This window comes from Lagenorhynchus albirostris, chromosome 2 (assembly GCF_949774975.1).
Source record: "Lagenorhynchus albirostris chromosome 2, mLagAlb1.1, whole genome shotgun sequence".
In the NCBI taxonomy this organism is placed as follows: domain Eukaryota; kingdom Metazoa; phylum Chordata; class Mammalia; order Artiodactyla; family Delphinidae; genus Lagenorhynchus; species Lagenorhynchus albirostris.
Genome location: NC_083096.1, coordinates 147425081 through 147497169, shown reverse-complemented (window position 1 = coordinate 147497169; position 72089 = coordinate 147425081). Strand labels below are relative to the sequence as shown.

Here is a 72089-nt window from a genome sequence, read left to right as displayed (position 1 = left end):
TGATTAGGAGGTTCCCAGAAGATGAGATTATAAAACGTCAGATTTGCGAAGATCAAAAGTCTAATAATGGGGGCATCCCTGGTGGCGCAGGGGTTAAGGATCCGCCTGCCAGTGCAGCGGGCAAGGGTTCGATTCCTGGTCCAGGGAGATCCCACATGCCATGGAGCAACTAAGCCTGTGCGCCACAATTACTAAGCCTGCACTCTACAGCCTGCGAGCCACAACTACTGAGCTCACACCCCACAACTACTGAAGCCTGCGCACCTAGAGCCCGTGCTCTGCAATAAGAGAAGCCACTGCAATGAGAAGCCTGCGCACCACAATGAAGAGTAGCCCCGGCTCCCCGCAACTAGAGGAAGCCCACGCCCCAATAAAGACCCAACGCAGCCAAAAATTAAAAAAAAAAAAAAAAAAAGTCTAATAATGGCCTTCCAGTTACTTCTCTGAGGTCTTGTTGTTTTTCCCTTCCCTCACTCCTCTCCAGCCACGCTACATCCTTGCTGTTCCTTGAAGATGCAAGGTGATCTTTCACCCACAGCTTTGTACCCATCACCCTGTGATACTGCCCCAGACAGCCACATGGCTTACTCCCCCATCTCAAGTCTTTGTCTGCCTGACTGCCCTATTTAAAACTGCAACCCTACCTGCCACTACCAGAGACACAACATCCACCTCCCCTGCTTATTTCTCCACAGCACTCATCACCTTGTAAAATACTATTTATTTTACTTATTTTTTCGGTTTACTGCCTATCTCTGCAGGGTCTTTATTTTGTTTACTGTTTATTGCCAATATCATGAATAGTGCTTGGTACATAGTAGGTGCTCAACAAATACTTGTTCCACAGTGTTAGTGAGGGGATGGAGAAAACAGGCACTCTCAAACACTGTTGGAAAGATTATAAACTGATAGTCTTTGAAGCACAAATTGGCAATATCTACAAAATTTAAAGTGATATACTATTTGACCCAGAAAAACCACTTTTAGGAATTTATTCCACAAATATACTAGTATATACACACAAAGATGTATACACAAAGTTGTCCGCAAGCAAAAGGAGTAGTTTTTAAAATATAGTATATATTATTTACTATTCAGTTGTAAAATATGTGTATTAAATCTGTATGTGCCAAGATTTAGTAATGATTTCCAAGGTATAATGATATAAAGAAAAAAGCAACAGAGAAAAGGTAGAACGGTTTGATCCCATTTGTGATTTAACTTTTACAGACCAGGGAAGGGTGTTATTTGTCTATGCATTGGTATTTCAAGAAGGAAGCACAAGATACTCCTTTAACAGTGATTGTCTCTGGGGATAGGATCTGGGGAAATGCGGTGGAAGAGACATTTTTATTATGTATCTTTATATATATCTGATTTAGTGCCATGTACTTATACTGCCTTTTCATTAAAGTTTTTTTTAAAAAGTGTATTATAGCCACCAAAGCAGACAGAAACAGACTCTGGAATTTTCATTTAATAGATGAAGAAAGTAAGAGGCAAATAATGGCAACATGTACAAAATAACAAAATTAAATGAGGAGTTGAGGTTAGAAATAAAGTTTCCCTATTAGTTCCAATGCTTGTGCTTTAGTTCCAAGAACATTAAACTTCATCCCAAGTGTTTCTTAAGGTACTATCAGCAGCACAGGGTAACAATAAAACACTTGAAACAAATTCAAACTCATTTTCAGTCACTTCCATGAAAATTAATCTTTTTTATAAAATAGGATGCTAGAGTAGATGATCCCTAGGGGTTTTTTTCCACTCATAAAAAGTATGTCTTTTGTGTTACAGTACTGTCATTAGGCAAGTGAATTCCTTCACATTTCCAAGTATAGCACAATGTCACCTTTTTTGTCTGGTTTTATTCCCATTTAGTATAATGTTTGACTTCCTCAGTGTGCCTGTTCTTCTGGTTTCTAAGTATTATAAAAGGTTAAGGCATTGCATGAACTTTAAATAACACCAGTAAAACATGAATGGAGGTGAAGATCAAAATAAAACCCTACAGAAAAAAATATCACTTACCTTTCTTGAATAGAAGAACTGAACATATATCGCAAGCAGCAAGCCCACACCTGAGGACTATAGATATGTATAATTCCAGACAGCCAGCTAAAACAAAAAATAGAAATTAAAAACTATAGTCATTTTACAAATTAGTACTTAACATCCTTTAGATTATGCTCTTCTCAAGGTAATGTGGCAGAAATTCTTGGCATTCATCAGGAACAGATAAAAGGGCTCATAAATAAGAAATCTATGAACATTAAACCATGCTGATAATTAAGAGGGAGACTATAGATATACATATAACCATAGACAGATTCAGAGACAGAGCACTACTTTCTGTCCTCTTCCACTGAAATGATGGTAAAACTGTGGGAAAGAAAATGGTTAACAATAGAGGTGAAAGCAGAAATCAATTAGAATCAATTAGCCTGCACTAGAAAGAATAGGCTGAATTAGGGGAGAAAGAAGTTAGCAGCCTAAAACCATAGAGTTATTGAGAGGATTTAAGTCTATAATTATACAGGTAGGCTGAAAAACGGAAAACGCTTTTAAAAAATTTTTTTTTTTATTATTTTCTTAAGTATTTATTTATTTATTTTGGCTGCACTGGCTCTTAGTTGCAGCATGCAAACTCTTAGTTGTGGCATGCATGCAGAATCTAGCTTCCCGACCAGGGATTGAACCCCGTCCCCTGCATTGGGAGCACGGGGTCTTACTCACTGGACCGCAGGGAAGTCTCAGAAAACTCTTAATAGATATTCACTTAGCAGCAATAACACACAGCCACTACCAGGACCAGAGCAAAAAGACTGTAAGGAGATTTCGTGGTCCACAGAACATTTCTGTACTCTCATGTTTTGTCTGCATATACCATTCCCACATATGGGTTCCCTTCCCAGTCAATCCTCTCTTCTATTATCTATACACTTAAAGGTCCAGCTCAAGTTTGCCTTCTCTAAGAAAATGTCCCCTATCATCTCTCTTGCAAACAGTAATAGTGCTCACTGTCTAAATTGTTTATTTCATAGTAAATCATACACTTTCTTATTATTTATCTTTCTATGTGGGAATATTTGAATATTTTATCGCCTCACCTTTAATTATTAATTCCTTGAGGAGCTTTAAATCCCAACACAGTATGAAACATAATACTATTTATAGGGTAAGCACTCATTAAATACTGAATTAGTATAAATTTCTGACTGAATAATCTATCTAAATATCATTAACCACCAACTCGAAAAGAGATCTCCATAAACACTAAAGAGAATTTCTGCAAAATTGCCTGGCAGTGAATTTTAAACAGTGTTATCCTGAGTCCTGAGTTCTTCAAGATGCCTTAAGGACAGGGGTAGTGAATAAGGTTAAAGAAACAGGGCTCTAAGGCTTCAACTTCAACCAGAAGAATTCAGTTTTGTTTTATATACTGGAATTCTTCCTAAGATTGGACAAAAATCTTATTTTAACTGATTCAGCTGTTAAAATAAGAAAGCTTAAGCATCATTAGCATTTATGGTTTTATAAGGTGATCCAAATATTAATACATATTCATAGTACAAATGATTCACATGCTTATAATATACATTTGAATACATACATGGCTGAAAAGGTTTTCATAAGTAATGCAATACTTACATTCCCACTAATGGGAGAGAATAAATCTTGGGATCAGTTTCCAGCAAAAGTAACAATTTGCGTGTCTCATCCATGGTAAGATATCTAAACAGAAGACATTCATGTAAAAACAATTGGAAATATGCACTTTTACCTAAAAGAGATAATCTGAGTGCTGAAGAAGTATATTTTAGGCAGAGGAGAGGATTCAAATGAATAATTTCTTTTACATACACATGCACACAAAGAAAACAGTTCAAAGTGTAGAAAAATATTCTACTAATTATGAGGATGACATGGAAGAGATTTAATATCTTAAAATTTCTATGTATTAAAATGGTCACTGAAGATTACATACCTTTTGAAAAAGTTTGCTCTAAAAAGTATCAACTTTTTTAAATCAAAAGTATTAAAATCAAGGCTAACAAGTGCAGAACCAAATAGGTTTCCCTGGGAGAAATGAATTTCCTGTTGCTGGAAGTATTCAAGCATGCAGGTGACTTGACAAGATTGCAACAGATGTGACTTCTCACTGAAGGAGGCTGAATTAGGTGAGGGATATTCAATCTTCCATGTACTATATTCCTCCAACCGCTATCAAAGAATTTTGCAACCATCATGATAGAACCCCAAAGCTCACTTTTCCCTAAAAGGACATTATACTACATTTATACTTTGTTAATATAATATACTTATTACTGACAATAAGTTTTAAGAATTTGATAAGTACAGTACAACTGTCAAGAGTTTACTGTTATGGCTTTAAAACACAAAAGTAAAAACAATGCCATTTGTGATATAAAGTCTTAATAGTATCACTGAGGATACATTTTATTGCTATAATAACCCTAAAACACAAAGATGATGAATTTATCAAGCCATGTGACAATATGATTAAGCCTGAGTTGGCACGAGATTTATGTATCAACAATGACCCTTACACCTGCTTTGAGAGCTCTTCTGCCTTGACAACCTGATAAACCAGCTTAGGCTTTCCATGATTTTCCCAGGCAATTTGGACACACCTTCCTGCTTTCCCTGCACTATATATAAAACTCTATTACGTTTATCCACATTGTGTTTACATGATAATATACTTAGTGGACAGTAAGTACGGTTTTTTTATATATTTAATGCCAGTGTATAAAACAATACTATTCCACAATGGATCCTAATAAATATTAGGGTAAACAAGTGAATGTGGTCAAAGAAAAAGGCAAACGTCATAAATTAAATAATTCTAGGTAGAAAGGGGCAAGAGGAATAGGTGATTAGGTAGAATACTGAACATCCTGGGTTACTACTGGCATGCCAAGGGGTCACAAAGGAATAATTCAAAGAAAGGTAAATTCATGCTTCACTAGATGGACTCAGGTACTAAGGAAAATAAATTAATTTTTTGGTTAATTTTAACATAAATTTCTATGTACCAATTGAGAAGTATTTTATTACTCCAAGAGAATTAAATGTTCAATTTAATTCAAACACTTTTTAATCACTATCACCTTTGACCATTCCATGATTTTGGAATATAGCAACGCTTTTTCTTTTGTGCCACCCCAACCAGAAAGGTGCTCTGATCAGCATGTGGGAACTTTCTTGCTGTTCCAGGGACACTCTGAAAAGAAAATCCTTTTTCTTATCCTCTTTTGAAGAGGCATATTTGGTAGACAAGACTTGAAGTTGAGTTTACTTTGCCAAACATTTCGAGCTCTAGAGACCTAACAGGAACTAGGGTGGAGTCAGTGGGAAAGGAAGCCAGAAGTGAACTGCTTAGACTTTAAAGCAGTTGGTGCTTACATTGTCTGATTTAGCTCAGTAGACAATGGATAAAGAAAGTGGATGAGGATTCAGGGAAGCAGCCCTGCTGAGGATCAGAAAGCAAGCAATTTGGCTTACATTTCCTAAGAAACTAAGAGTGCTAATAGGAAGCTAGAGAGGATGCTGCTTCAGCTATGTGAGGAAACTCCACCCTCAAGTGGTTGACAATTTGGTAAGCAAGAGTATCATACATTATAATTTAATAATCTCCTTTATCTGCAGTGCTCATTATTCACAATTAAAACTGCATATTATAGGACTTCCCTGGTGGTGCAGTGGTTGAGAATCTGCCCGCCAATGCAAGGGACACGGGTTCGAGCTCTGGCCCAGGAAGATCCCACATGCCGCGGAGCAACTAAGCCCGTGCACCACACTACTGAGCCTGAGCTCTAGAGCCTGCAAGCCACAACTACTGAGCCCACGTGCCACAAATACTGAAGGCTGTGTGCCTGGAGCCCGTGCTCCGCAACGAGAAGCCACGACAATGAGAAGCCCGCGTACTGCAACGAAGAGTAGCCCCCGCTCACCGCAACTAGAGAAAGCCCGTGCACAGCAATGAAGACCCAACACAGCCAATAAATAAATAAATTAATTAATTATTTTAAAACCCCTGCATATTATAAATAATTCTCCAGCCTCCATTAGGCTCATTATCAGAAAACTATATTCAGCAAAAATTAACAATTTTTTCACCTTCCTTGGTTGTTTATCTAGCTGCCACAGATCTCAGGCATGTAAACTGACCAAACAATTATTTCACATTATGTGAATAACATGAAAATATACTAATGTGACAAATATTTAAAATTTTGGATGAATAGGTCTTTTACTTACCCATATTTATAGGTACCTTGAACTTGAGAAATATTCAGATTACTGCTCAAGTTTCTTGCCAGAGCTGTTGGAATAATGGGGATGGGCTTCACAGGTGTGCATTTAAAGGTATTTGCTAGAGTTACTGCTGCCCAATCCAAGTCAAAATCCACAGTGTCCAAACTCTCCCTGAAAGTGATATGAGCTCTTAGGGAAAGCAGTTTACCACAATCCAAGGAATCTTTGCTACACACATGATGCTGCAGAGCCTGAGGAATCAATATTATACAATTATTTTAAAGCTTTGAAATTTGTCCTTATCTCTGAAGGTTTTGTTTCATATATCTTATATTAATAAAATTAAACAATTTCTGATTTGCAACATTTCAATTCTCTTATTTCTTCCATGTGACCAAAAGGTTATATGAATAATTATGTTAAAGCAAAAAAGATTTATATACCAAGCTCCATCATATATTTCCAACCTATATGTCCCAGCAGCATTTTAAACTCTTACTGGAGAATGTCGCTTTCAATAAATATTTATTACGTGGGTAAAAATGGACATAAATTAACTTTGACTCAGTCTCAGAGAATCTAAGGTCCATTCCTCTCCGATTCTTTTCTATTACTCCAAATTGTCAAGTTAGTTCTTCCTCTGTAGTTGCTCATGCAGACTGTGCCCTTTCTGGTCTCACTGCCACCACTCTGCTATAGGCTAATACACCCCCCTCTAATACACACCTGACTACTGCAATGGCCTAACTATTCTGACTTCAGTCAGCCCTCCCTATCACATTAACCATCCCTGATTTAACAGTATTTCCTCTTTTCAGAAATTTTCAATGAAAAACATGGCCCATTAGATAAAGTTCAAATTCCGTAGCCTGGCAGACAAGGCTCTCTATGATCTAAACAAACTAATACTCAAGTCTGACTGCCCACAAATCCAGCAAAACTCTCCACCCTCAATGTTACCCTGAGTACATGTTGCACTTTGCTATCTTGGTCATGTTGCTTCCTCTTCTGGAATGCTACCCATATTACCTACCTAGGATTTCTGTCCTCAGAAACCATATCTAATTGCATTTTAGGTCAACATCATTTAGTCAGAAATTAAATGAATACCTATTAAATATGGGTTTATTAAAATATAACACAGTACACATAGTTTGATTCTTGTGTTGGATAAGAAATAATCACATATCAACAAATCTCACCTTAAAAGCTGAATTGAAGTCATCTGCATTGTGCACTATTATTTCTCTTGAACAAAGTCCTTGAGTATGAATTGTGCATGGGATCACAAAGTCCCCAGGAAGAGAAGCAGTAGGGGTTCTTTCTAAGCATTCAGGTACCTCTCGACCAGGATCAAAACGATCTATTGTCAATGTCACACTTTCTTCATCTGAAGAACAAAAATAGCAGTTATTATATAGCACGCCAATTATGAAATGTGAAATTAACCAAGCAAGCCTAGATTACAGGAAAGTATTTTGTTCATACTAAGAGTACATTAAACTTTCATTAAAAAAAAATGACTTACATATATATTTATCCACCTGACCAAACTGTAAAGTCTATGATGAGTAGTGTCAACTTTTACTCATCTTCATAACGTTGGTATACAGTAAAGAAAATTAGCCAAAGTACATTACAGTAATTGACTGAAACAGTAAACATAAAATCTATTATACTCATAAAAATAATTTTTCAAAGTATATTACCTTCATCTACTGTGAGAGAACCAAGTAAAAAGCATGGCAAGTTTTCTTTATTCTGCTTAGCATGACGACAAGCAAGTCGGATGGTCTTTTCAGTTACCACAAGCTTTGGATTTCTGAAAAATAACAAATGTCTTTTACGAATGTGGTGGATCTGACAGCCTAAAAAACCTTCCTGCCATGAAATGTTGCCTAAGATATAATACACATCTTTTAAAATGTACAGAAAGATCACTGTTGGGAAATCCTAGGGTCAAAGGCAGCAGGTAAGGAGGGCTACCTGGAAAGCAGAATTGCAATAAGCAGACACTGAAGTTATAGTTGTTCTCCAGGCATTCATAAAATTCTTAATTTTATGAATTTTAGGATCAAGAACCTATGAGCCCTCCTGTTTTTGTAAACAAAGTTTGATTGAAATAGTCACATCCATTTGTTTACATATGATCTATGGACTTCAGATACTAGCATTACTGAATACAGAATACAAATACAATTCATATGTTTAAAGGAATATAAAAAGGACTCTAGAATATGAGTAAGGAACAAGATACTATGAAAAAAGACAAGACAAATTTATTATTCTATAAACTGTGTGTATATATTATAAATAATCTTTCACATATATAGCATACTCCCACATTTAAAAACCTAAATGAGGGCTTCCCTGATGGCGCAGTGGTTGAGAATCTGCCTGCCAATGCAGGGGACACAGGTTCAAGCCCTGGTCTGGGAAGATCCCACATGCCACGGAGCAGCTGGGCCCGTGAGCCACAACTACTGAGCCTGCGCGTCTGGAGCCTGTGCTCCACAACAAGAGATGCCGTGACAGTGAGAGGCCCACGCACCGCGATGAAGAGTGGCCCCTGCTCGCCGCAAGGAGAGAAAGCCCTCACACAGAAACGAAGACCCAACACACCCAAAAATAAAAATAAACCCAACCAAATATTTTTTAAAAATCAAATTAAGGTATATGTTCTAAACTACCCCAGGAAAAAAAAAAAACCTAAATGAACAGATTAGATGGCAACTAAGCACAGCTAAAGAGAAAATTAGAAGAGCTGAAGAGCAAAAGAAATTACTCAAAATGAAGTAGAGAAAAGATGGCAATAGAAAATATAGGTTAACAGACATGTAGAAAATGAACAAGTCTGACAAATATTTAAACTTCCACAAGACACTCTCTGTTTTTGTCAATGATACCACCCTTCTCTGAGAACTTAAATACTTTTTTTTTTTTTAAATTTATTTTTGGCTGTATTGGGTCCTCGTTGCTGCATGCGGGCTTGCCTCTAGCTGTGGTGAGTAGGGGCTACTCTTCGTTGAGGAGCACGGGCTTCTCGTTGCGGTGGCTTCTCTTGTTGTGGAGCACGGCCTCTAGGCATGCAGGCTCAGTAGTTGTGGCAAGAAGTCTCAGTAGTTGTGGCTCGCAGGCTCTAGAGCGCAGGCTCAGTAGTTGTGGCGCATGGGCATAGTTGCTCCGTGGCATGTGGGATCTTCCTGTACCAGGGCTTGAACCTGTGTCCCCTGCATTGGTAGGCGGATTCTTAACCACTGCACCATGAGGGAGGCCCTTAAATACTTTTTGACTTGTAATTTTCCTTTAGTTCCTCTATTCAGTTGATCATCAAATGCTATACATTTCTTCAAAACACCTTGTTTCATTCTTTCCTCTTGGTCTCAACACTGCTACACTGCTCTAAACCCTTATAAGAGCTAGCATTTATTGACTACCTCCTATGTCCAGGTACTGTGCCAACTGCTGCTTTACAGCCTGTCTCATTTAATCCTTACAAAAGTACTATGAAACAAGTGTCATATCCCCATTTTATAAATAAGGAAACTGATCCTTGGCTACTTTACTGAGGTCACTTAAATAAGAAAGGGTAAAATCAGGATTTGACCCTCCAGGAAGTCTGACTCCAGTTACACCACCTTAAACCACTACAGAATAAATCTACGTTCCTTGGATTACAGAAAATCATCTTGCATTAGGCTGACTCTAGGGTCTCCCCACTATGATCCATCCTTCTTAGAACTCTGCTTTTAGCAAGTAACTTTCTTAAATATAAAATCTCAGTGGATCTCTATTTTCTATTACTTGAAGACTAAGCTTCTATGTCTTTCTTTCACAATCCTGGCCATAACCAAAATATTTTATGTTCCTTCTAATATGGTCTATTCAACTCAAAATCAATCTTCTCAGTGTTCTTCAAAGACACCATGTGGAAACATGACAAAAAACTCAGTTTTTATTATATTTTGTCTCTTTTGATTTCCTATAATACTTAGAACTTTAGATTTGCAGAATATTTTAACTGTGAAATTAAGATTACTTCTTAAAAGCACAAGGAACAGATTTAAGAAGCAGCAGAAAGAATACTTTGTATGAGGGGAGCTCCTGAATAGAAAAGTTTAAAAAAAAAAATTGGGTCACTGTAATCATTGCCTTACATATTCTTTTGACTCCTGTTTAACCTGGTTTGATTTGGAAAGAGAAACGTTTTATACCTGTGGTAATTGAGACGTAAGTAGATATAATCTCCAATTGGCACTGGGTTCCAAAGTGCACATTTTGATGGAGGAAAATAGAAAGGCACCATCCTGCTTGAAGAAAACCTTAAAAAAAATTTTTTTTTAAATCAAAGCACAATGAAAAACAGTAGAAATTTTACAAGAAACAGTTTAACTGTAAATGATAGGGTTTTCAGATTACTTTTGTAATTTTAGAATTGAAAAATATTTTTAAAAAGTAAAAAGGAAAGAAAAATCACTTGTAACTCTGCTATCAAGAGAATAAGCACTCAAAATTTAGGTATGACTTTCTGTCCTTTTTATCCTATCCATATATATATTTATATACACGTGAGTCTTTTTAAAAAGAACTGGGAATATCAATTCTATATAATCTTCTTTAAGTAACTGAAAAATGAATATAAACCATGTATTTACATTTAAAATTAATATCCATCCTTCTGAACTGATTTCTAGATAACACTTAAAAAATCATGAAAAGCACAAAAACTTTTCAGGGTTTTCAAATTTGGTATCTTGGGCCCTATCACATGAGTTTTTTATGTTATTGTTCTGTGTTTTTTGGGGTATTTTTTGGCAGTGCCACGTGGCATCAGGCACCAGGGATCGAACCTGTGCCCCCTGCAGTGTAAGCGTGGAGTCTCAACCACTGGATGGACAGGGAAGTCCCACACATAAATTTAATTAGTGAAGCATCAAAAGGACATCATTAATAAATCTCCACAAAGATCACGCAAGCAATGTAAAGCAAGATTTCAATGTTAAATCATATAGGATATCATCACAGAGTTTTTAATCACATGTAATTAAAGCAAGAAATCTCTGACAGTGAGCTACCTACAAAAGTGCATTTGCATGGTAGTAGATTATGAAATAGTTGAACTGAAAAAATATTTATCATATCATGCACTAAGAATATCTTGTTCTAGATCTTACTTTCATGTTTCATCTGATAAAACTTCTCAACTAAAATATTAGCCCCAGGGCCTTTCCTAATGGTCCAGTGGTTAAGAATCCACCTTCTGATGCAGGGGATGCAGGTTCGATCTCTGGGTTGGGGAACTAAGATCCCCCATGCCTCGGGGCAACTAAGCTCCCGTGCCCTCAACTAATGAGCACTCGGGCCACAACTAGAGAGAAGCCCATGCACTGCAGCGGAGGATCCCGCGTGCCGCAACTAAGACCCAGCACAGCCAAATAAATAAATAAATTTTTTTTTTTTTAAAAAAAGAAGTCAATTGCAGTAAAAAATATACATATATTAGCCCATTTACTGATCACCTACTATGTACCAGGCATCCTACTGGCCACTTTACATATACAATATTTCTCACTAAAACTGTTCCAGAAACACTTTATTGTCCACTTTATAGATAACAAACTGTAGCTTTTATAACTTGATACAGCAACTAAGTAGCAGAGCTGGAATTTGAATCTAAGTGTGGCTGATTTCAAAGCTTATACTAGTAGAAACTGAATGATGTAGTGCTTTATCCACCACATTCTTAGCTATTTGCTTTCAAATCTTTGTCTGATTTGAGCTCATAATATCTATAAGGATTTTTAATCTCCCTTTTTTGAAATGAGGACACAGTCTGAAATTAAGAAATTTGTTCAAGGTCACAAAGGTAGTAAGTGACCAACTGTCAAGTTATCTATACCTCTATATCTAATATATTTATTATTTACCAATTGGTGAGAGGCAGTATGATATAAGGGTTAAAAGCAAAGCCTGGAAATCAGCTGCTTAGGTCTGAAACCTGGCTTCAAAATTTGCTGGCTATGTGACCTTGATCAAGTTATTTAATGTCTCCGTGCCTCAGTTTCCTCAGCTGTTAAAAAGAATAACATCAGTATCTCCTGGTAGAGTTATACTGAATATGAGTCAATTAATGTAAAATGCTTAGAAAAATTCCTGGCTTATTTTAAGTGCTCAATGTTAGCTATTTCTTTCTGCTCTAAGTAGTCCATTGTACCTTTAAAGCCCAACCTACACTACTTCAGGTTTACTTCCTTGCAGTACAGAATAGAAATCATTTCAGGTTTAAATATTGGCTATACCATTTACCAACTATATAACTTTGGGTTAGTTCATCTCTCTATGCTAGTTTCCTCATTTAAAAAAAAAAAGAGGGGGATAATAATAGTACCTACTCCTCATGGGTTTGTTGTGAGGATTAAATAAAAATAATGTATGCAAAGTGCTTAGCACAAGAGCAAGATTTCAATAAATGCCATTATTAGTCTTTTTTCTTAATCTAAGGTATACAGGTAGACTTCAGAGGCAAGAGAGACACAAATGCCCTGAAATTGGGTGCAAAATGTTGCATGTATGTATAAAAGTATTTTTCCTTATAGGGAATGAGATTCATGGCTATCAGATATTCAAAGGGGTCTGTAACCAAAAATAATTCAAAACTGCTGCCCTAAAGCCCACAGATTACTGAAAACCAGAGTTCAATAAATGAATTAAAAAACTAGAGTTGAATATACCAGGAATAATCAGTTTAAATCACACGAGTATATTAACTTCTCTAGAATGTAAGGAATGGATTTGACCCAATAATAAAATTAAAGAGAAGAACAGAGGTTGACAAATTTTCAAAGAATAAGAGGTAGCAACAGGACAGAACAGAAGGGCCAAAATTAAGTAAAAGGAATATGATAGCCTCTTTGGGTCATGCTTCCCATTGTCTTCATCAAGAACATCTGGCACAAAGAAAAATAATACAGAAAATAAAGGTAACTCATGGATGCAATTCTAGTTTAGAAGAAAAAAATTCACACGTCAGCATTAATTGTTCTTCTCTGGGGGAGAAAAGAACAATAAATGATCCAAAGAGCCAAATAACACAAGCCAATTTGCCTGGTCCTCACAGTAATGACAAACTGAGAAAATCAGGAGACAGCTGGCAAGCTCCTCCTTCCTATACCACTTGAGTGGGCAAAGGCTTAGGGACATGTAGGAAACTTGCTACATCCAATGTGAAATTTTTCCCATCAAGGAATTAGGGTTTAGAAGAAGGAACTCAACCACTTTCCCATTTGTCTAGGATGTAAATAAATATGTATGTGATCTTTAGCCTCAAAAGTTCAGGTACTATTTCATGAATAAAAAGACCCTCTGTGAAACTAAAATAAGGGAAGGAGGAAATAAGACTAATATTTACTGAGTGCCTACTATGTCCCAGATCCTTTAGTTTAGTAATCTTATTTAACCCTTCACAATTATCTTCTGTTAGAGATTACTGTCCCCAATTTACAGATGAGGAAACTGAGGCTTAGAGAAGTTAAATAACTTGAACACGGTCATCCACCTAATAAGAGGTAGAGCTGGGATATGGACCCAGATTTCCTGGTTCTAAAGATTATTTTTTCCCTTCTATTCCAACCCAAGTTATATGAGCAGCTGTGAAAGAAAACATTTTGTAAAAATATTTCTATACCTGGTATTCATCTGGGTCCCTGTGAGAGGATACGTAGGCTCCATGATAGTTGGTGAATGATTTACTCAATTTCACATGCTCAGGATCCTAAAGAAGTAAAAAGAATATTACTAATGAGTGACAAAAACGAAAAACAAAAGGAAACACGATTTAACCACATATTAAGAAAATAACAGACAAAGTTAGGTTACTTAAGTGAAGTGTCTTCAACCATAATTAATAAGATAAAGTGCCTGTGGATTCTGATCATTTTCATACTTTACAGTATTCAGTATAATTAATGTTAATATTTATTCTAGGCAGTAAAACCCACCAATATATCTATTCATTAAAGAAAGTACAGATTCTGCCCCAAGATCCTTGTATGAATTTAGTGAGCTGGGTAGGGCAGTCGTAGTTTGGGCATGAGATTTTGACCAAAAGCCTCATAATATTCAGAAAACCACAAAGAAGCAAATAGGAACAATTTGGGCCAGATGTTTATTAGGTCTATAATAAAGTCAATGAATCTTCAATCTTGTGGAGATGGGAGGCAAATGCTGCATATCCACAAACTAACTTGTATCAGTGCCAAGTCAGTGGTGTTTCTTTGGCTCCACATACCTTCTCTGGGTAATCTCATCCACTCTCAATTGTTTCCACACCTATCTGTATATACCAAACTTTCGGCTTCTGCCTCTCTTTTGAGTTTCAAGCCCATATTTCTAATTGCCCACTGGATATCTAAATCTAGATATTATCTAAGCAAAATACAAACCTCAAAGTCCTTTCTTTACAGTTCATTATTTGCTATGTCTTTTTATTAAATCTTAGAGTTAATCTTTAGGCCCTGTACATTCTACTTCAATTCTAGCAAAAATGAATTGTTTAAAGCAAGATAAGGAAGGAGAGAGTTATTCATGCTGGTGCAGAAGTCATTTAGAAGAATTTTTTAGTTAAAGTCAGAAGTTGGAAATATTTACAAGAACAAAATCCTATTGAAAGTGCCCTTGTAAGGTTGATAAAAAGTACCTCTTAGAGGCATCTGGACGTCACACAGCTTCCAGGCAATGCATGTTTTAAACTCTAAAGTCCTTCTATGCTACTTGGTTGTCATGGATAACAATATTCAGATTGATAGTCGTAACTCTAGGAAGTAATAAAGTGCCGTTTTTCTTCATTAAACAAAAGAGTCTTAAAACTCCATATTTGTCTGCTCTTCCTTTATGCATTAGGGTAAAAAGATAATGTTGACCTACTTCTCATTATAAAAAAAACACACGAGACAGTTTATTCTGACAGTAACACACAAGCAATTAAAGCTAGTGAAACATAACACATATACCTAGCAAAACATATTCTCCCTGGATAACAGAAAGCATCAAGTCATCCTTACCTCTTCCTTCCTCCCTCTTCCCCGATGTAAATTCTGTCTTTCCATCTCTGCTACCTGAGTTCCTGACTTCATCAGCTCTCACCAGATTTACTGAAATGTCCCCACAGTGCTGCTAGAAGGGTTATTTCTATATAAATCTGATCAAGTTATTCTGCTTGAAGAGTTGATGGCTCTTCTTTATGTACAGAATAAAGGACCTTCAAAATCTGGCCCCATCCTATTATTCCAAACTTAACCCCTATTCACTCCTCCAACAACACAATCAAAGTGAACTACTTGCAGTTCCCGAGTATCTCTGCATGCAGGCTGTCCCCTTTACTTGGAAAGCTCTGGTAAACCCCCAGCATCCTTCACAATCCAATCCGAATGTCAACTCCTCTGTGAAACCATTTCCTAGGCACCATGGTGGTGTTACTACCGCCTGTGTTCACATACACAGCATTTTCACGCTTTGTTGTTTATACATTACTTCCAGTAGACCACGAACTTCAAACGTTAACTGATTCCCTACTATGTAGCTGTCCGAGCACACAGGGCTTTAGTCAAGAAATTTTCACAGTAAAAACTTTAAACGGCATGTTATCGATTCCAAACCACCGTCACACACCTACGTACAAACGATTCCCAAGGAATTCATGGTCCGCTTAATTTGTTTCTCCTACTAGCTTCCCTTCATTTCATTAGTCCAGGCTCCTGGAGGCCTGAACCCACCACTGGGCCCTGAGTGTTGCCCACCCTCCTTCCTCCCGTCCTGCTGCCGCTCCTCAGGGGAACCGAAGCACATATCCCCACTCACCTCAACCTCCGCCGAGTCGAGGTTTGTTTGTTGGGCCGGAACAGAGGTCGGCCCCAAGGAGCGCCTCCGCCGACTCCGCCCCGCCTCTGGGACGTTGAGGTCGCGGGAACCAGGGCGGCAAACAGAAACTCGCGAAACCGAAGTCCGCGCCGCGCCTGTTGACTGGTCAGAAGCCCAACCCGTCAGGGAGCAAGGGCGGTGCCGAAGGCGTCACTCACGGTCGCCGCGACACCCTGGCGCTCCAGCCAATCAGCGCCCCGCACTGGTCCCATACCGACCAATCCCAAGCTTCCGTGGAGAAAGGAGGGCGCCACCCGCCATCCAGGATTAGATTCCGGAGGATTTAAACACTTCAATTTCGTCAACGGTTAAGTTCCGGGGTGGGGCGGGATTTGCGCACGCGCAGTGAAAAGCCCAGCCTGGCGGATGAGAGGATGGCAGAGGAAACCGGAAGTGCTCGTTGCCCTGGTCCTCGCTCGGCGACTAGAAGCGTACCAAATCCCTTGATTGGACAAAAAGAGAGGGGAAGTTAGATTTCTTCCAGTTTCTTTCCTAAGAATCGTCCTTTCCTCTCAATAACATAAAAAAATTTTAGTTCCTTCCTGTTTGAGCAGAAAAGAACGTGACAAATTTATAAGCCATTTATACTTATCTCCACAACGAAAACTGGTATTATGTATGATGTATGGTATTGGTATTATATATAGTATTGGTATTATATATATAGCATATGGTATTAGTATTAGTGTGATGATTTATAGTTATCTCCACAAGTATCGTTGGTAATTGAGCCTTCTCCATTATCGTATTTGACTGTCCTAACAGTCAACGTAGGTATTACTATCCCTATTCAACAAGGGATCACACAGCTAGTTATTGCAGAGTCCAGATTCGAAATGTCAAATGTCACGTTTCTCTAGACTTTTGTTAGTTTCTTGAGCAATGTGGGAGTGTGTTGAAGTCTGCGCTGCATTTGTAGCCTGTCTTGTTCTGAATATGCATCCACCCTTTTGACAGAGTGAAAACACCATCCTGAAAAATGTATCAAACGAGCCAAGAAATACATGCTCCATAGAGCGTCATTCTCTGCTTTCCTGGAAAAATTCCTAGAATCTAGGGCACACATTTTAAGAGAAATGCTGGTGAGTTCTTCAGCTCTGGTGTGAGAACAGGAAGAGCCTTAGCCAGTGATGCACGTCTGACAAAGTTGGCTGACCCAGTGGGGAACTCTGGAGCAAATATTGCCCATTGGAGGAGTCCCACATTAGGCAGAAATGACTAGAACCCTTGCTGTGCTCAGTCATTGCCTGGAGCTTCCCAAAAAGAGCAAGCACAAAATTAAGGCAGATCCAGAAGACCATAACAAGAGGCTGTCAGCTAAGTGTACTCTGCGCAGCTAATTGTCAAATTCTTTCTAGAGAGAGATACAGGTGGCACACTTAGATGGCTGCCATGCTTTACATTAAGTGCAAAGGCCCTGGGGTGAGAGTTTCCTGGCATCTTCAAGGAAGAGCAGGAGGCCAGTATGTGCTGAGCAAAGTGGGTTAGAAGAATATCAGCAGCTGAAGAGGGAGGAGGTGTTGGTAGATCAAATAAGGCATTATAAGGACTTACCTGCACTCTTCAGTTAGACTGGAAGCCAATGGAAGATTTTAAATAGGAGAATGACAAGATCTGATTTTAGGTTTTAAAAGCATTACTATGGTTGCCACATAGAGAATAAACTGTAGGGAGCAAAGGCAGAAGCAAGGAGACCAGTTAGAAGGTTGCTGCAATAATGTAAGGGAGAGATTGATGGCTTGAACCGCAATGGAGGTGGTGAGAGGTTGCTGGATTCTGTGTATATTTTGAAGGTAAACTCAACAGAATTTGATTACAGAGTGAATTTAGGATGTAAAAGAAAAAAACTTTGTGTGGGCCCCTCATGATTTATGTTTTCTTTTAAGAACTACTTTAGGGCTTCCCTGGTGGCGCAGTGGTTGAGAGTCCGCCTGCCAATGCAGGGGACACGGGTTCGAGCCCTGGTCTGGGAAGATCCCACATGCCACGGAGCAACTAGGCCCGTGAGCCACAACTACTGAGCCTGCACGTCTGGAGCCTGTGCTCCGCAACAAGAGAGGCCACGATAGTGAGAGGCCCGTGCACCGCGATGAAGAGTGGCCTCCGCTTGCCACAACTAGAGAAAGCCCTGGCACAGAAACGAAGACCCAACACAGCCAAAAATAAATAAATAAATTAATTAATTAATTTAAAAAAAAAGAACTACTTTAAAATATCTGAAAGAGAAATGTAAGACGATATGAATTAGACAAAAAGGAAGGGGCAAGCATAACACACAACTCTCTACTCCTTAGGTGTAGGCTGGGCATATTGACAGCTTTCCAAGGTGTACAGTATGTAAAGGAGTGGGGAAAAGAGTTACAGTGGAGAAACCTGACCATCAGTATTTCAGCCAGGTGATCAAGGCCAATAGTATGTATACTTGATATGCTGTGATGAAAATGGCACTTTACCTCTGTGGTCTTCCTTCCAATAATCTATAAATCCAGACTTATCCTGAGAAAAACATCAGACAAATTCCAACAGTGGGGAAACCTATTAAGTATCTGAACTGTACTTCTCAAAACTGTAAAGGTTATCAAAACAAGGAGAGTCTGAGAAACTAGCTAAGAGGAGCCTAAAGAGATAACTAAATGTAATGGGCTATCATGGAACAGAAAAATAAGACTGGGTTAAAAACTAAGAAAATGTAAATAAACTATGGATCTTAATAATAGTGACCAATATTGGACAGTTAATTGTAACAATGTACCATACTAAATATAAGATGTTAATAATAGGGGAAACTGGGTGGCGGTGGGGGGGTGGTATGAGGAGACTCTACTATATTCTCAATTTTCCTGTTAGTGTAAAACTGTTCTTAAAAATAAACTCTGTTTAAAAAAAAAGAAAGGAGGGGGCAAAAGGAGAGTTGAAGTATGCTAATTTTTTGAACAACAGCAATAAAATAAGATAAATGCCTTCTTTTTTGCTTAATAATAACTCAAAAAGACTTCAATTAAACATTTTATTACCACTGGACTTCTAAGCAGGATATACGTTAAATGCTATGGATAGAGTAGATATTTTTTGAATTGAATGAAAAGTAATTACTGACTTCATTTTTGGATTGGAATGACTCAGCCTCATATTTAGGACAACGTGGAGGAGTCCAAAGGGCTTATTCCTTAGGTATTGAAAATTTTTTTTTGAAATATGGTATGATGTAACAAGCACTGGCTTTGGGCATCTGGCCCCAATTCTGCCATTTAAACTCTCTAAGATTGATTTTCCTCATTTGTATATTGTATATTATCATAAAAGAGTTAATTCATAATAAGTGTGAAAGTTAATTAAAAGGCTGCCCATATATTATTAGTCCAGGTATACTGACAACTGCCAGTGTTAATAAATGAGCAACACATTGCTGTACGTACATAGAGATTAAGGGAATTGATTTGTTAAATTAGAGAATAAGCTTAGTGAAATAAAATCTACAAATTTTCTACCAAGGATCTACTACACATTAAGCTTTGTGCTAGATGGCATGGGGAATTGGAAGGACATGACAAGCAAAGAACAAGGAAGGCACAATTTTATGGGGGGGTAATAAGAGGTAATTATCCAAAGCAAATATGAATTATTGTTAGATTACAGGCCAGTTTAAATAGACTGAATATATACTGTGCTATTCTTTGATCCTTGCTTATATATATTTATGTTATTTCAGGACACCATGGAATTGCTATGGCTATTGGCCCCTACAGAGAAAAGCTACCGGTATTATTTTTCAAATTTCTAAGCACTTTAATTTGCTTCACAGAGAACCATTTCCAGTATGTCATACTTTGTTTTTGTTTTTGTTTTGCGGTACGCGGGCCTCTCAGTATGTCATACTTTTAAAAAAATGTATGAATTTGTCGCATAAACAATGCTACAAAGAAAAAAATGTAAAGAGAAAAATTAATCCAAAATTCTACATTCTAACATATCAATTGTTTTCATTTTTCCTTATTCCCTTTCAGTCCCTGACCACGTGACATGCTCTTTATGATAAGACCTGGTAAATGTTCAGTGTTATAAACCCTGATGTGCCTGCTAATAGGCTAGTCGTGGGAATTAAAGAGATATTGTTTTCACCAGGAACAGGGAAGTTGGAATCAGTTACCGGTTCTGCCCTTATTTACTAAATTTCTCCAAACACCCAACTTTCCCTTTCTGTATTTACACTTCTGAGCTAAGCTGGACTGCTGCTTTTTCAAAACAACTACAGCTTTGCTTTTAAGCAACATCATATTTTTAAGGGGGACTGTTAATCTGTTAATTTATGCACAATTCCTTGAGACTCAAACCTCTTGGGAGAGGTAATAATAATAATTTATGTGTCAAGTCATGTGACTTATTTTACTTATTTTTTAGAGCTTGGATTGTTTGGAATAAAGACTAGAATGAGCAAATAACACACATCGGTAAATTCTCTGTAAGTATTGGCCACACTGATTTTTTTTACCATCATCCTGATTTTGCAGACAAAGACACTGTAGGCATAACCAAACTACCTAGGCTTGCAAAGTTAACAGGCAAAAACACTGTAAGACCTGCCAAAGACAATCTCCCTTCACTGGTCAGGCTGCCATTCTGCAGTATGGACTGAGCTTAGCCGACAGTCACTCCCAGGAGGGTAGGCATATTGTCTGTTGCCAGATTTGGCACATCAGCTTTTAAAAGACCATGTTTCTTTTAACCAATGCTCTCAGAATCTTTGATAAAAGCTCCTTTGATAAAGCATTACAGCAATAACCGTGCAAATCTGAATAACGTGAATCTTCATTTTAGAACCTCCGTTAAGCATCAGGCTGTGTAATGGGCTAAGCATCCCTCCAGGAAATAGATCACAATATAACAGATGGCTGTGAAGTCCTGAATGCAAAGCATATGGCCTGCCACCCACCCACCTGTGCCACCCACATGCCCTATCTTTGCTCCATCACCCAGACTGATCCTAGAAACCAGTTCCTAGGTACACTCAAGAAAGGTATTTCTGGAATTACAAGGAAGTAGTTGCCAAAGACCATTGTAGATAGAACTTGAGTGGCAGCAACCAAGTTATATATTCTGAATCTTCCAAGAACCTTGGAGTTCCCTTAAGAGAGCAAATCACGTTGTAACAGTAAGACATTGTTATGTTGTACAAAGAGTAATCAGACATAGTCTCTTCCTTCAAGGAGCTCTAAATCTAGTATGGAGATACACAATACGCCACAGTGTTAGGCCAGAAGTAAACAAGGAACGGAGTAAGTGTGGTGGTGGTGGTAGTGGGTGTAGAAACAAAAGAGGGGCACCTAACCCAGTCTTGGGAATTTAGAGAGAGCTTCCTGGAAGAAGTAAAATCTGAGCTGAATCCTGAAAAATGAACAGCACATACCAGCAAACAGGTGTGGTCAAGAGTGGGAAAATGAAAGTATGGGAACAGATATCTAAAGGACAATTATGATAAACAGGACATAAATGGTGACAAGGCCCTACTTCTCAAGACCCTCAAGAGTTCACTAGGAACATAGCTATACTCTGGGAACAGTATGCATACACTGAATATATGCCCCAAAGACCTAACGTACTTGATAAATAAACTCATATGGGTAGGAGTGGGTTTTGAGGATAGCTCTTGTTATACATCTTTCTGAGATCAGTCTTCTCATCTGTAACAGAACTTACTTTGAAGGGATTTTGTGAGTATGGAACTTTTTATCTCATAAAGGGTCAGTAATGTATAGAAAGAACGCATATTTTGAAGCTATACACGCTAAGTTTGAGTTTGACTTTGCTATCTACTGCCTCTGTGGCCTTGAACAAAGTACTTCCACTTCCTGGTTCTCTTTTTCAATCTGCAAAATGACAGTACTAACTTCATAGCATTACGAGCATTTTATAAGGCAAGGCTTGATGTGTAGCCAACAGACAACTGGTGAAATTGTGTTGGTGGTTAAAAGTGAATTATTTCCATATGAGTTAGATATAGCTTCTCTCCTGAGAACTTTGAATGCCCTCTTCCCCTCTCCTGGGACACCTAGGACCTCCTTAAGACCCCACAATTAGAGGACTGATGCCTGGCACAGCAAATCCCCGGCACAGAAATCTCTATAAATATTCTGATTGTACTGATTATTTAAAAGTTTGAATATCATCCAAAAACTAAGGAATATAAGTGAAATCCTTGGCACATAGTGGATATTCAATAGATATCAATCAAATTTATGTAATCTATGGATTCAATCTATGGATTTAGGTAGGAAATGGCCCTCTACCATTTACAGGTGACAGCCATTTACTCAATATATTCTTATTGAGACATTTTCTTATTGAGGGTCTGATTGTTTGCATCTAGGTGGAACTCATTGCTTCTCTGCCACCTCCAAGGAGTAGAAGCACTGATATAAGGCTAAGGTAAAATGAATTCTTTGGGGACAAATGAGGACCAAGGCGCTAAGAGTTAGACCTTTCACTCTAGACAAGCAGAGGGGTTAAATGTTCGAGCATCAGAGTAGCACCGTGTCGTTTACGGATCCTAGCCTCCTTGGCTTGGCTCCATGGGACTGCCTGGTGTGGTAAACAGGTGTCTTGGAAAGACACTCCCATGTGTCTCCTCTCTCTACCCACAGCACTACTCAAACCGAACACTTCTGGTCACCAAATGTGTGTGACGTTTGGGCTGGGGGTGGTGTTCCCACGCCAAGCATTTCTTGTTCAAACCACTAAGGTTTGCTACGTAAGAACAGATAACCAGAATAGGCCCAAAGAGCCAACAAATAATAAACTGTCTTTTTGGCCTAGTCTTGTTCTTCCTGGAAATAACTTCCTGGAAAACCCTTGGCGGATGTGGGTATCTAGGTTTCACTTTTTTTTATATCTTTCTTCTTTAGTATTTTCTTCAGTTGCCTAGCATGGTTGGCAGGAGATGGGCAAGGTGGAGGATACTAAGAACTTAGCCTACTGTAGTCAAGTTCTCCAGGGAGTCAAAGAGAGAAAAGGCACTACATATTGCTCTAAGTATACAATGAAGTTTTGAACCCAGACTCATATGTGGAATCATTAGTACTGGTGGATTCTATCATGGGAGCCAGAAAGACTATCTTTTTGTTTCTCTCCTAACGCATGTGAAAAGGGCACAAGGCTTTCACTAAAAGCCAAAGAATAGCTTCCTAGGCCCTTTTCCACAGACCCCCATCCCCTTAACATCTTTCAAATCTGGCATTTATGCCATAAGATACAGAAAAGTCACTTAAGAGAACATGCACAATGGAAAAGAGGCACATTTGCTTCAATATGGCCTTTTTTTTGTACTCCTACTACCTCTTTATAACATGATCAGTCATTCTTACTTTCAGCTGACATGTCCTAGGTCCTCCTCCCTGGTAGGTGGAGGATTTGGAGCGTTCCTCTAAGCTTGGATTGGACTTCTAACACCAGGCATTCTGCTGGGCCAGGGGGCAGCAACTATAGCCTGTGGGCACCTGTTTTGGTATAGACTTACAAACTAACAATGTTTTTTGCATTTTTAAATGGGGGCTACCATATTAGACAGCATGGCCCCTATCTCCCATCCTAAATGAACTTTGCCTTGACCCTTATTCTCAGTATTGTTTTCATTTACTCATCTCCTATCCACTCCTTTTTCAATCGGGATTCAAATTAGATATAGTGTATGATTTGCTTTGGGCAGAACTGTAGAGTTCATAAGTTTCCCTGATGCCAAATCCAATTTATCTGTACTCATTTGTTTTTAAGTGTTCACTACTACACCACCACAATCCCACCCCAAACACTCTCTTTGCTGGAACACCACATTCTCCTGGTTTTCCTCTTAACCTTTCTGGCTCTGCCTTCTCAGGTTCCTCCTTCTCTCTCCAACTTTTAAAGGTCTGTTCACTAAGACTCATTCCTTGGACTCCTTTTGTTCTCAAGGTTTTTCCCTAATGCAAGGGGCAGGGAAATGGAGTTATAGTTAAAAGGGCTTCCCGTTGCAATTAGAATATAATCCAAACTGCTTTCCTTAACCAAAGGGCCTGACTGATCTGCCGTCGGCCAAACTCTCCCACCTTTCATTCCCTCCTTCGTTTCACACAACTCTGATCTCACGGGCCTTTCAATTGCTCTAACAGTTGAAAGTTTTAGGTTTTTTGCACTCGCCTTTTCTCTCTTTGTGGGACACTATCCCAGTCTTTGCCTAGTTTTGCTCTTTGCTATCCTTATGCCTTGGCTTCTATGTCACCTCTTCAGAGGTCTGACTACCTTACCCAAGTTACATTCATCTCTTGTTATTCCTCCTTTTGGTTCCTTCAAAGCCGATATTGCTATTTGCATTTATTTATTCGTGTGTTGACTTGTTCAGGTCGGCTGCCTGGCCCCTGGAATTTAAACTTGCGAGCAGCGACAATGGGCTTTGCTCTCCCGTGGGTCACATCCCTTACGCCAGCATAGGCCCGACACCAGGAGGCTCAGGGTAAAAGACCCGCGGACCGAAAGAATCAAAGAGCCAGCAGAGGGGCGGGGAGGACGCGAGCGCGGCCCCGCGTGGGGGACGTAGGGGCGCGGCTAACGAGAGAGCAGCGGAAGCCCGCCCCTTCCGGCCGCGGCGCGGACGCCTCGGCAGCCACGGCGGCTGAACCGCGGCTGGCGCCGGCTCGGCCCGCCCCCTTTTCTGTGCCCCGCTCCCGCTCCAACGCCTGCCCGGCCGCTGTCAGCTGCATCAGCGTCCTACCGAGCCACGGTGCATGCTTCGCCGCTGCGGCCGCCGGCTGCTGTACGTCCTAGGCCTTAGCTTCCCGCTGCTGACCGGCCGGCCGCTTTTCCTCTGCCCGCACCGCCTCATGAGGCCGCAGGTCGTGTTCGTCCTCGGCGGTCCCGGCGCCGGCAAGGGGACCCAGTGCGCCCGCATCGTCGAGGTGAGGCCCGGGCAGCCGGCGGCTCCCTGTGCTTGACCGGACGCCGGGCCGGCCAGTCCCGCAGCGCGCGTCTGTCCGCGCCTCCCCCACGCGCCCCGCCCCGCCCCACCCACCCCCCCACCGCCCCGGAGCCGCGGACTACGGGTCCCGACGACCGGCGCACCGTCGGCGTGGCGGTGGTTCGGGGGTCCGCCGGCTCGCGGCATGTCGGAACTGGTAGTCCACGTCCGCCCGCCTCGGGGGGACCCAGAAAGGAGGGGGACCGCTTGGGATTGCTTTGTTCCTGCGCCCCTCTTTCCTTACATTTTGGGGACCAAGTTCGTCTTGAGAGTGGGCTGGGAGAGGGATCCCGGGAGGGTCCGCTTCCGGGGCCCCCAGCGCGCAGAGGTCAGTGTGTCGCTGGTTGTGGGGCGGCCGGAGGCGGCAGCAGCGTCGATTTGGGTTAGAGGCTGGGTGAGCCCACCGCTGCCTGGAGGGGAGACCGGTTTTTCCACCACGCCCATTCCAGCAGGCCCTCTAAACTCTGAACCGTCTACTAATTGGTCTTTATCCTAGAAAGGAGACCCGGGCGACAGGGCGTTACCTTAGGTGTTCTGAACCCGTCCAAGTCAGTACCAGCCCTGAGGCTCAGCCCGGGTTGGTGTGGTTGGAAAAAGCCGTGGAGTATGAGATCAAACTTCAACCTCTGGCCCAGCTGCCAACTTACACTGAGTCGATGGCCAAGTCACTTCCTCTCTCCGAGTCTCGGTTGCCCCCACTAGAACAGTAGAGGCTGTGCACACAGATTTAAACTCAGTATGAAATGCCTCTCAAGTCTAAAATGGTGTTATTTTTTTTTTTCCCCAAAGCGAGGTAAGGTTAATGCTTCAATTCCGTTAACAATTTTCGAACAGATACGTGGTTAGCTGCAGTGTGGGTGAAAGGCTTATTGGAGAATCTGGGGAATGTTTGGGAGAGAAGGAAAACAGAAGATATCTAGAAACAGAAGAGCAGACCAGTAGTGCTGTAAAACACCAAAGAATCCTTGTGAAATTCGGCGACCAGCAAAAGTTTTGACCCAGAACTTCTAAAATAGTTTCCTCCTCTTTTCCAGGATATGGCTTTTATTAGCTTTGGGATTTTACTCCTCTCGCAGGTTCATACAACCCACTCCTGGCCTATATTTTATTCTCTAAAGAGCATCCAGAAAAAGTCGGATGGTAAAATCTTCATTATGTGTTTTACAGCTGTTTATAATTGTTGATCATTTGTAAGACTATAAGTGGAGCTAATTCAACCAAAAGATACATAAATATTTTTCTCCTTATTTTTGTTCGTTCTTTTCACTTTTTAAAAGACATGACAATTGGATGGTTTCAGGTTTTTGTTGTATATATGAAACCTCTTACATGTAAATAGCATAGTAGGGGAAGGAGAAAAGACTTTATTTTTATTTGTTTTTTATTTTTATTGAAGTATAGTTGATTTACAATGTTGTATCAGTTTCAGGTGTACAGCAGAGTGAATAAGTTATACATATACATATATCCACTCTATTTTAGACTCTTTTCCCATATAGGCCATCACAGTATTGAGTAAAGTTCCTTGTACTATACAGTAGGTCCCTATTAGTTATCTGTTCTATACACAGTAGTGTGTAAATGTCAATCCCAATATCCCAATTTATCTCTCCCCCTCCCTTCCCCCCCCCGCCCCGTAACCATAAGCTTGTTTTCTACATCTGTGACTCTGTTTCTGTTTTACAGATAAGTCCATTTGTACCATTTTATAGATTCCACATGTAAGAGATATATGATACTTGTCTTTCTCTGTCTGACTTTCTTTACTCATGATGACAATCTCTAGGTCCATCCATGTTGCTACAAATGGCATTATTTCGTTCTTTGTTATGGCTGAGTAATATTCCGTTGTATATATAAACCACATCATCTTTATCCATTCCTCTGTAAAGGACATTTAGGTTGCTTCCATGTCCTGGCTATTGTAAATAGCACTGCAATGAACATTGGGGTGCATGTATCTTTTTGAATCATGGTTATCTCTAGATACATGCCCAGGAGTGGGATTGCTAGATCACATGGTAGCTCTGTTTTTAGTTTTTTAAGGAACCTTCATACTGTTCTCCATAGTTGCTATACCAATTTACATTCCCACCAACAGTGTGGGAGGGTTCCCTTTTCTCCATACCTTCTCCAGCCTTTATTGTTTGTGGATTTTTTTTTTTGTGGTACGCCGGCCTCTCACTGTTGTGGCCTCTCCTGTTGCAGAGCACGGGCTCTGGACGCGCAGGCTCAGCGGCCACGGCTCACAGGCCCAGCTGCTCCGTGGCATGTGGGATCTTCCCAGACTGGGGCACGAACCCGTGGCAGGCGGACACTCAACCACTGCGCCACCAGGGAAGCCCTGTTTGTGGATTTTTTGATGATGGCCATTCTGATGTGTGTGAGGTGATACCTCACTGTAGTTTTATTTTGCATTTTTCTAATAATTAGCAATGATGTAATGATGCTTTTTAGCCATCTGTATGTCTTCTTCGGAGAAATGTCTATTTAGATCATCCGCCCATTTTTTTATTGGGTTGTTTGTTTTTTTAATATTGAGCTGCAGGAGCTGTTTGTATATTTTGGAGATGAATCTGTTGTCGGTCACTAATATTTTCTCCCATTCTGAGGGGGAAAAGACTTTACTAGAGTCAAACAGATATGGGTTCAAACCCTAACTGTTCCATTTACTATCTCTTTAGTCCCAGAGAAGTTGTTGTTTTACCTTGGGTTCCTCTGTAAGAAGGAAGAAATAACACCTGTCTGGTATGGTATTTATGAATATGAAATGAGGTAAAATATCTGACATGCATAGATGCAAATAATTTTTTCCTCTGTTTTAGAGTTCCTGTTCTTAATTTATGAGGTTGGTTGTTTTTACTTTGAAGTGCACTGTAGTTTTACTTTTTAAAAATTGGTTTATGGGGCTTCCCTGGTGGCGCAGTGGTTGGGGGTCCGCCTGCCGATGCAGGGGACACGGGTTCGTGCCCCGGTCCGGGAGGATCCCACATGCCGCAGAGCGGCTGGGCCCGTGAGCATGGCTGCTGGGCCTGCGCGTCCGGAGCCTGTGCTCCGCAATGGGAGAGGCCGCAACAGTGAGAGGCCCGCGTACCGCAAAAAAAAAAAAAAAATTGGTTTATGACTGATGTATTAGAATGTGACTTTTAAGTGTTCACACCCAAACTGATAATACCCATATTACTCCAATGGGTTAAAAATAATCTCCACATTCTGTAATTAGTATTTATTCTTTACTCTGTTTGATAATGGTGGATAATATTTTAAACCTGTTAATTAAGAATTATAAGGTTTCCATGATGAGATATGTTCTATAATGTATTATCTTATTCTTTTAAGATTTCAACACTTATATGAGCTTAAATTCAACTGTTTTCTTACAATTCCAAATAGCTTATAATTCAGCAGTTGCTGTCTTCTAGTGGATTAAACAATGGAATGTCTATGGTCAGTTAAGTCAGAGGATTTTTTGTTTTGTTTCTTTTGTGAGGTTCTTGCATTTTTACTCAGTGTTTTATTATACAGGCAAATGTAAGCTGAATCCCAAACGATTGTAATTTTTGGAGCTAATTTTTTTCTGTAGGGGAAAAGTTATATAAATCAAGGTTAAATTCCCCAACTATCATGCCATTACTAATTTAGCTAACAGGGTACCTGAAATGTGGCTGAAACAGAATTGTTTCTTTGGGAAGATTACATTAATTTCCAACTCAGGCCACCAGAAGTACATCTTTGGACCCTTGCTACAGAACCTGAGAATATCTGGCCCTCTAATATCCTGGGACATTGCAGTTATGGTTGAGGGTGTCACCACAGGGAAGCTGTTGCTTGTTATTTTTTTTTTTTTTCTAGCTGTGAATTCTACCTGTACTACTTGCTCTCCCAGACCTTGAGGAAGAAAAGGCAAATCTGATGCAGCATCTTCTGAAAGTGTTGTGAACTGGAAAGGAAAGGTTTGAGGGAGGCTTTGAGATTGAATTTTGCCCATTTAGTTGAATTGATCTTTTTCAGTTTTGTTTTATTTTCTAACTAATTTTTAAGTCTGTCTTCTCACACTCAAATTTGTTTTTGAAAATTAGCCATTTTCTAAAGCAGTGCAATCAGGAGTCAAGTGCTCAGAGTGGAGTTAGAATAACTTGTGACTAAAAAATCATGATGGAAGATACTGTGTCATTTTTGAATTTTTTTAATTAAGCTTTATTTGTATTGTTTTGGCCCAAGAAAAATTATAGTGCCATAACCTAAACTTGTCTGAAAATAACAACCACAGTTTTGCATGTGTTAGCTGGGATATTTAAACCTACTCTCTTTTAAAGATGGTGAACATTCTCCTTAAATGAACAATTATGCTAAAGTTTATATCCATGCCAAATTGCTTTCGGTAGCACCCCAGAAGCATTTTTATCATCTTGTGTTTTAACTTCCTCCAGGACCTGTATGGGTAACTTAGACATTGTACCCTACCTGCTATGCTTAGAAAGTTTTGGGTGATACTGACTTTAAGTATGTAGAAAACAGAAATTTGATTTTATTTATCTTTTTGTCTCTAGTGTTGAACATTGTGCCTGACATATAGGTGCTTAATAAGTATTCTTTGAATGAATATATAGCACACCAGTTTGTCCTAAAGATGTAAAAAAATTTAAAATTCGGTCTCCAGGGGGCGCCCAAGGAGCAGTTAGTACTCCCAATTTCAGGACCAGAAGTATTTGAATGAAACCTCTGTCTTACTCTGATTTCTCATGTAACACTTCAGTTTACTCTCAGTGAATAAATCGTATAGTTGTAAAAATCTGATGAGCATTCTAAAACTTTTAAGCTCCTGGTTACAAATCCCTAAAGCAGACTACCACTCATTAAAGAAACGAGATAGGAAGATCCACTGGACATTAAGCTTGCTTCAGGACAGGCCTTTCTCCTTTTGGTGGGATGGGCTGGAGTAAGAGATAGGTTTTTTGGGCTTTTTTGTTTTTTTTAAAGGAAAGTTTAAATTATCTGTAAAAGAGAGTCCACAGAATCCTCGACTCTCCTGAAGCACCACCCTTTCATTAAGGTAATGGTAATGTGGGATTTTTGTTGTTGTTGTTAAGAATTTGGAGGAGGGGAGAATATGTTCAGATTATTTACTATTCTTACTTTTGAAAACTTCATTTTTTTCTTTCCATTTTAAGTTACAGTAGTAATACATATTTGTTGGTGACCTCTAACCCTGAGGTCACCAGTATTAACTGTCTGGTATTAACTCTTTCTCAATATTTTTACAAATAAAAGTGCATATAGTTACCTTTTTAACCTCCAGATGGGACTATTCTGTTTTTTTTTACTGAATGTATCATGGCCCTCTCAGGCCTCTACACATAGACTTAACTTATTTTTATTAGTAGCTGCAGAATAGTCCATAATATGGATGTTACCATAGCATAGTTGTACCATTCCCCCCATTGATGGACACTCAGGGTAGTTTTCAGGAAATTATTCTGCTATTGCAAACAGTGCTTCAATAAATTTCCTTGTAAATATAATATTGCATATGGATGCTTTTATTTTTGCAAGCAAAATTCCTAAAAGTGGGATTGCTAAGTCAGAAGATAAGTGCATTTTTAATTTTAATTGATAATTGTTTGATTACTTTTCAAAAACATTATACTTACATTTCTATCAGCAGTTGTATGCTTTTTTTTACTAGCACTGGATGATTATCAGTCATTTTAATTTTTTCAAATCTGTTAATCTCCTCTTCAAAGTTTTTCTGAGTAAATTACTCATTTTTTCCAAGAAGTCCATTAAGGTAAAAGGCATAATTAGACTTAAAAAAAAATTTCCCTTTACTTGTCATTTATTCAGAAAACATTCTTTGAGAACTAGGCACTGTGATAGTTGCTAAGGTGAATAAGACACAGACCCTACTGTCAAAAGTTTACAGTGAGCTGTGAGATATAGAAGTTAAACAGTGACTGTGACAGGACAGAGTGATAAGTCCTATGACAGAAATATACACACAGACCATTTAGATAAGGGACATTTAAGTTACAGCTCAGTGGGTCAGGGAAGGCTTCCTCGGGGGCACTGATATGTATGAGCTGAATTCAGAAGGACAGTAGGAAAGAAGCAGCCAGGAGATGTGGGGGAGTGGAGAACACTTAAAGCAGAGTTACCCTTGCATAGGGTAGCTGGAGGTTTCAATTCTGAGAAAAGGCTAAGGAGAGTAAACGGACGCAAGTGAGATTGACCCAGAAAACACTTCCTAAATGCAAACTATTTGCTCTGTGTTGGGGGATACTGCCTTCTAGAGGTTCTCAATTTAGAGTAGAGATAAGACACATACTTAATAGAATTTCATGAGAAAAGATATGAAAGATTTTTGCAAATATTAAAGTTTAACATTAAATTGTTTTAAAATTGTTTATCAGGAGTTCCCTGGTGGCCTAGTGGTTAGGATTCTGGGCTTTCACTGCCATGGCCTGGGTTCAATCCCTGGTCAGGGAACTGAGATCCCTCAAGCCGTGCAATGTGGCCAAAACAAAACAAAACAAAACTGTTTATCTTTCAGATTTGCCTCCCTAACTAGATTGTAGTGTCTTCAAGGATGCGGACCCTGTCTTTTGCTCCTGTTCATTCTACTGCATGGTGTTTGAGGTGCCTACTTATCCTTAAGATCTTAGCTTAATTCAGAGATTCCCAAACATTCTCAGTTCATGGTCTCCTTAGTGTGTCAGTATTTTTTTTCACAAACACCTTAGTCCAAAATAAGTATCTAACAGTTGTATTTATTGAGTAACTGGATCCAAACAATACTTAATAAGTATTTTCTAACAACTTAGTAGCTGTTTGAAGAAACAGTACATATACATTAAGAGAAGAAGTAGCAACTTTATTTCATTCTCATGTAACCACAATCACTTCTAATTGGATGTAAATGCCTGTTGGCACTGCCCAGTTTCTCATACCTTGGAATCAGGTTAGACGCTTCCATACTCATTTTATTTTCCACATTAATTTTCACGTGGTACTTATTTTTATCACAGCAACTGCCCACCAAAAAGTCAGCATCACAAAGATGTGTCTTCGAAAAGAATGTGCATGATCTAAAGTTGAAATTGTGAACTACCCTGAGCTGATAGTTCACATGGTATCTAATAGCTGATAGTTCACAGGATATCTAACAGTGTTGCTCTGTTTCCCTTAAAAATGTAAACCCAGGGCACTCTTGTGAATTCGCTGCAGTGCTCCAGGGTACTTTGGCATTCAGTTTGGGAACCATGAGCTAAAAATGATTTCCTCAGTGAAACTGGCCCTCACATTTTTAGACTAGGTCAGATTTCTCTATTATGTGATCTCAAAGCACTTCAAAACATCTGTCAGTTTGTTATTCTTTTGTCCTTTCAGTTTTTAATTCTGTTGTCCTTTATAACATTTATGTTTGTAGTTCACGTTTAATTTCATGGTTATTGGGTTGTCTCCCTCATTACACCATAAGCTCCATAAGGATGAGACCCTTAGATTTCTAAATTTACTCTTATATCTTCAGTGTCTAGTACAATGTCTGGCATAAATTGATGCTGAATAAATATTTGGTAAGTAGATTTTGAAGCCAGTCATACCTGGATTTCTGCCACTTAGTGAGTTATTTAAATTTTTGGCTCTTTGGTTTTCTCCCCTGAAAATTTGGGATATTAATCTACTTTACAGGGTGATTATGAGGATTAGCCAAGAGAATCCATGTAATAAAATGTCTGGCACAGTGCCTACTTTGTGTTTGCCACTTCATATATGTTAGCATCTCTCTCCTTGCCTATTCTGTGTTAATCTATAAATAGTCAATGAAAGAAATATCATGAGCAGCGTCAGTAGCTACACTTCGGCGGTTATTCTTAGTCAGTAGACTGAAGAAAAATTGATTTGCAAGGATATGAACAAATGTCAAAGTGTCATACCAGTGTATTGTCTACTAGGCAGTATGTAGAGTTCAGACTCCGGAGTTGGACTGTCTGGGTTTGAATCTTATCGTAACACCTACTATGTGTGAGATCTTAGCAAAGGTTTAGTTTCTCTATGCCTCAATTTCCTCATCTGTAAAATGGGAACAATAATATATAGTATCTAACTCAGAGGGGTGTTGTGAGGACTAAATGAGCTAATGTATGTAAAGTACTTAGAGCAGTGCCTGGCATGTGATAATTCCTATATAAATGTTAACTATTATTTTTATTATTATCATCATCATCGTACTTTTTCTGTGTTAGTTTTGCCTGCCCTTTTGACTTGCTTAAGAATTTTTTCCTTCCTGATTTATTCTTTTGTATTTTGGAAGCTGTACAATCTGTTTTTAGTGGTTACCCTACAAATTTTAAGCACACATATTATTTAACTTAAGTCTAATATTAATATTTTTACTCTCCCCCAAACAATACAAATACCTTAGGACACAACTCTATTTTCTGTCCTATTCTTTTTTTTAGGATTTTAATTCTATATTGACTTTTTTTTTAATCCCTGCAAATGACCTGTTAATGTTTTATAACAAATGTTTGTTTAGAATAACTTACATACATACCATTTTCTTTACTAACCATTTATGTTTGCACCTCAGATCTTCCTTCTGAGATCATTTTCTTTCTTGAAGTATATCCTTCAGAAGGTTCTTTAATCAGTATGGGCTTGTGGTTAGGAAATTTTGCTGTACTCTTTACATGGTAGGTTCTTTTTTCCTCGTTCAAGCACCTAGGGTATCATCCTTGAGAGGTCCTGACTTTATGTGGAGCTCATTGATCTGACCTCCAATCCTATTTAGGTCTCAGTCTTTGTCTCCTTTCCCCTCTCTGTGGCTGATTAAATCCTGGGCTCTAGCCACCTGTGATTTGGGGATGGGGAAAGTCCCCAGGGCAGCCATAGCTCCAGCACTCTCTCGCTCTTCTGGATTTGTGCTTTCGTGATTTATCTGAATTTGAGTTACTCCTTTAATTTTTGGCCAGCTCAGTCATACATTAAAAAATAATAATAATAAAATTATATATTAATAAATATATAAATATTAGAGATTATATATATGTATCCAACTACATGAGTGTGCTGTGCTGGGAGGGATTCCTCTCTTTTTTTTAGTAAGTTTTATTTATTTATTTATTTATGGCTCTGTTGGGTCTTCGGCACGAAGGCTTTCTCCAGTTGCGGCAAGCAGGAGCTGCTCTTCATTGTGTTATGTGGGCTTCTCATTTCGGTGGTTTCTCTTGTTGCGGAGCACGGGCTCTAGGCTCACAGGCTTCAGTAGTTGTGGCACACAGGCTCAGTAGTTGTGGCTCGCAGGCTCTAGAGTGCAGGCTCAGTAGTTGTGGCGCACGGGCTTAGTTGCTCCGTGGCATGTGGGATCTTACCGGACCAGGGCTCGAACCCGTGTCCCCTGCATTGGCAGGGGAATTCTTAACCACTGCACCACCAGGGAAGTCCTGGGAGGAGTTTCTCTGAATGAATGTATATTTTCTACCCCCATCAAAATTAGACACCTCTACCTAAGTCTGCCCTAGCTCAGAACACCTCTTCAATGTCAGTTCTTCCCCTTATCCTTACTCCCATTGAAATCTACTTGATTTACATCCTTTGGATTAAAGTTTTAGTGATGGTAATCGATTAAACACCACATCCTAGTTAAGATGCTAATAGGAGAGGACTGTAGTCACGTGAGACCTCCGAAAGTCACATAGGAGTACAGTATTTTAATGGTTGTTCTTCTGAATTGAAATTGAGAGCATTTCAGAGAAACCACTCTAGTAGTGGGACTTTCAGACTAGATAAGAGAGAAAAGGTGGAGACAGGATAACCATCTTACTCTTTGTGTCATGTTAGCTTGATCACACTAACTCTTGCTAACCTTAAAGCTAGTACTTTTAGCCCAGTTGGCATATGAGAATGTATTTATTCTAACATTTCAGTTAAATTAAGGACATTTTTATAGACTGAACATGTGATAAGAGCATTTAGAACTTAATAGAGAACAGGTGTGACTGAACATACTGTTTGCTGACAGTTTCCTGCTGCTGGTGAACAAAGCTAACCAAACAGCACTTTGGTAAAGGAAGAAGCCCCAGTTATTACGTACCATTCTTAGAAACTTTAACTTTGAGGAACTGGATCCCCAAAAAACCACATGTTCCATGCTTGGTTTCCATCAGTTATCTCCAGAAGACCGGTAAGTTGGTTCCATTTATCATTAGGGTATATTCTATACCAACAATCAATTGAATATGCTTAGTTTGGGGCTCTACAAAAGACTGCTTCTTTGCTCACTTTGTGTTTGGAATTTCCATGATGTATTAGTCATTGATGTTTGCCACTGAAAAGTTCTATGTGTTTAATGTATAAGACTTTAAGTATAATTAGGTAGATAATAACATGAATTTCTGTTCTCTTGGTGTCTACTGGGAGTAAAGAGACAGTCCAGATGTTTTATTGATATTATGTAATTGGGAATTGACTTGATGGTTAATTTAGGTTTTTAAACTGGAAATTTTTATTTGCTACTTATTTAATGATTGTTGGGTGAGGCAAGTGGAAATGGAAATGGTGTCACAAGTGGAGAAAGGCAAGAACGAAGCAAACGAAGGATGGTCAGAATCTGGCTGAATGGTGGGTCAGATATGCCTGGCTCTGTGTGTGGATAAAGTTCCTGATCCTCTCTCCATGCTAGGATACAACAAAATGATAAAGTCCATGAACTTGGAGTCTCCTTTTTAATTTCCACCAGCAGATTCTGTCATGCGAAGGCCATAGTAGCTTGATGGCAAGACTCTGTATTTCCATGTCTGTCACCTAGGAATTACCTCAGAGGCCCACTGTGGAATAATCGTCACTGAGAGTCAGGAGACCTGAGTGCCAGTTTCCTGTCTGCTAACTAGCGAGTCAGCTTATCTCAGTTTCCCCTTTCATAAAATGAGAGGTATGGAAATAGGTGGTCTTACCAGCCCTACAACAGTTCTGTATACTGAGACTTCATTGTTAGGTAGTGGTGTAATCCTGTGTAGTCACATTCAAGAGGCATGTTATCCAATCATTATGAATATGTGTATCTTCTTTGCCATTCTATGCTGTATGAATGGGAGCATCAAGGAATTGTATTTAATAAATTCCCACTGTATTTCATGTTTACATAGAACTTCAGAGTGATAACAAAGAATGTGTAAAGGCAGGAAAAGGAGTAGTTTTTTGAAGTAGAACAATTGGGTGTGAATTTTTTTTAATTAAAAATATTTAAGAAATGGGACATTGGAGCCAACTTTCTTACAATATAGCATAGTAGTAGAAACAATGTAGGCTTTGAAGTCAGTTGCTGGTTCACATCTCAGTCTAACACCTGTGGCTATGTTGCTTAACTTTTCTGATTCTGTTATCTTCATTTGTAAACTGATGATAATAATGACAACTTCACTAGATTGTTATAAAGATGAAACAGCATAATGCTTCTACAGTGTTCAGCACAGTACATGGCACTCAGTAAATTTGTAAAGGCTAGCATTATTTTAGAAAAGATCTACAGTGAAGAGATCAAAGAGTAATTTAGATTAAAGTAGTTTTGGGGAGCATTGTATTCCCATTGTTTACTACAGCATAAGGAAATGATTACCCACACTAATCAGTTTACAGATTTTTAAAAACCCAGGATGGTATTTTAGAGTCTATCAAATATGAAAGGTCTTTCTACTTAGAGAAAATGTTTGGAGTTAACTTAGATTTTAAAACCCTAGAAAGGGCAAGTGGATTTAAGGAAAAGTTTATAGTATACATGCTCTTTATATTCAAAATAGGTTCCTAGTTGCCAGATGGAGCTAATGACCTAATGATTGGATAAGTTTCATAAGTTAAGCCTGAATATGTACCTTAACTGTCCTGTTATTAAAAATATGCATACTTTTACTTTTGGTTACTTTTTAAAAAAAATATTTATTTAATTTATTTGGTTGCACCGGGTCTTAGTGCGGCTCATGGGCTCCTTAGTTGTGGCATGTGAACTCTTGGTTGCGACATGCATGTAGGATCCAGTTCCCTGACCAGGGATTGAACCTGGGCCCCCTGCATGGGCTCCTTAGTTGTGGCATGTGAACTCTTGGTTGCGACATGTATGTAGGATCCAGTTCCCTGACCAGGGATTGAACCTGGGCCCCTGCATTGGGAGTGCAGAGTCTTAACCACTGCACCACCAGGGAAGTCCCACTTTTGGTTACTTTTTAATTATATAAGTAGTACACATACATTATAGAAAAATTAGAAAATACGGATGAGTAAAAAGAAGGATGTAAAAATTACCAGTAATCTTACCATCCAGAGAAAACCACCATTAATCAATATTTTGGGACATATTTTTCCAGAGATTTTTTTTTTTTTTTAGTAGGCTCATACTCTGGAAACCTGCTTTTTACTTATAATATCACAAACATATCACCATGTTAATAAATGCACTTTTACTACATAATCTATACGATATTGTACTCTGTAGATTACATACATTATTTAACTAATTGATTCCTTGTTTTGGAAATTTTGTTTCTGACTTTTCACAAGTTGTATTCTGTGTTTTTTAAAAAATACTTGGAGATATAATTTATATACCATACAACTCATCCATTTAAAGTGTAGAATTCAGGACTTCGCTGGTGGCACAGTGGTTAGGAATCTGCCGGCCAATGCAGGGGACACGGGCTCGAGCCCTGATCTCGGAAGATCCTACACGCTGCAGAGCAACTAAGCCTGTGCACCACAGCTACTGAGCCTGAGCTCTAGAGCCCGTGAGCCACAACTACCGAAGCCCGTGAGCCACAACTACTGAAACCCGTGTGCCACAACTACTGAAGCCCACGTGCCTAGAGCCCATGCTCCGCAACAGGAGAAGCCACCAGTGCGTGAGAAGCCCACGCACTGCAATGAAGAGTAGCCCCCACTTGCCACACTACAGGAAGCCCACACTCAACAATGAAGACCCAACACAGCCAAAAATTAATAAATAAAATTATTAAAAAGAAATAAAATTTAAAAAGCATAGAATTCAGTGTTTTTTGTATATTACGTTATTAATTTTTTAAATTTTGGTAAAATGTATCATGAAATTTACCATTTTAACCACTTTAAGTGTACAGTTCAGTGGCATTAATTGCATTTACAGCGTTGTGCGACCATCACCACGATTTCTAAAACGTTTTCATCACCCCAAACGAAAACTCTATTAGGCAATAATTTCCCATTCTTCCCTTCCCCCAGCTCCTAGTAACCTCTAATCTACTTTTTGCCTCTGAATTGCCTATTTTAGGTACTTCATGTAAGTGGAATCATACATTTGTCCTTTTTTTTTTAATGGCTTATTTCACTTAGCATAATGTTTTCAGGGTTCATCCATGTTAGCATGTATCAGAACTTCATTCCTTTTTATGGCTGAATAATGTTTCATTGTATGTATTTATTACATTTTGTTTATCCATTCACCTGTTGTTGGATAAGGGCTGCTTCCACCTTTCCGCTATTGTGAGTAATGCTGCAGTGAACACTGGCATACAAGGATCTGTTTGAGTCTTTTGGGTATAGAGCTGGGAGTGAAATTGCTGGATCATATAATAATTCTGACTTGTTGAGGAGCTGCCAAACTGTTTTCCACAGCAGCTGTACCATTTTCTGTACCATTTCTGCCCGTGATATATGGTTTCTTTATCCTCACCAACACTTATCATTTTATGTTTGTTTGTTTGATTATAACCACCCTACTAGGTGTGCAGTGGTATCGCATTGTGGTTTTGATTTGCGTTTCCTTAATGACTAATGCTGTGAGCATCTTTCTTGTCTCACATGTCCTTTTTTTTTTTAAATAACCATCCTGAAGGGTGCACTGGCATCTCATTATGGTTTTGATTTGCATTTCCCTGATGACTAATGAGGAACTTTCCCATACTGGCCATCTGAATATCTTCTTTGGAGAAATGTCTGTTTGAATCCTTTGTCCTTTTTTTTTCCCCCCAGAATATTGCATTTAAAAAATTGTCTGTTGCAATTTTTAAAATAGGGTTATTTATCTTTTTATTGCTAAGTTGTAAAGTTTTAAAAATATATTTTTGGTACAAGTCCCTTATCCAGATACATGATTTGTAAATATTTTCTCCCATCTTGTGGCTTGTCTTTTCATTTTCTTGGTAGTGTCCTTGGAAGCACAGAGGTTTTAAATTTTGATGAGGTCTTATATCTTGCACTTTAGAACATACAGTATGCTTTCTATTGCCTGTGGTGCAGAGATTAAAAGATTGATAAAGTGAGGCCAGAACTGTAAAAGAGGTATAACTGGTAAGTGTATTGTGCCTGGGACTGAGAGTTGAGGGTGGAAGAGAGAGGAGATAGTGGTAGATGGAAAGGAAGAGTGGGAGCAACAGATTCTTGATACTTCCTTGACTGATTCCAGGGCATAATTGGGTCCAAGTTAAGTCAGGCTAGAGAAGTGGGAGAGGTTGTCCATTTTGCAAAATGGTTTTCAGCATTCTTCCTGTTGTGTAGTCGTGGCAGGAAAGAAAGCTTTCCATAAATATTTCCCATAAGCTTACCACTTTTTAGGACGTTTCCTTTGTGTGAAGAAGTTAGATTCTAATCAAGAACCAGTAATCCCTTATATCCTGTTCTACATTATATAAATGGGTACAGTTGTCTATGGTCAACATTGAATCCCAGGCTGGGCTAGGATATGACGGTTATACCATCAAAAATGTATATTCTTAGACTGACTTTAATTTTAGATTGAGAAAAATGTAATCATGAAGGTAAATTTTACACCAAAAAAGTTTGGAAACATATACTATTTTTTAAAGCCAAATATTGATTTTCCTCACACTTTCTCCTATTAGCACAGGTTGATGGACTAAAAATGAAGATGATTCTTTGTTGTCTAAGCTAGATTAATTTTCTCTTTTTAAAAAAAAGTCAGTTGAGAGTGGTTGGCACAATAAAGTTCTGAAAGTGCTCCAAGGGGTCATTCTGGAGACTAGAAGTAGTGTGGGTACATTGTCTGTCATGGAGGTGTCATTTCCAGAACATCTTGCTTATAATTTTGAACTCTAGTGTCTAGAGTAAGGCTTCACTGAAATATGTTTCCTTTTAAACTTTTGCTGCTGTGCCTTTTGGATCCTCTCAACTGAGTATGTCTCTAAATTTCCATCTGTTTTTAGGCTATAAAACTGGACTGCTTTCTGTCTCTTTCTATAACTCTTGACTTCATGCCCATGCAGTGTGTTTCAGTGTTGCTATATTATACTTTTGTTTCTCCTTTGTTTAAGGAATGGATCACTTTCCAGAGAAATTTTTATCTAAACATTTGACTTGATTTTTGCTGCTATTCTCTACAGTGATTTAGTTTTAAATTTTAAATAAGTTTGTGATTGTACAGGTACTGTTTTTCTTTTTTCTTGAACTTAGATAATGTTTTTTTTACAGCATTCCATTACACACATTATTGATGGAATATATTCTTTTATTTATGGCTGTGTTGGGTCTTCGTTGCTGTGCGCAGGCTTTCTCTAGTTGCAGTGAGTGGGGGCTACTCTTTGTTGTGGTGTGCAGGCTTCTCATTGCGGTGGCTTCTCTTGTTGCAGAGCACGAGTTCTAGGCACGCAGGCTTCAGTAGTTGTGGATCGCAGGCTCAGTAGTTGTGGCTCACGGGCTCTAGAGCGCAGGCTCCGTAATTGTGGCACACGGGCTTAGTTGCTCCGCGGCATGTGGGATCTTCCTGGACCAGGGCTCGAACCCGTGTCCCCTGCATTGGCAGGCAGCTTCTTAACCACTGCGCCATCAGGGAAGCCCTTAGACAATGTTTTTTATGTAGGGATTTTTATTCCTAATGTGAGGCAGTTCATTTTGCTGTTCTCTTAGGATTTGATATTAATAAAACACTTAAATCAACAATCTTACTTTGTGATGCTATATAAAAAATAAATAAATTAAATTAAAATTTTAAAAAAACCAGTCTTTGTGATATTTGCCATTTAGAGATGTGTGGATAGAATATATGCTTTTTTTAAATTAAAATTTTAGTAAGTTTATATACATGTACATTGAGATTGAAACAATTCAGAAGTACGTAAGGTGAAAGTTCTCCTTAACCTTAGCCTACTCTTTTTTTTTTTGGTTGCTTTGGGTCTTCATTGCTGCGCACGGGCTTTCTCTAGTTGCAGTGAGCAGGGGCTACTCTTCGTTGCGGTGCGCAGGCTTCTCATTGCAGTGGCTTCTCTTGTTGTGGAGCATGGGCTCTAGGCGCATGGGTTTCAGGAGTTGTGACACACAGGCTCAGTAGTTGTAGATCGCGAGCTCTACAGCACAAGCTCTGTAGTGGCGCACGGGCTTAGTTGCTCTGCTGCATGTGGGATCTTCCCAGACCAGGGATGGAACCCGTGTCCCCTGCATTGGCAGGCGGATTCGTAACCACTGCGCCGCCAGGGAAGTCCCAGCCTACTCTCCTTAGGTAATCACCTACCAACGTTTTTGTGTGTGGCTTTCTGGTCCTCTTTTGATGTATTTATACACAGATAAAAATGCACGCACACAAACGTTGTCTATTGTTATTTTTTTGCTTAACAGTGTATCTTGGATAGCTTTCCATATCAGAACATGCAGATAGCTCAACTCCATTCATAATATATACAATAATCTATTTAACTATTCATATATTTGTGGACATTTAGATTTTCTGTTTACAGATGATGCTGACATAAACATTCATTACATATGTCTTTGTGCACATGTGCAACTATTTCAGTAGCACAGCTCCTAGAAATGGAATTACTGAGCCAAAGGGTATGCAAACTTAAATTTTGTTAGACTCTGCCAAATTGCCCTCAAAAAGGCTGAACCAATTTACACTCCCACGAACTGTCAGGATGCTGGTTCTTCCCCACCCCCACCCTTGCCATAGCCAGATATGTCTTTATTTTAACCAATCTGATGGGTGAAAAATGAAATCACATTGCTTTAATTTGCATTTTCATGATTACCAGTAAGGTTGAGCATCTGTTGTTTTCTCTGAATTGTTTTTTCTTTGCCCATTTTTGTATTGAGCTATTTTCTTTGTTAGTAGGATCTCTTTGTATACAACGTATATTACCCTATCACCTTTGTATGGTGAAAATATTTTCTCCCAAGCTATTGCTTGTCATTTGGTTATATCTGTGATAAGTTTTTATTGTTCACGTGGTCAAACATAAATCTTAGCTGTTTTGGTTCTTGTTTTGGAGTGTCTTTCTCTATCTCAAGATTATCTTCCCCTGGTACTATCCTAGGGTTGTTTTGTTTTTTGCTTATATTGTATTGTTTTAGAACTCTAATTTACCTGGAATTTAGTTTTGCATATGATATGATGCAAGAGTCTAATTTTTTTTCAGATGGGTAGCCAGTTGCATAGTATCATTTATTAAATAGTTCATTTTTTCCCCATTGATTTTTAGATGATGACTCTGTCACTTATTGAATTCCCATTTATACTTGGGTCTGTTTATGGACTCTGTTGAATTTCATTTTTCCGTTTGTCTATTTTTATACCAGTATCATGCTGTTTTAATTACTGTAGCTTTATAATATTTTATGCCACCTGGTAGGACACGTTCCCATTTGTAGTTGTTAATATTATTTTTGAATTTGGTCATTCTCTCACATTTACCCTCCCTGATAAACTTGAGAATCAACTCATCAAGTTTCATTAAAAAATAAATAATCCCAGGTGAAGTTTGATTGCGGATGCCATCAATTTATAGATTAATTTGTGGAAAATTTAAATATTTACAGTATCGAATGTTTCTATCCAGGAACATAGAATGCCTTCTTTTTATGATACTGATTTTAAGTGTTTCTAGTTTCTTCTTATAATTCTTATATACTAGTTTTAGATTTATCCCTAAATTTAAGTTTTTAGTACTGTTTTGTATAGGATTTTTTAAATTGAGGTACAGTTGACTCGAATAGGATCTTTTAAAATGTATATTTTCTAATTAGCCATTGCTAATTGGTTGGAAGGCTGTTGATCTGTTTGTTTATAAGAAGATAGTAAGCATTCTTGTTCTCATAAGATTTTTAATGTACTCCAATACAACTGTGATGCCAGTTTTTGGAGCCTGTGTGTTTGAGGGTATTTTCATAGTGAATTGCATTTTCATGTATCATATTTTCCTTGTTCTATAGTTATTCTTTGACTTCACTCCTTTATTGCTATGTAATTAGTAGTTTAGCCACTGATTATCTTGGACTTTGCTCCAGGAATAGCCTATATGAGTTAGTCTAACTCCTCCCTGACCTGTCTGAGTGCTCTCATAGTAGGTCTTGAATCTAGTAGCGTAGACCGTGTTTTTAGGAGTATGTTCTTCACACTCCTAGTTTTAACAGCTAATAATGATATTTGGCTGTGGCTGATAGTGTAATGTAGTATAGATATGATTTCTGTTTTACAAATGAAGAAACTGAAGTCTAAAAAAGGTTAAATAAATTTCCTAGAGTCACACTGGATTGTGACAGAGTTTAGTTATAAAACCTTATCTTGGGCTTCCCTGGTGGCACAGTGGTTGAGAGTCCGCCTGCCGATGCAGGGGACACGGGTTTGTGCCCTGGTCTGGGAAAATCCCACATGCCGCGTAGCGGCTGGGCCCATGAGCCATGGCTGCTGAGCTTGCGCATCCGGAGCCTGTGCTCCGCAATGGGAGAGGCCACAACAGTGAGAGGCCCGTGTACCGCAAAAAAAAACAAACAAAAACCCTTATCTCACATTATTAGTTCAGTGTTCTAAGTATGTGACTTCATGCACGGTTCTTATGTTCTTCTGATCCTTGCTGAAGCCTCTGTGTTTCTCTAAATGCATTTCTCCATTTGTTTGATAATGTTGCAAGTGCTCAAATTTTATGTTTGCATATATTACTGAATTCAGTGTTTGGTATCCTTTGCACATTTTTCTCAAGTGTTGATTGGTAAATCCAAATAAATTCTAGTTCTTAAAGAGAACCCAAGCTGTTAAAATGTTGTGGTTATTTTGTAGTGAGGCTCTTTACAAATTGTATTCCCAAGTAGTTATATTTCTTAGGGTGACTTTCTTACTTTTGGTATTCCCTGGGTAAATGATATTCTCATTTTAATGTTACTTACCTTTTTTAAAAAAAATAAGTACAGTTGGTACTGTACTGCTTAGTGTTTAAGAAACCTCTCTTTCATAAAGTGAATAGAGGCTAGAGATGCATTTGAGTGGTTTGATGTATATCCTCTGAGTGTTCTCACAGGAATTGAATTAACTGTGAATTCTAGGCTCTTAGACCACCTGCAACAGCGTTTGTGTTGTAGTGATATGAGTGTGTTGCTTGTAGGCTCTGCAGTGACTATACGAATTGATTATTTAGGGCTTCCCTGGTGGCGCAGTGGTTGAGAGTCCGCCTGCCGATGCAGGGGACACGGGTTCGTGCCCCGGTCCGGGAAGATCCCACATGCCACGGAGCGGCTGGGCCCGTGAGCCGTGGCCGCTGAGCCTGCGCGCCCAGAGCCTGTGCTCCGCAACGGGAGAGGCCACAACAGTGAGAGGCCCGCGTACGGCAAAAAAAAAAAAAAAAAGAACTGATAATTTAATTAACAAGATGAGATGAGTGTTTCTTAAGATTAACAAGACCTCTGTACCTATCCATTAATGTTGGAAATTTTCAAATTATTGAGCTCCAGGAATCCCTGGAGGCTTCTGGGCCTCATCTTCATCTTTGACTATTTTCCATCCCTTTCTGTTATAGGGAATGTGGATTGATTCAGAATGGCTGAGATGAATTAAAAGAAGTAAAAATACTGGAAATGACCAACTGGAATGAAATTGGAGTGTGAAAATTCCAATTCACAGTTGCTATAGGGTCCATTTGGTATGTAGAACAGATGCCAAAATCCTCAATATTCTGAGAAGTCTTCTGCAAAATGTCAGAGGGATATTGAGGCCTTACACAAATGAGAAAACAGTCTATTTCATGGCTTCTAAATCACCCTTTCTTTAAGTTTTATTTATTGTTCTACCTTCTTGTCATTGCCTCTGAAGAATCACCTCTTCCCCAAGCAGACAGTGCTGGTAAAGACTGAATTCCTTAGGAAAAGTTAATGCAAATATGAAAAATTGACTTTATTAATTAATAGTAGGGCTCAAGTCACTGTAAATATGTAAGTCATTATTTCATCCTTTGTGAATATAACCTATTTATTTCCCCAAATTAGCACATTGCCTGGCACTTTATAGAGACTTAATAAATATTTATGGATTTAAAATAAGTTCCATGTATTGCCTGAATTAAGGTTTTCTTACGTGAAGAGCAAAACATTGAGGAAAATAAAATAGTGCTGTAATTGTCTGCAGTTGAATGGATTATATCCCTCCTCTTTTCTCCTTTGCAGGATATAAGCTTTTAAACTATCACTCTTTAATTAGAGAAAGAAATATGCTTCATATTAATTTGGAGTCTGTCTGCTAAAGATTTTGCCTAAGAAAAGATTTAGCTTGGTTTATAACTTTCATAGTTTATAGTTAATATGTAGATTTGTAATTAAATAGGCATGGTCAAACGTGATGTACACATTTGGAAATACAATGAGGGCGGACTAAAAATGAGATTGGAAATCAGCTAGCAATTTAAGTCAGATATTATATTTAACCTTTCTCCCACTGTCTTCTTTCCTTCCTATGCCTCCTTTCCTCCTTCCTTCCTCTTTTCCCTACCCCTTCCCTTTCTCTCTCTCTATCCACTCCCATTCCTCCTTCCTTCCCTTCCTCCCTTTCTTTCTTTCTTTCTAACCTCTGTAAAATGGTGATTATAAGAAAAATCCTTTTTCTAACCCTCTGTGGGTAAAACTGGAAGGAACCCTAAACAGTTCACCAATTTTAAGCATCTGGGCACTGTACAGCAGTTCTTAGAGTCAAAAGTAAGTTCTCCAAGACTGGCAGGTAATGTTACTGGAAAGTGCTTATCAGACATCTCAAAGTAATCAGAAAAAGTTCTGTTGGAAATGCCTTTTGAAATAAATGATAGCCTTACATGAAGTGTTGCTGGGATGCTGTAAGCTCTAAGGACATTGTTTGCAACAGTGCCAAACTGGTGAGTCTGGATGGCTCCGGATAGCATTTCCAGGTGTTACGCTGAAGGTGCCTTGTTCACAGTACATAATCAGAACTAGATTTTTAAGGTTCACTCATCTTACAGGGAATGCAAAGTAACTTAGTCTTAGATGCTTCATAGATGTGTCAGCTATTTAAAGGACCAATAGTTTTAATTCAGTTGCTTTAAAAATATATTTGTTTCTGCTATCTCTGCTGTGTTCCCTCTATGTAGCTCAAGGCTCAGTAGCAGTCCAATGGCACTTTCTAATTGCCATACTCACAGGAGGAGGTGCCTGGCATGTGGTTCTCCTCTGCCCCCAAGGACTTGCCATTTATGCATCATTTGTACCTTGAACTCTTTTTTTTGCTATTGTTTTGATTCTTTTTGTTGTTGTTTTTATTCACATAGAATGACATTACCTAAATTTAGAAAGGAAGAAAGAGAATTGCTAAGAAGGGAGAGAAGTTATCAAGATGATTTGAGATTTGATACCGTAAAATTGTCAACATTTGCTTAGTTGTAGTAACAGAGTGCTGTTCTGTACTTGTTGAGAGTATGGTGCATTTCTCCTCCCTCCAAATCTTAGTGTCTAATTCACAGAAGTTATTGAGTTGTTTTTCAGCTTCTTAAAGGAGAAAATGAAAGTAAAAAAATTTAGACGTTTACTCTAAATGAATTGAATTTATACATTTGTCACTAGAAAACTACTATTTTTAGCTGAATAGTGGCTTGTAATTGTAGCTATTATAGTTTATAGTGTTTATAATTTGCTGTGGTTTAAATGTTGGTCTTAAGACTGTAATTAGTGACCCACTAGATTTTAATTGCTAGGAAATTTCAGAGAATGTGAAAAAGTTTGGGTTAAGCCTGGGAAATATCCATTCTTGCTTTCCTCAGAATTGGCATCAGTGACTATTTAATGACAGCAGAATGCTTTGAAAACATGCTCTTTAAAGTCTAGCTATAATTAAATACCATAATAACTAGTGTGTAAGTGATAGTTGCTTTTTTGTTGTAGAAACTCTGTGGTAAGTGGAAAGCTTCAGCAAAATCCTAAGAAAAATATAGTATAAAAATGTAACTAGGAAATAGAGGATTTTAAAAAATGGAATGTGGATGAGAAATAGACATATATAGATTTGACATGATTATATTTATTTAAATTCCTTATCTCCTTGGACTTTGCAGATAAGGTTGTTTTCTGTGTAATTTTTAAAAAACATATCATTTGTACACTTCTACAATTTACAACTAGTCTCTCTTTTAAAAAAGTGATATGCCAAAACCCATTGTAATGTAATGTAAGCTTGCAGATTTGAGCTCTTCAATGTCAGGAAACAAACAGTGTGTGTACTAATTTCTAAATTACTAGCTGGGTTTCTAAATGTATATGTTGTTCATACAGCCAAGGCAATCTGTACAGAGCAATCTGTATTGTTGGTGTTTCACTGAGCATTTGCCATTGTTTAGCACTGTTTGTCTCTGCATTTATTCAATATTACCATATGCTATAATCTCTAGACCAGATGAGAGCATCCAGCAAGCATAGACTTCCAAGCAGGAGCCAGAGTAAGCAGTGGAAAATGAAGCTGCTGTAAAATTTTGTGGACAGCCGTTGCAAAATGCTTTCTGAAAATTGTACATAGTAAATGGGAAAGTAGGTCACATCTCGTTTTTTATAAAGTCTTTTCCATATCCATACCCGTCTTTCAAAAATTTATACTTGGTGATAAAAGTAGGCATTTAAAAATGGTGTGGTGTGAAAATAATTTTAAAATAACAATTTAAATAATTAAGTACTTTTGTATTTATTTCCATTTTCTGTAAATGATGGGAGTGTTTTTAAAAGCCTGTTACAACAACTAAATACACTTTTGATCATTTCTTTTCATGCAAGGAGCTATTGTATGCCTAAGAGAGACATGAGTGATACTATGGTTTTTGTTTATTCTCCTCAAACTTTATATCCAATTTTAGTCAGCAAATAAACTATTTAGTTTGTTTTTCTTTGCTGACTACCTTATTGTTGGCTCACTTTAGTAATAAACAAGAACAAGTTTAGCCAGCAATTTTTAGAGATAGAAAAGGAGTAAAGAATGGCTTCTGCAATCTTAAAAAAAAAAAAGAGAGAGAGAGAGAAAACTCACTGTAGCCTCAGTAATTGAGAGAGTTAAGTTTTGTAAAATGTGCAATTGAAACATTCTATTCTGGAAGGAGGGGTGGGAGTGTGGGCTGCCTCAAATCTTAACATTGAAATTAAAGATAAAATTTAAGTTATCAAATATTTATGGTACACTTACTATGAATGAGATAAAAACCCATTTAGGGAATCTTAAAAATTTGGGACTAGATGATTGCTGTAATTGAACATTGAATATAGATCTCAGTATTCTGATATTTGAGAGTAAAAATAATCTATTTTATTATTATGGAAATTATTATTATGAAAATAGATTTTATAGTTCTTTTGATTTAATAAAAGGGAACATGCTAGTTCATATGGAGGAAGAAGCTTTTCAGTATTCATAATTGTCTCTTAGATCTGTATTGTTTTCTCATTCCAACCACGGGGAAATGGCAGAATAACACTATAGCATCTTATGTGACTTAGTTCAACTATTATCCTATACCCTGACCTAATACATCATTTGTAAATCCTTAATAATGACTATCACAATTGTAATACTACTATACTCCTGACCTTTCACAGTGTATTCATATCTTTTATCTCACTTAAGTCCTTTGATTGGTCTCTCTGTCAAAACCTTTAAAGCCGGACTTCCCTGGTGGCACAGTGGTCAAGAATCCGCCTGCCAACGCAGGGGACACGAGTTCGAGCCCTGATCCGGGAAGATCCCACATGCTGCGGAGCAACTAAGCCCATGCACCGCAACTGCTGAGCCTGTGCTCTAGAGCCCATGAGCCACAACTACTGAGCCTGCGTGCCACAACTACTTAAGCCTGTGCGCTCTGGGGCCCATGCTCTGCAGCAAAGAGAAGCCACTGCAGTGAGAAGCCCAGACACTGCAACAAAGAGTAGCCCCCACTCGTCACAACTAGAGAAAGCCCGCGCACAGCCATGAAGACTCAACACAGCCAAAAATAAATAAATAAATTTATTTTTTAAAAAACCCAAAAACCTTTAAAGTGAATACATATATATGCACACATGCACACACACGCGTGTATGTAATAATATAAAAATGGTGTGTATATATAATATAAAAATGCTTCCAGGTTATTTAAGATAAGTATCTTCATGATGGCAAGGAGGTAATTGATGGCTTTTATCTCCTGCTGCCTGTCAGGCTCTTTGGTAGGCATTTTATATAAATACATTATCTCATTTAATCATCACCACTGAATTATAAAATAGGTATCTATATTCCCATTTTACAGATGAGACCTCTCTAGTCACAACTAGAGAGGTGGGAAATGGACTTTTGAGAGTGGTAAAGAAGATAACTGGTTTAGATGGAGAGACAGTGATATTCTAAGACACTATTTGATTATGTGTCCACTCTCCAGAGTGGTCAGGAAAGCTAATTTCATGGAGGGGTAGGACTTGTACTGTTTACTGAGAAAGGGAACAAAACAGAAGAATGGGGTTTGTGTAAGTGCTGATGAGTTCAGTTTAGATGTGTTGAGTTTAAGGAAGGGAAGATCTTATAGAAGGTGGGTACAGCCAACTGTGGTAAGATTTTGGGGGGTTTTGCCTTGAGTTATATAGATTTTTGTTAGACATTTCTTTGAACATTATTAAAAACATTTAAACTTTGTGTTTGTGAAGGAATATGATGAGCTGTTAATGCCTTGAATGGTTAAATAAGTTTCGGGTTGATGGCATGATTTGTGAACATTATAGCTACCATATGCTACATAGATTAAGGATATTTTTTAAGCAAACTGGATTGTATGAAATCTCTCTTCAATTTTTCTTTATTATTTATTTATTATATAAGCAGAGCTTGTTTATTATAGAAAAATTAGAATATAAAAGTTACCATGAAGGGAAACAAACAGTAGTCCTAACCCTGGGTTGAATGTAGTTTGATCTTTTTCCTATGTGTTTGTTCTTTCAGAAATATGGCTACACACACCTTTCTGCAGGAGAGCTTCTTCGAGGTGAAAGGAAGAACCCAGATTCACAGTATGGTGAACTCATTGAAAAGTACATTAAAGATGGAAAGATTGTGCCAGTTGAGATAACCATCAGTTTGTTGAGGAGGGTAAGGAGTGTGAATGCCAACCAGTTAAAACCACCAAGGAACTGAGAAATTAAATCTGCCTTCCCTTTGAGTAATGAAAAAAATCAGAGTATTGAATTTCTTGATTGTGGAGGGTGGTCATGGTGTTTGAGAATGGCAGAACTGGAAATTCCACTTCACCTGGGAAGAAATTGGACAGTAGGAAACATTCTCTACCTTGGTCTAGGATCAGCTACAACTGAACATTCATATGTGTACACTTGACCCTTCCCAGCGTGCAGACAGTCCATCCTCCTTCCATTTCTATTTCTTCTTCCTCCTTTCCCATTTCCGTTTTCTTCCAGACTTTGTCCCTCCCTCCCTCTTTCTTTCCCTCCCTCTTTCTTTCCCTCCCTCTTTCTTTCCCTCTCTCCCTCCCATGACCCTCTCATTGCTGCCATTCTCTCAGTCTTGATGTTTCCTTTTCTGGTGCATGCATCACCATCTTCAGTGTGAAATGCTGAGACTAACAGCTATCAAACTAAAATAGGTCCCATCTAAAAACAGATACCTTGCATTTACATGATAACTCTCCACTATAGATTCTCAAGATTATAGTCATTAATAGATATTTTCACATACAAGAAACATGAAGGAGAAATGGAAGAGTGGACACAGCAAGAAATAGTTGAAGCCCAATGGAAAAGAGATACATGAGCTTCTGATTGGAACCAGAGAAACTTGAAGAGTGGCTCATTCACACACATTCTTAACTCTTGTTTCAGAGATTGGAATGCTTCCATTCAGAGTAACTAAATCCTCTCTCCTTGTTCTCTGGATTTAATGCCCTTTCTCCACTTTTATGCTTAATTGTGAAAGAGTAGTCTACATTTTTTACTTTTTCATTTTCTACTCTTCAGCTCTTTGCACTAAGACTCTATTTCCATCTTCATTGAAACTATTCTTGCTGATGTTACCAGTGATCTCTATCAAATCTAGGGGATATTTTCAGTCATTTTCCTTGTAGCCTTTAACTTCCTGTCTTTTTGAAACTCCTTCCTCCTTTGTTCTGTGACACCATTTCTCTTGATTCTCTTCCTCCTTCAGTGACTGCTGTTTCTTAAATCTCCTTTGATAACTCTTCTTCTGCAAGTTTCTTAAACCATGATGCTTCTTGGGGTTTCATCCTTCGTCCTCCTCTTATTTTATACATTTCTTGCTGGATGTTGTTAGCCATGTCCAAGGTTTACACTGTGCTAATGATCGCAGAATCTATCTATAACTCTCGCACAAATCTCTTTTTCTGAACTCCAGACCTATATTTCTTTTTTTTTTTTTTTTTTTTGGCTGCACTCCGCCTCTTGGAGGATCTTGGTTCCCTGACCAAGGATCGAACCTGCACCACCAGCAGTGAAAGCACAGAGTCCTAACCACTGGACTGCCAGGGAATTCCCCAGACCTATATTTCTAACTAACTATTAGGCATCCATCTGAATGTCTCACAAGTATCTCAAAATCAACATGTCCGAGTCTGACTGTGTCATCTAAAATGTGATCACCCTTTATTTCCTATCCTGGTTAATGGTTCTACCATCTACCGAGCTGCCCAAGCCAGAAATCTGGGAGCCATCCTATATTTTCCACCTCTTCCTCAATTTCCCAAATCCACTCAGTGAGAAGATCCTTTCAATTATCTTTCTCTTTATCCTCTTCTATTTATTGATAGTTTTTTTCTCCTCTATTAGTACTATCATCTTAGTTCAGACCCTCTTTTTGTCTTTTTTTAAAAAAATAATATTGGGAAGAATGCAGACATTATGTTGGGAGATCAATCACTGAAATATATTTTTCATTTTTTACTTATTTATATTTTGGCTGCGTTGACTCCTCGTTGCTGTGTGCGGGCTTTCTCTAGTTGCGGCGAGCAGGGGCTGCTCTTCGTTGTGGTGTGCGGGCTTCCCATTGCAAGCCCGTGCCCTTGTTGTGGAGCACGGGCTCTAGGCATGCAGGCTTCAGTAGCTGTGGCTCGCAGGCTCAGTAGTTGCGGTGCATGGGCTTAGTTGCTCCACGGTATGTGAGATCTTCTGGACTGGGGATCGAACCCGTGTCCCCTGCATTGGCAGGTGGATCCTTAACCACTGCACCACCAGGGAAGTCCCAAGATCCTCTTTTTTTCTTATTTGGACCATCACTAGAGCCTTATCATTAGTCTTTTGCCTTTAATCCATCTTTGTCCCCTTCTAATCCATCCTTCATGGTACAGTCAGTGATTTTTTTTTCTAAAGGTGATGGGAGCATATTCTTCTACTACTTAAAATTTCTCAGTGATCCTGTATTGCTTGCAGAATAAAAACCAAATCCTTAGTGTGGTATAACAAGTTCTTCATTAATTTTGGCCCTACCTACTTTCTAGTCATTTCTCCTTCCACTCTCTACACGCATCCTAAGGTTCACCTCTACCAGCTTATTTCAGATTCATCAAAGCTGTTATGCTTCTTCATTTCTGAGCCTTTAACATCCAGTTGACACCATCTGGAGTACCTTGATCCCTGTCTGCCTGCCATTTCATTATTCAGAATTCAGCTCCTCTGCCACCTCTTTGGTAAAGCTCTTCCTGGCAGTTTCCCAGGTAGTTTGTGCTTGCTGCTTCGTTTTATCACAGCATCCTTGCATACCTCAGTATAGAACTTAGCACATTTACTTACACATATTTGTTATGCACTGGACTGTGAGCCCGCCAGGGGCCATGACCTTGCTCTTCATGTTCCCTGTTGGTAGGCCTTAAATGAGTGTATGTTGAGTGAGTAGAATATTGATGTACCCCTTCAGATATCTTCTACTACCATAATTGTGATAGAAATGCTATAGCAGGAGTCCAAAAGCATTCTGAAATTTTGTGGATATTGGAGAAGCTAGATGCTGGGTTAAAGCCAACCCTCAGATAAAGGAATTAGGGGTCCTGACAGCCATTGTTCTTCTTGAGGAACCAGGAAAGTTTGAGCACTGAGGGAACTGGATGTCGGTTTGCTTTAGAGTAGAGGCTCCTCTGGAGTTTGTTGAAGGCATGCATCTGTGCTTACCTCATGGTGACTGATAGTGGTAAGGATTTGGAGATTCGAGATCTGCATCTCCCAGTCACATATTTCCACATTCTACCTAAATTCAGACTTTGGAAGAGGATGGTGAAATGTGCAATTCTTGCTGTCTTTCTGAATGTATTGTTTCCTTTGCTACCTGTGTTTTGGTGTGGCCAGTGGCATTTAGGTTTAAATTAGCTTCAGTTTAAAAAAAAAAAAAGAGTATTGACTCCTACACTAATAATTAATGCTAGCAATCTCTTTATATATCCAAAGCTTTTTGCAGTTGGACTTGAATTATTGCAGAGAATCTGAGTACCTATAGAAGCAGCATACTTCCTACCATAGCAAAATGACCTGGGACGAGGAAAGGGAAGGCAAGATAAGGGTCTCTATTGACTGGAGCAAAGATACTGGTTAATGCTTATTTTTCTCTTTTTGCTGTTTATAACTTCGTGAAAATAATATATGCTTAACTGTAGAAAATTTTAAAACTACAGAAAAAAATTGTGTGTGTATGTGTATAAAATGGGGGATACATAACCATAACTCTACCAGTTTGAGGCAAACATGTTATTTCCTTGAAGTCTTTTTTTTCCTATGCACCCTCCATGCTTATGATTTAAAGAATAATAATAAAACACACCCATATAGCTACCACTCTGCTTAAGAAATTGCATTAATGTAGTGTTGAACTTAAATCTTCCCTTTTTCATTAGGAAATGGATCAGACGATGGCGGCCAATGCTCAGAAGAATAAATTCTTGATTGATGGGTTTCCAAGAAATCAAGACAACCTTCAAGGTTGGAACAAGACCATGGATGGGAAGGCTGATGTATCTTTCGTTTTGTTTTTTGACTGTAACAATGAGGTAATGAAAATCTTTATCTGCCTATATGGGCTTTAAACAGCTGATGGTCAACTATTAGAGAAAAAGAAAGTGATTTGTTTCACTTATATTTACATTTTATATTGACAGTAGTATTTTTTGAATTGGTAAGTTGGATGCACAGAACAGCACTGTCTTAAGCTATTTGGCATCAGCAATATTGTGGGCCTAAAACTTGCTTTATTTTCAAAATAACAAGAATTTGTGTTTTGCGTTAAGAATTGACTCATACCATGTTAGGTAATGAAGCTGCATTGTTACTTCTTGAGTAGGCACTATTATCAGAGAGTATCTTGCCTTAGGATGTCGTTTACTGGAAAAGAAACACACATTTCTGGGAAGTTGGGAAAACTTTCTACTTTAAAGAAACATGTATGATAGCCTGATTTGTCTTCTAAGAGTGAAATGAAAAAAAGCAGGAAAGCAGTCTTTTTCTTTCTGGTACTTCTAATAACATACCCAGACATACTTTTGAATAACTAAATGAATTTCTCGGTATCTTTTTTTTTTCCCGGAATCATTTAATTAAAAGGCCTGACTCTGTATGACAGCTGTAATATAAACTTTATTAAATTAATGCCAACGGCCTGAAAGAATAAGAATCAGCAGTACTGCCTTGAAGGAAGTTGACTATTCTTAGGTTGAATTGCAAATGTGCCTGTGGTGGAGAGACTTGCTGCAGCCTTTGAGTTGTTTTAAAATGTAACTCTCTTTTTCCAACCCCCAAAAATATGTTTTCACTTATTCTTCAGAGTTAATTTTAGAATGTTACCACAGCTTTATAACTAAGGAATGTTTATTCACGATTAACAAGGGATGCTTTATTCAAATGCAAATATGTTAACTCTTAAATATTTGGATATTTATGGAATTATCAAAAAGTAAGCAAAAATGGAACAAAGTTTGACGCATGTAATTCTTACCTAATAAGTTAATAATAGATGGAACCATACACATAGAGATCATCTCTTTATTGCGGTTTGAAAAAAAATACACAGGAAAAACTGAGTCATGAATGAATTCTTATTATGCTCTGTACTTATTTAACCTAGTTTATATAAATTGAACCACATGTTTCAACTTTGCATGTTGATTAATGAATTAAACACATTGGGTTTAATGCAGGGTTTTGTTGGTAATCTCTTCGAACTTTCTTCTCTTTTCAGGTTTAAAAGACTGGCAAATTCATATCTTTTTAAAAATAACTTTTTATATATTTCTCTTTTTAGATCTGTATTGAACGATGTCTTGAGAGGGGAAAGAGTAGTGGTAGAAGTGATGACAACAGAGAGAGCTTGGAAAAGAGGTACTTTGCAGTTTTTACACATTGCCACCACGTCTCAGTTTGGAACTTGAGTAACAGATTAAACACGTGCCCCATTTTGGACCAGAAAAAGAAAATGTCATGCTTAAATATGTAGAATGGCTTGTCTAAAAAGCTGATAAGGGAGGGAGCCAACTGGGTTTTATTCTGTATTGTCCCCCGATCTGTCCTAAACAGGGGAGAGAAGTATGCTTAGAACTTCGCAATATTTGCTTCTGTTGCAGAATTCAAACCTATCTTCAGTCAACAAAGCCAATTATTGACTTATATGAAGAAATGGGGAAAGTCAAGAAAATAGATGCTTCTAAATCTGTTGATGAAGTGAGTATCCCTAGCCTGCCTAATAGTAAAGTAACAGTGTGATTTGGGGCAGGGAGGGGAGGAATATGCAGGAGAAAAAGAAATACCATGACAGATTAGTTTGCTTTTCAAAACACTGGAGACTGAATGAAAAGCTAGGCTTTTTCTTCTTTTTTTAAATTAAAGTATGTATATTTTATCAATTTACAATATTGTGTTAGTTTCAGGTGTACTTCTTTTTGAATAGAGTCTAAAATGGGTTTTACAATTTCAGACTTGTTCTTTGTAAAAAGTGGGTGGTGTATTAATTCCAAACCTCTTTTCTCAAGCACTGGAAAATTGGCATTTTCAGAACTGTGATTTGGACCATGATCATTTTTTAAAAATCTGTAACATGAATAGCAAATCATCTAGCTGAAGAGCCCCCGGTTTCTTTCATCTCTTCCATCACAGAGCATGTAGCTCCAGAGGTACAGGGTTTCCACGACCCAATGCTTGCCTCTTCCTTCATGAATCTTGGGTCTCTGTACTGTGGTTTGTGGACTCTCAGTGCCCAGCCGCTACTAGTGTCTCTTAAATTCACCTCATCTTTCCCTGATTCCCTGAATCATCTTCCCCTGGACCTTTTTTTATCATGTAGTCATTTTTGGTTTTTTATCCACGGTCCCTTCCTGTAGAGGTGAGGTAATACAGAAGACTTAGTGTTTTAGAATCAGAACTAGGAAGATAAGCCACTTCAGTTTACTTTTACTTTTTATAATATTGGTAGCCTATCAAGAAGTTTGTTTTGTCCTAAAAGCACTAGTAAAATTGAAGCAACATGTTCATAATTTTATATTGAAGCAACACGTTCATAATTATTTACGGTATTGTACTACTGTCTAAAGTAAAATAGATGAAACTAAGAAATTATAATGTGTTTTTTTTAATAATCCATTTTGAAAATTCATGTAAAATTGACTTTTAACAGGAACTTAGCCATATGGTGTTTTAACAATATTTGCCTTTTAAATTATTATTATTATCCTTTTCCTTTACAGGTTTTTGATGAAGTTGTGAAGATTTTTGACAAAGAAGGCTAACTCTAAACCTGAAAGCATCCTTGAAATCAGGCTTGAATATTGCTTTGATAGCTGCTATCACAACCCCTTTTTAAGGCAATTTTAATCTTTCATAATTACATCTCAATTAATGGCTGGAAAGTATGTAGTAAGACAAATTAAATTTTTTATCTTCATCTTTTTTTTTTTGGTCACAGGAGTAGACAGTGAATTCGAGTCTAACTTCATCTTAGCTATGGTGCTCACAAAACAAAGAAGGGTGTTAGCTAGTTCTTTGTTTTTATTCAAAAAGAATATCCCTTTTATAGTTTGTGCCTCCTGTGAGCAAAACTTTTTAGTATGTGCGTATATCCCTTAAGTAATTACAACATGTTTGGATTAGGGATTCCCCACGTCTTCTTTCTCTTGCAGGATTTAAATTTCCAACCTGTTAAGTGAATTTATGGACCAAATTCTAAGGAACTTTTTGTGTAGTGAGTTCTTGGACAGTGTGTTTGGTAAACAAAGTCATGAAATGAATTCCTAGAAGTATTTTAGTATTTATCAAATAGCTGACCATTTCCTATAGAAAGGTAAGAAAACTTAAGCTTTGTTTTACTACAGTTTGTACAGAGTTGTTTGCAGGGCATAGTCTTTGCTTCCAGGGGTTGGGATGGGGGCACTGGGGTTTCAGAGCCTGGTGGAATTGTCAGTTTTATTCTGACATAAATCTGAGGGTAAGGGGCAAGGATCACATCTAATGACATGTGTTCCTTTTGCTCTATTATATAATGTTATTAATGATTAAACTGATCTTAACAAAATTCCTAGTAGTGGAACCTTGAAATGCATGTACTTAGTAGATTTATGGTAAAATGATTTGGTTAGCGTTTTAGTAAAACTTCAAAGCTTTTTTTGTTTGTTTTCTAGACTAAGCATAGGGTTAGTACAAAGCAGAAGAAATCTAATGGTTAAATTTCCCATTTGTATTTTATTTTCTTGAATACTTTTTTTCGTAGTTGTTTAAGAAGATTTAAAAATTGCACTTTGGTCAGAAAAATAATAAATTTATCTTACAAATGTTTGATTCCCTTCCTGGCTACTTTTATTCAGTAAATTCTTTTCTTGGCATCATGTTGAAGTATTAAAAGGTACAGAATTCTTAAAAAAGTATAGAGTCCAAAGGAATTTTCTCTTACATTCATTCTTCCTTTAAAAATCTCTGGAAAATTTTTCTCCTTACCTTTTTCTGCCATCACTAATGCAAAGTGGTATCCAAGGTTCTTAATGTGAGATTTATTAAAATTTTTCTCATTTTCAGCACTTACACTGTTTGGTATACAGGGTTAAACTGGGCAAGGAATTTTGATTTTGTATAATTACATTTTATATTTAAATCATTGGGAATAGTGAGGACAATTTATGGATGTTCTTAAATTGTAATAGATTTATTTATTTCTGTGTGTGTTATGAAATTCACTTATTAGTGATGAATTTTCAACATACTTGCCATAGAAAACAAAGTATCCATAAGTACTGTAACATATTAGCCACTAAAATCTGTGTTAAGATTATCTTGGTTTCTTGGAAGAGATTGTAATGAATTCTTATCTAGTGATTTAATCTAGCCAATACTGAGGGATTTTACTGGTAGTGGTAGTTCAATCAAACAGCTGTAGTATGAAGCAAGAGTAAAGACTAAGATTTTGAGAACATTCCTGCTCACATAAGTGAAGAAATCCATTGGATGGGGATCTAAATATTTATATTTATATTGTGAAAGCAAACTTAAGGTTTTTAAGAAGACTGCTGAGACTAGGTGCTTTGCTTCCTTTCATCACATACCTTTCTGTGGCATTTGAGAGCAAAAACCCAGAAACATAGTAATTGCTAAATTACGAGGCTTTCCTTTTTGTTTGCTTTTTAAGTAGAAAAGCATGTTGGCAATATTGAGTTTAGGAGTTGATTGAGTTACATCTGACTTCACTAGTTTTGGTCATTTCATTTATTAAAGATACAGTCATCAGTGAGTTTTTGACTTTAAAGACCCCAATGGAAGGCTTGCTGTTTTTAAAAAATTGACTAACATTATTTTTATTCGATGATGTTGGATGTGTATGCGTTATCAATATTTAGTGAGTAATCCCAATAAATTCTGTGCTGTGGGCTTTGCTGTTTGCTGGTTCAGATTTCTGTTCTCTCAAGCGTACCGAAGATCCAGAAGTATCATATTTAACATGTGGGTCCTCACAGGGCAAAAGCAGAGTTCAGGATCCAAGAGAATTTTCCGCTCTGTGTGTGATGTTGATGCGTCTTGAATTAAGCAGAAAGCATGACTTTATCCTGTTCCTTCAAGAAGTAATCCAGATTGAGGCACAAGTAGCCCAATTCATTACTGGCCTGCAGCATTAATTGCTTGTCTCTTTGAGGGGTAAATTGGCAGCAGGCAATGTGTATCAGGATGCGGGGTTTTTTGTGTCCTTGTAGCTTTGTCCATGTAATTTAAGTGGTTGCCTGACATTCCAGTGGTCCCTGGAGATAATAGTGGTTGACAGTTTTGGCCAGACAAGGTCAGCATCTTTTCCCTGGAGGTTTGGTCCTTCATCTGCAGACATATACTAATTGCACAAGCCACAGTGCTATAAACACATACTCTGCCTTCCAAGAGTTTTCTATCTAAAACTAACACTCTGACGTGGACAGACCTTCAGATGTTTTCTGTTGGCTAACTTCAGTCATTTTTATATAGCTTATTGCAATTCTCCCTAGCCTTCTTGCATACTTCAGCTTAATTAAGTACTCCTTTATTCTAAGCAATTTTTTTTAAATGAAAGGAAGGAAGTTCATATATTGTGTACCAAAGGAAAAGGTAAAAATGGTCCTAATCACTTATCCCTTTATTTCTTCATCTCTGACTTCAGCGTAAGTACTCTCTTGGATTCAAGTCTGCTTTCCTTTGAAGGGGTGTGGTTATTTTGATTGTGATGTTAATTCTGGACTTTAGCTAAATTCTGCAGGTCATCATCTTTCCTGTTCTGGGGAGAGCTGAAGGACTAAGTTGAATTTCTGGCTACCACCCTATGCCCTATGTCAGCCATACCAGCTCCAGGCTATCACCAGGGCTCAGACTCCTGTGGGATCTCTGCCATCCTATTCATTCTTCAAAGAGGCTTTTGTTTCATGACTTTGTCCTTCTAAGACTCAGGCATAAGAGAAGCGGGCTTAATTATTTTGTACTGTTCAGTGAGACAGAGGTAATAAATCAGCATTTCTCTAGGTGGTGAAGTTCTTGCAGCCACAGAAAATTGTTTTTTTTATTTTGTGATACATGTTGAAGTAACTTTATGCAACTTCTTAGCACTGGTCTTTGATGCCCTAACCAACCAGAGGAAAAGCATCTGCAGAGGTGGGTTACTACATCCCAACCCTAATGGTAGATAACCCTAAGAAATATTAAGAGCTGTCTTCCACACAGTGAAATCAAGCAGTTAGGCAGCATACTGCAGAATAGCAGATGTATTCTTGTTTGGTTGAGTAACCACACTTAAAAAGAGAATGTAAAATTTTTAAAAAGCCATGTATGTGAACTTCGGGAACACACATATAGTTCCCTTTAGAAGGCTCCCTGGAAGAAATATACTTTCGGTGGCAGTGTCTATGAAATTAAGGGGAAAAAATTGCTACAGTGGACTCAGGATGGACTTCCAAGAAAACTCCTGAATTGGATAAGTTTCCCTGCTAGTTGGTAAATACTTGCAGCCCTTTGAGGACTGCGGGTGGAACTGGCTGTCTCACAGCCACCTGGCTCCAAGGGCTTCCTGAGCCAGAGGGGAAAGATGTTGAATCGGTCCAGCAGTTAGTACTGAAAAGCACAAAGCTCTTGTACGTGGCTCACCCTAGATTGTTTATTAGTTTTATAAAGAAGCATTTTTATAAGTGGCTCCAAAGCAGCTGCCAGAACTTGGCCAGAGTACCTATGAGCACTGCGAGGCTGCATCAAAGTGGCTTTGTCAAAACGTAAACCTCTGTTTTGTTTTCTTTTTATTCTACTATTTAGTTTTGGCTGCGTCAGGTCTTAGTTGTGGCACGTGGGATCTTTTCTTGCGGCTCATGGGCTCTTCGTTGCAGTGCGCGGGCTTCTCTCTAGATGTGGCATGCGGGTTTTCTCCTAGTTGTGGCGTGCAGGCTCCAGGGCGCGTGGGCTCTGTAGTCTGTGGCACGCAGGCTCTCTAGTTGAGGCGCGCGGGCTCAGTAGTTGTGGCACATGGGCTTAGTTGCCCTGTGGCATGTGGGATCTTAGTTCCCTGACCAGTGATCAAACCCACGTCCCCTGCATTGTAAGGCAGATTCTTTACCACTGGACCACCAGGGAAGTCCCAACCTCTTTTAAGTTATCAGGTAATGTGCGCAAAAGGCACCACTGTCATCCTATCCTCAACTGGGATGGTGGTCAAGATGAACACATTATTTACATTATTTAAGGGGAAAAAATGCTAAAGTTTCATGGCTAACTTTTCGATGGAGTCAATATTCCCACATCAAAATGACCAAGTTAAAACAGTGGCATCAAAACCCCTCTGGTGTTGGAACTTCCCCAGCGGTCCAGCGGTTAAGAATCCGCGCTTCCACTGCAGGGGGTACAAGTTCAATCCCAGGTCTTGGAACTTAAGATTCCACATGCTGCATGGTGGGCCAAAAAGTAAAAACAAAAAAACAAACACCTAGTGTCAAATTCTGTGTCACAATGTCTGTGTCATATCCAATATCAAACGTGACTGAGCAGAGACTGTATCTGTGTTCCTTCCTTTATTTAGGGCCTTTACTTAGGTCTGGATAAGTGCTATTTAGGGAAAGAAGGTAACTGCTGACTTGAGGCTGCTGCTGGTAGTATGTACTAATGGAAGATTCAGAAATTTAAGGGATGGGATGGGATGAGGGTAGGGAGAATAAAATCATTTGTATAGAGAAGCAAGAGCTGGTTGAGCCCAGTTCTGCTTCATACCTAATGGATTTCAGGTGTTAAGGTGATGTGCTTAACACCCTCTATCCTGTGGGTTGAGTAATTTCATGGATATTTCTGAGTTTAGGTTGTGTATTTGACTTAGGAAAGGAGCTATTTAATTTACAGTCATCAGCTAAATCATTGTTTTATATGACAATACACAGATTATGGCCAGTTGCTGAAATAATAGATGCATATAGGAGGCATTAGTACAGTCTATAATCACATTCATGCAAGGATCTGCCATCTTAATTGAGCTAACTGGTCACGTTAGCAAGCCAAATTTCAGAGATGCTACCCCTTGTGACTGAGATCAGAGGGTTAGTTACAGGAGATGACAATAGCACTAAAATGATGACATTACAAAAAAATTGGCCGTTCCTTCAAAATATGTTTGATGCAGGTTTGTGAGGAATACAACAGTATACAACCTTTGGTTTCTTAACTGTATTGTGTTTCTGTAGAGTGCTTTTAATGCTGGCAAACTTTTTTACCTCTGATCTCATTTTGTTTTCCTAGCAAGGCAGGCTGCGATGATTCTCTTACCGACCTGTTTCATGGGTGATTAAACTGAGGTCCAAGGAGCCCAAGTCAGTTGCCCCACAATCTTTACCGCTAGTAGTTGTGCGTCTGGAAGCAGAGCCCAGACCTCTGGGCCTTACCACATCTGCCTCCTGTCTTTCTGGTAGTCCATGCCTACCTGTAATTAAGCCCAGTTTTGAAGTGTGACCTCTAATACCCCACCAGCCTTCCTCTGTCTCTAGCCCATTACCCACATTTATCTTCTCTATTGCACATACGCATAATTTGTGAAGTTTCTTTGTTTACTTCCTGTTGATCTCTGCTAGATTATAAGTGCCAGGAGAGCAAAAATGTCTGTCTTGTTCATCTGTTTCCTATTACCTGCACATAGTAGTCACTCAATAAATATGCATTGTAGGGCTTCCCTGGTGGTGCAGTGGTTGAGAGTCTGCCTGCCGATGCAGGGGACACGGGTTCATGCCCCAGTCCGGGAAGATCCCACGTGCCGCGGAGCGGCTGGGCCCGTGAGCCATGGCCGCTGAGCCTGCGCAGCCAGAGCCTGTGCTCCGCAATGGGAGAGGCCACAACAGTGAGAGGCCCATGTACTGCAAAAAAAAAAAAAAAAAACAACAACAAAAAGAAAACAAATATGCATTGTAGTTCTTGATCAATGGAGTCTTTGGGAAAGAAGTTTCTAAGAGGTCTTAGTTGTATTTTTTTATTCTCTTACTGACTTGGCACAGAGTATATTCTTAATAGGTTTTATTATTAATACATTTTATTGGCTATTGATGTAGCAGGGAAGAGAGACTGAGGAACGTGATGAGAGTCTGTGCCTTCACATAAGAACTCAAATACTGAGAAGTTTCCCTAAGCTTTCTTTCTGCTTCCTGGGTCCCCTCCCCAGTGCCTGGGATAGGTACTCAAAGAAGTTTGCTGATGGGAATGCTGTCGGTGGTCAAGAGGTGCCTGGTTGGCATTGGAGAAGAGGAGAAGTGTATTCCAGGAGAGGGAAACAGCACTAGCAAACCCACCCACATAGAAGCAGAACTAGGCCTAGAACCAGCTCCCATTCCTTAACACCACTATGCTTTTACCTCTGTCGTTACTAACAAGGATTTGGGAAGGCAAAGTAATATCTTGTGATGCTTCGGAACCAGTACTTTTCAATGGATTTCATTCAGTGTGCTGAGCTTTTAGTCAGTGTCTTTTAAGCCATTCTTTAAAAGCCAATGCCTCAGGCTCCACCCCAGAAATTCTGATTTAATTTGAAAGGCTCCCCAGGTGAATCTAAACCAGTGGTTCTCAGACTTTCAAGTGTATGAGAATCATTTGCAGGGCTTCTTAGACCCAGATTGCTGGGCCCACACCCAGAGTTTCTGGTTCAGTAGATCTGGGGTATGGTCCAAGAATTTGCATTTCTTTTAAAATTCCAGGTGATGCTGATATTGATACTTTGAGAACCACTGTACTAAACAGAGTGGCCAGAGGCAGTATTGGAAACTCCCAGCCTTGCATCTTTACGGGCAAGGGACTATGTGTTCTTGGTCTTTGTTTCCACAGTGCCTAGCACAGTGTAGGTACTCAGTGCATGATGAATTGACAAATTGATAACAACCTTAATGGAAGCTCACAGCTCAAGCGGTTGCCTAGCCTGCCATCCCTGAAGCTCATGGGTTGAGGCAGGAGAAGTACTTCGAGAAGATCACAAGTGTTCCCCCACTAAGGAAGTTGTCAAATGGCCACCAGCTTGACATAGGAGAGCTGCCTTCATCTCTCTTAGTAGCTGCCACTGTCTTGAAAGGTAAGGCGAGCCCAGGGGGCCACTGTCACTTTCTCTAGACTTCTGAAGAAAGATGGAGTAGCTGTGTTCAGTGTGGGCTTGAGGGCAGAGCAAGGGCAGCAGAAGCAACATAAGGAAGACCTTTGAAAGTCAGAGCTGACCAACAGTGAATTGATCTGCTTGAGGACTTGATGAGCTCCCGATCACTGGAGGAAGCAGAGCCTAGGACTCTACTCAGCGGGATGCTTTAGTGTCTTCTAGCCCAACGATTCTTTCTTTCACAGACCATCCTGTTCAAGTTGTAGTCTCAGTCTGAAGTCCACCTGGCAGCCCAGCCACATTCTCTGGTCCCTCCTGAAACCCAGGACACAGAACAGCTCTCTGTCCATAGTAGCAGGGAGGAGAGACTGAGGAACGTGATGAGAGTCTGTGCCTTCACGTAACTCAAATACTGAGAAGTTTCCCTAAGCTTTTCTTTCTGCTTCCCAGGTCCTCTCCCCAGTGCCTGGGATAGGTACTCAAAGAAGTTTGCTGATGGTAATGCTGTTGGTGGTCAAGAGGTGCCTGGTTGGCATTGGAGAAGAGGAGAAGTGTATTCCAGGAGAGGGAAACAGCACTAGCAAAAGGATGGCAGTGAGAATGCGTGAGGCATAGGGGAGACCACGTTCCAAACAATGGGAGATGGGAGTATGCAAAATAAGGTGGAGAAATACAATGGACAAGTAAAGACAAGTAAAAGAATGTGGATTTGTCCTGTGTCTGTTTAGCTGGGTCTAGACCAGAACGCTGGGTAACTGCTAGGCTGGATGAGCCAGTGTGACAGAGTCTTCTCAGATTTTGGAAGCTGCACTTTGCCTCCTCTCACCCCTCCTCTTTATTCTTCTCTTTCTCCTCCTCACTGTAAGCTGTCCCTTGAGTTCTATTCTGAACTCTTAATGGTTTTTCCATCTCACTAGGGACAGTGTGCAAACCCTCCTTGGCTTGGCCTGGTTGGGGCTGGGCCCGGGGCCGGCTCAGGAGAGCCGGGGAGAGGAGGCGGCTCCCAGCAATAAGCAACCCACAGAATTGTGTCTGTTATTTATGAAAAAGTTTCTGGGTTTTCGGCTAATTGCAAAAATACATAATGGATGCTTTTCGCATCTGCTAGTTATTCTGGAACAGGCCTGCATCCAAGAGCAAACTTTAAACAAACAATAAGATTATGGAGCTTAACTATTTCAATGTGTGACAGAAAAGAAAGCCAAGGCCCCAAAAGTTGCATTAATACACATGCACTCAGACACAAGCAAAGGAACGACAGATACACATACATACAAATATACAGATTCACATCCTGGTACCAGTGCACACAAATGCGTGCTTGGGTACTAGCACCTAGTACATACGTGGACGTACAACTCGAACACATGTGCCCAGTCACAGGCACCAGTGCACATACTCACACACGAAGACAAATGCACATGCATGCACTCATGTACATGTATACCCCCTACACAGTTGGGCAGCACAAGCGCACAGACACAAAAGCACACAGACACACAACCCCAGACACCAGTGCAACAAGCGGTCCTCCTAGGTGGGTGAGTGGGTCTTCCCAGTCCAGAGGTAAGTAAAGTACTCAGCTGGGCACTGGCTGTGCCTGGGTGGTATCGGGTGTAGTTATTCGGTGTGGCCACCAAGGGGCACCCAGGATCCATACTGCATCCACTTTTTTGCTGGTTCTGTCAGCCCGTCAGTTGTTTTTGTACCCACAAGCTTGCGTCTTCCTGTTCCGGATCCCTGAACAGAGCTGAGAGGCTCCTTGCTCCCAGCTCCAACCTTCTAGGACCCACCGTATTCGTTCTCACCTTGTCCCTGTCTCAAACCACTGAAACAAGCACAGGTCTCCATCCCTCCTCCCTCCCAGCTGAACATATACTTCAGAGCCCCCTGCTCAGTCCTCAGACTGCTCTTTGGAGAAGTGGATCTGTCAGGTCTTGATCATAATGTAGCCTCCACCAAAGCTTCTCTCCCAGGAGCAGCTGTGAAAATCCCACCTATTTTTCAAAGTCTGCTTCAGCATCTCCCTGTGCAGGACTGCCACAGTTAACAATGTGTGTTAAAATAATTGAATAGATGAGTTAATGTCCAGCTCAACACCTGACTCTGCCTCGTCCACTGACCCCAGCCGGAGAGGTCTCTCACCCTCTAGTACCTGCCTCCCGGCTTCTTATGTGCTTTTATGAAACAGATCCAAGCTTTAATACACAGCAAAGCAGAAGTCAACCCCTTTCAGCATCCCTGACAGGTAGCTACCCTAGTAACAGAGAAATCACCCCTTCCTGAACAGCCCTCCTCACTGGGTCTAGAAAGTTCCTCTGTGTTCCTTCTCCATAAACATTCTCAGAGCTCCTTCATGACAGGGGCTGTGGCAGGCTCCGAACAGACAAGATCTCTGCCCTTCAACAGATTAGTCTAGTGAGGGCGTTTAACCAGTACAGCATGAAGCATGCAATAGTACAGTAAGTACAAAGTGCAGGGGAGAGTGTGATGAACTTTCCAGAGGAGTGAGGTGGGGAGTCAGGGAGACATTTACAGAGGGAGTGAGAGCTGAACTGAGACTCAAAGTGAATAAGAACAATCATCATAGTTCCGTATACTGAATGTTTATGTGTGTGTGACTGCTCATCCTCAGAGGTGAAATTCTAATTCTAACCCGTGTCTGCCTATCTGCAGTCTGAGAGCTTAGCCACTAGTCTAAAACACCTCATATGACATAAATCAAGTAAGAGTTTGGGGGCAGCAGGGAGGGGAAGGGCATGCCAGGTGTTTTAGTTTTCTATTGATGCCTAACAAATCATCACAAACTTGGTGACTTTGAACAACACCCACTTGTTACCTCAGTTTTGTAGGTCAGAAGTCTGGGTTCTCTGCTCACAGTATCACAAAGCTGAAATCAAGGTATCATCTGGAGGCTCAGGAAAGAATCCACTTCCAAGCTTCCATACTGTTGGCTGAAGTCAGTTCCTTGCGGTTGTAGGACTGAGATTCCTGTTTCCTTGGTGACTGTTGGTCATGGGGTACTCTTGGCACTAGAGGCTGTGCTTGCATCCTTTCCATGTGCCCCCTCCATTTTCCAGTCAAGAAAGGCAGACAGAATCTTCCCCATGCTTCAAACCCCTGACTTCTCTGTCACCAGCTGGTCAAGCGAATCTTTTATGCTTTGTTTATAGATGCATCTGAAAACTTAGAAACTAGTAAACTGTTTCTCATGTAATTGTGTTATCATTGTTCATTGCAGATCTGGGGATTCCTAGATTGCATATTCTTACTTGCACCACTTTTTCTTTTCCTCAAATTCCTAACTGCCTTTATCTCTCCCTCATATTTATCCAGTCTCTCTTTTATCCAGTCTTCCTCTCTCACCAGAGACTTCCTTCCAAGTCCCTCTATTCTCATGCTGTAATGTGATCAGCTAGTGTCCAAGCCTGCTGGAAATCCATCACTTTAACTTCCTTTCACAGCTTTCTGTGTGGGGTCCACCCTTTTTTGAAACATGTTTCCCATTTTCATGGTTTATGTCCATGTTTGTCTAGAGCACACACCCACACCCTCCAAGTAACCACCTGAGGAAGAATGCGTAGGATGTAAATATTCTCACTCCTGGCGTGTCTCCCTATGTCTTTACTATATCTGTATAGTTGATGGTTCATACGACTGTGTTCCCTCAGCACTTTGAAGCATTTCTCTACTAACTTACAGCATCCTGTGTTGCTGCTGAGAATTCTGAAGTCACTCTGATTACCATTCCTTTATGACCTTTTTTTCTTTATTTTTATCTTTCTCCCATCTGAAAGCTTTTAGATCTCCTCTTTATCTCCCTGTATTAAAAAAGTCAGGGTATGGTACCCAAGGGCAGGTCATTTTTTCATTCATTTTTGGGTGCACATATGGAGCTCTTTTAATATGGAGACTTTGTGAACTTTGTTCAAGGGAAATTTTCTTAGGTAACTTTTAAATATAAATTTCTCCATTTTTATCTGTTTCTGCTAGAATTCCCATTTAGATTTTTAACTTCGTGTATTGATCCTTTATGTCTCATATTTTCTACCTTCTTATCTTTTTATTTCACTCTCTGAGAAATTTCCTGAACTTGAAAACATTGAAACCTACTAAAATTTGAAATATATATTTAAATTTTCAAGAGCTCTCTCTTGTTCTCTGGTTGTTTCTTTTTTCTTCATACCATCTAGTTTTTATTTTATGGATACACTGTCTCCTTGAATCTCTATAAGGATTCTATTGAGTGTAAAACTTTTTTCATTTTTTTTTAAGTTCTTTTCTGGTCCTTGCATTATTTCCATTTCCTTTGGGGTCATTTTATTTGTTTGTCTTACTCTTTCAGTTTGGTGGCTTTCCTCAGATGTTTGGCAATCCTTGGATGTCCATTCATATTTACAAATGAAGAACCAAAGAGCTTGCTGATTAACTAGTGTGCATGCCTCAGGTTGACTGGGCAGTCAGTCAGTCTATAGTAGAGGACTTGCTTCCCCTACTCCCACACCAATACCAGAACATAAAGGTCTTTCATCTGGGGACAATAGATTGCTCCAGAAGCCCCCCTGATCTCCCCCTGGAGAGTAGACCCTGACCTCTTGGTGCTCTGTGCCTGGCGTTGGGGAGAGACTGTCCAATGTCGATTTTTAATTAATCCCCTGTTCTAAGCTCTGTGTCTTGCTGGTTCTGGCAAGACAGGCTGCCTTCTTCCTTGGCTGTATCTTCCTCTCCGCACACTCTGTCCTAAGACTTTCTCTGCCCTCCTGCATCAGTTACCACTCCTCCACCTGCTTTCTATTGTTCTGTTGTAATAGCTTGTCTACTGAGGTTACCTCACCCATTATCTTTATTGTTGTGGTTTGCATCCTTTGTATTCCTTAATAGTCATTTTATCAATAGAAGTCTCTCAAGCAAAAGGGGCATAAAACAAGAGTCAATTTGTCATCCTCAAGGACATGTCAGCCCAAGCTCTTCCTTATTATCCCTCTAATTACAGCACTGGCCCAGTTGTGAGGTCCTCCAAGTGTGTCTCCTGTGCACACTCTCTCCTCTCCTGGCCCCAGGCACCTCTTCCTCACCTATCAAGGCTCTCTCCTCCTCAGGAAAGGACCGTAAACTCCTTTGCTCTGAGGGTGCCTGTCAGAGGGTGAGAACTTCAGAGAACACAGTCCCCATTGGTTCAGACCTAACAAATGAAGAGTGAATGGTGGGATCTCAGTTCTAGGGCTTAGTTTAGGGAAGTTCTACCTCAAGTGTGAGTGCGGGTCTTCTATGCCTCGAGGCCCTAAAATGCTCCCATGTTACTCACTGGTGATAATAGTACAAATGTGACTCCACCAGAGGACTGAGACGGCCCAACTGTGGCTGGAGATCGACTGCTGCTTCTCTGCACTACAACCCCTGCCCCCGGGCCTGGACTTTGACAGAAAATCCAACTCACTCTGGCTTAAGCCTTTAGAACATTATTTGCTTACTTAAGTCCAGAGACTGTGTGGTGGCTCATAGGTAACAAGGACCATGACCCTTTCCATCTTCCACATCATCGTCCTCAGGGTGTAGGTATGGTAGATTACATTTTCCAAAGATGGAGGCAGCAATATCTCCCATGCCACTTGCTCTTCTGCAATGTGACCTTGCCATGCCTCCATTAAGAGGTGGAGTCATGGATAAAGGAGATGTGGTATATATATATACAATGGAGTATTAGTCAGCCAAAGAAGAGTGAAATAATGCCATTTGCAGCAACATGGATGGACCTAGAGATTATCGTACTAAGCGAAGTAAGTCAAGCAGAGAAAGACAAATGCCATATGATATCATTTATATGTGGAATCTAAACTATGACACAAATGAACGTATCTACAAAACAGAAACAGACTTACAGAGAACAGACTTGTGGTTGCCAAAGGGAAGGGGGAATGGGGGAGGGAAGGATTGGGAGTTTGGGATTAGCAGATGCAAACTAGCGTGTATAGGATGGATAAACAAGGTTCTACTGTATAGCACGGGGAACTATATTCATATCCTGTGATAAACCATAATGGAAAAGAATATGAAAGAGAATGTATATATATATAAAACTGCATCACTTTGCTGTACAGCAGAAATTAACACAACATTGCCAATCAACTATACTTCAATAAAATTTTAAAAAAAAAGGTAGAATCTAATTCTCTTCCCCTTGGATCTGGGCTGGCCATAGTGACTAGCTTAACCAATATAATGTGGTAGAAATGACATTTTGAACTTTCAAGGTTAGGTCATAAGTCTTGCAGCATCTGTCTGGGCCTCTTAAAATGCTTACTGTTTGAAACACTTGCCGTAGGAAACCAGCAGCCATGCTGGGGTCACCCAAGCCACATGAAGGGGCCATGTGCAGGTGTCCTGGTCAAGAGCCCTGGCTGAGCTCTCACTGGACATCCAGCATCAACCGTCAGCTATGTGAGTGAGCCGTCTAGGACATCCAGACCAGGTGAGCCTGCAGGTGACTCCTGCCCGAGCCTCCACCAGATCGTAACCTCACAAGAGACCTCAAGTGAGAACCATCTAGTTGAGCCCAGGCAACCTACAGAATGGTGAAAGATAATACTTAACTGTTGTTTTAAGATACTGAATTTGGGGAGGTAATTTGTTACATAGTAAAAGATGGCTGGAACAGTTGGCTTTCTTCCTCTCGCCTGTAGCCTCAAGTTACAAGATGGCCTCCTCAGCTACGAGCATCATTGCAAACAACCACATCTAAAAACAGAAGTAAGGAAGTAAGTACAGACCAAAGTCTTTCTGCTTGAGTGACTTTCAGGGGGAGGAATATCTTACCCAGAAGTCACCCGTCAGAATCCCCCATATTCTCACTGGCCAGAACTGGGTCACACAGCCTCTCCTAACCACTAGACAGGCTGGGTACAGCCTCTTTAGTGGGAGGTAGGCAAAGGAATAGGAGGATGGGAATCACTGTCGTTTGGTCAACCAACAGCGTCGGCTCTACTTTGTTGATGTGGTGGTGGTTCTAGGGGGAAGAACAATCAGGTGGGAAAATGACCCCATGCTAAAGACGGAACCTTCACTGCTCCTTCCAGAAGCGAAGCTGCCTCGGTGGGAACAAGTTTATTGAAAACTCCTTTAGGTAGGAAGTATGGTGTACCGCCTGGAGTCCCCCGCTGGGAGGCAGAACCTGGCTCTAGAGCTTGCTAGTGGTGCGGTGTTAGTGGGTTAGTTCCCCGTTCTGTGCCTCAGGTTCCTTATCTGCACACTGAAAGGATTCCTTCCAACTCCGTCATGTTAGGAGAAGCTGGGGCAGAAGGGAAGTGCTGGACGCTTACAGTGTGTGGAGGCCATGCACTGCCCAAGTCAAGCTCGGCAGAGCCAGCCTCTGGCCACAGATGTTGGGATTTGCCAAACACACTCTAATCACTTAATGAGAAATGAAAATGGTGCCTGGTTCCTCCACTTAATTGCCCCTTTGAAAACAACACACGGGAGATTTACAGTGATCACCATAATCGCCTCGTAAAAACCCAAGAATCTGAGGACTGACATGCCTCATTTCTGGGAGGAATTAGAGGCAAAAATTAAGGCAAGGAATTCCTGGCCTGCCTTGGCCTTGGCTCCCTGGAATCCAGGACTCTGCCCACAGAGAGCCTGCCACCCTGG

The 72089-nt window shown here is 39.4% G+C and overlaps 2 protein-coding genes and 1 long non-coding RNA gene across 6 annotated transcripts in view; 2 read left to right on the top strand and 1 right to left on the bottom strand.

Annotated features, from left to right (window-relative positions):
• Nucleotides 1–16253, bottom strand: part of STIL (STIL centriolar assembly protein) — a 21499-nt gene extending 5246 nt beyond the window's left edge. The window contains exons 1-8 of the mRNA XM_060142612.1: nucleotides 16138–16253; nucleotides 13967–14053; nucleotides 10497–10604; nucleotides 7992–8104; nucleotides 7485–7672; nucleotides 6286–6533; nucleotides 3652–3735; nucleotides 2032–2118 (exon numbers count right to left, since the gene is read on the bottom strand). Of these exons, the coding sequence (XP_059998595.1) occupies nucleotides 2032–2118; nucleotides 3652–3735; nucleotides 6286–6533; nucleotides 7485–7672; nucleotides 7992–8104; nucleotides 10497–10604; nucleotides 13967–14010 (872 nt within the window). The 5' untranslated portion in view covers nucleotides 14011–14053; nucleotides 16138–16253. The remainder of the gene's footprint in view (nucleotides 1–2031; nucleotides 2119–3651; nucleotides 3736–6285; nucleotides 6534–7484; nucleotides 7673–7991; nucleotides 8105–10496; nucleotides 10605–13966; nucleotides 14054–16137) is intronic.
• An 8559-nt stretch (nucleotides 16254–24812) lies between these two features.
• On the top strand, nucleotides 24813–58180 carry CMPK1 (cytidine/uridine monophosphate kinase 1). 2 transcript variants are annotated; one of them, XM_060142610.1, is made up of 6 exons: nucleotides 24813–25118; nucleotides 50361–50507; nucleotides 54262–54414; nucleotides 55662–55738; nucleotides 55981–56077; nucleotides 57097–58180. In XM_060142610.1, exons 1-6 carry the CDS (start codon nucleotides 24948–24950, stop codon nucleotides 57136–57138), a joined length of 687 nt encoding a protein of 228 aa, XP_059998593.1. In that variant the 5' UTR covers nucleotides 24813–24947; the 3' UTR covers nucleotides 57139–58180. The 2 variants fall into 2 exon arrangements, with proteins under 2 accessions (XP_059998593.1, XP_059998594.1); XM_060142611.1 differs by lacking the exon at nucleotides 57097–58180 and having other exon boundaries at nucleotides 55934–56063.
• A 10622-nt stretch (nucleotides 58181–68802) lies between these two features.
• The window catches only part of LOC132516205 (uncharacterized), a 7794-nt gene continuing 4507 nt past the window's right edge, over nucleotides 68803–72089 (top strand). Inside the window, exons 1-4 of one of the 3 annotated variants that reach the window (XR_009539282.1) lie at nucleotides 68803–70219; nucleotides 70765–70911; nucleotides 71123–71197; nucleotides 71450–71562. This is a non-coding gene — a long non-coding RNA (uncharacterized LOC132516205). Of the gene's footprint in view, nucleotides 70220–70571; nucleotides 70912–71122; nucleotides 71198–71449; nucleotides 71563–72089 lie in introns of those variants that run through there. The other 2 variants (XR_009539283.1, XR_009539281.1) reach the window with 2 other exon arrangements.

Bases quoted from the DNA above. Each gene is read 5' to 3' on its own strand.
- CMPK1 (XM_060142610.1), top strand. From the start codon at position 24,948: ATGCTTCGCCGCTGCGGCCGCCGGCTGCTGTACGTCCTAGGCCTTAGC. The intron at 50,508-54,261 runs GTAAGGAGTGTG...CTTTTTCATTAG, and splicing joins CCATCAGTTTGTTGAGGAGG to GAAATGGATCAGACGATGGC. The intron at 54,415-55,661 runs GTAATGAAAATC...TTCTCTTTTTAG, and splicing joins TTTTTGACTGTAACAATGAG to ATCTGTATTGAACGATGTCT.